The sequence below is a fragment of the Rosa chinensis genome, chromosome 3, assembly GCF_002994745.2.
Source record: "Rosa chinensis cultivar Old Blush chromosome 3, RchiOBHm-V2, whole genome shotgun sequence".
NCBI lineage: Eukaryota > Viridiplantae > Streptophyta > Magnoliopsida > Rosales > Rosaceae > Rosa > Rosa chinensis.
The window spans coordinates 26,826,353-26,898,094 of record NC_037090.1 but is presented as its reverse complement, the minus strand read 5'-3'; the positions used below and the strand labels follow the sequence as shown (position 1 = coordinate 26,898,094).

Sequence of the window (71,742 nt, the reverse complement as noted above, 5' to 3'; positions counted from 1 at the left end):
AAATACTAGCGACAAAGATCCAACGTAACATGGCTCAAGGACTGTGATAGAAATTATGCTTTTTCTTCATTAGAAAGCTTGTAACAGAAAATGCAAATATACAATTAAGGGCCTACTGATTACCAACAATGAATGGACCATTGATAGACCTGTAAATGGACCGGGTTTGGATCGGATCGACCTAAATCCAAATCCGTTTACTAAAAGAAAAAACTCGATCCAAACCCGCTCCGTTAACCCGGCGGATCATTGATAGCTTGATCCAAACCCGTATCCGCTAGATTAACGGATACCTGATCCGCTAATCTGATCCGTTTATAATTTCAAATATTTTTGAATTTCTATTGTTCTAAACCGTTCTTACCCTTTTGGTCAACTAAACATGCAAACCTTTATTGATAAATGATAAAGCTTCTTGGAATCTTGGCATTCTTGACATGTTTTGTTGATAATGTATCTTGAATCTTGGGAGATGTCCATTTTTAGACATCTTTTTTTGATAATGCCGTTTATGCTTAGATTCCTACAAAAACATTGTATTAAAAATTTGTAATATTTTATATTTTATATATTTTTTAAAATAATATATTAATAAAAATAATATTTTATTATTACGAAAACGGGTTGGATCATTAACGGATCGGATCGACCTAAACCCGTATTTGATCCGTTAAATAAACGGGTTAACAGATTCGGGTCATTAACGGATCAACGGATCAAAATGTTCGATCCAAACCAATAGCCACGGATCTGGATCGGGTCCGGATCAAAATCCAACCCATTTACAGGTCTAACCATTGATCCTGATACAGTTAAGCAACTGATTCTAAATTACTATCAAGAAATCTTCTCTACTGAAGGTACATGTGATGCAGCAATCTCTGTGATCTTTCGAACAACTCCAATGAAAGTTGCTCCACACATGAATGAAGATTTATTGAGGCCTCACTCTAATGATGAAATCAAGGCTGCATTGTTCCAAATGCACCTCTCAAAAGGTCCTGGACCTGATGGTATGTCCCTTTTTTTCTTCCAAAATTATTGAAACATTGTTGGTATGCATGTGTGTCTTGCTATTCGAAACTTTCTTGAAAATGGAGAGATTTGGACTACTTCCAATTTTACTCACTTATGCCTCATTCCAAAAATTGCAAACCCTACTACTGCATCTCATTTTCATCCCATAGCTCTGTGTAATATTATCTACAGGATTAGCTCCAAGGTTGTGGCTAATAGACTGAAGAAATGGCTCCCAGACATTATTTCTCCCTTTTAGAGTGCATATGTACCGGGTCGTTTGATTTCAGATAACACCCTAGTTGCTATTGAGTGTCATACTCTATGTACAAGCTGAGGCCTCAGGAGGAAGGTTTCTTCTCCCTCAAACTGGATATCAGTAAGGCTTATGATCATCTTGAATGAAAATTTTTGCAGGCTATATTGACTAAGTTGGGTTTTGACTCTAAATGGATTAACATGGTGATGAGTTGTGTTATGTCAGTCACTTATGCTATTCTTATCAATGGAGAACAGTCTGAAAGCATTATTCCAACTAGGGGAATTAGGCAGGGTGATCCACTTTCGCCCTACCTTTTTATACTATGTGCAGAAGGACTCTCAGCTTTGTTATCACAAGCGGTGGACTGCGGATTTATCAAGGGGTTGAAAATGTGTCCTCAGGCCCCTATCTTACATCATCTTTTCTTTGTTGATGATAGTTTCTTCTTTGGTGAGGCCTCATTACAGGAATGTTTACTAGTAAGAGCAATCTTGAACACATATGAATGGGTTTCTGGACAAAAGATGAATTTTCAGAAGAGCAGTGTGGTGTTTAGCAAGAATGTACCAAAAAAGTTGCAATCTAAACTTGCTACAATACTTGATGTAAATTGTGTAGAGGAGCATGACAGGTACTTGGGGTTACCATTATGTGTAGGAAAATCCAAGACATCAAAGAGAAACTCACAAAGAAACTAGTGGACTGGAAGTCCAAGATCTTAAGTTGTGCAGGAAAAGAAGTTCTCATTAAATCTGTTGCTCAAACCTTGCCTCTGTATGCTATGAATTGTTATTTGCTACCAAAAGGTTTGTGTGATGATATTCGTTTGGGGAGATACATATGAGAAAAGAAGAATCCATTGGCGTAGCTGGGAGAGACTATGTCTTACCAAACATGAGGGTGATATGGGATTTAAAAATATCTATGCTTATAACCTTGCCATGCTAGCTAAACAGGGATGGAGATTGGTGTCCAACCTAACTCATTAGTTACTAGCAGATTGTTTAAAGCTCAATATTTTCCCACTTGTTCCTTCTGGGAAGCACCATCATATTAGTAGAGAAGTATCCTAGAAGGTAGACCAGTGTTGAAAGCTGGAGTCAAATAGAGAGTAGAAAATGGAATTCAGATTCACATTTGGAAGGATAGATGGATTCTTAATTGCTCAAGGCTTCAGATTCACAGACCGGCAAAATCAACCTCATTCAATATGGTAGCTGACCTCATTAATCCACACACTAGACCCTAGATTGCTCCATCTGTGTCTACACTATTTTCTCCTGAAGTTGCTGCTCAAATACTATCTATCCCTTTAAGTAGAAGAGTTTTATCAGATATGCTTCTCTGGGAGCTAGAAAAAGGGAGTTTCTTCACCGTTTAGACTGCTTGCTGGATTGCCAGAGAACACATTCTCAATAATGCTCTTGCTTCTACTTCACAGGGAGACCCTTTTAAGGAGCTATGGAAACGTCTTTGGAAAGCTGGGGTGCCTGCCAAGGTCCAAATATGTGTATGGAGGGCCTGCCAAAACATCCTACCCACCAAAGAGCGCTTACTCACCAAGGGCTATGATGGTGAAACGAGTTGTCTACTATGCTCTGCTACCCTAGAGGACATAACTCACATCTTCTGTAAGTGTCTGATTGCAAAAGAAATTTTCTCTGTTCTTCTGTTTAACTTACCGTCTATGGCTATGCCAAACATGATTTTTAAGGAATGGATGTTAGAAACTACACTCTTACACAAGCCAGAGATATTTGAAAAGCTGTTAATGTTAATCTGGTCTTTATGGAAAAATCGGAAAACTACACTGTGGGAAAATAATCCAAAACCAACATCAGTTCTTTTGTGTAGCTCCTTAGCCTGTGTGACTACCTGATTTTTAATTTTTAATTTTTAAAGTCGAAAGTTATTATTTAGAAATTTTTATCCAATTTTACTAATTTTAAAGCTCTTGAAAAATATTTGAAATTTTTTTAGTTGGTCAAATTTTATTTTCAGTTACATATGAATAAAGTAGACATTGTTATAGGTTCGTAGTAATTTTTGGGGATTTTTTTGTCAGATTATCGAACTATTTTTAGTGGAATTTTGAAGTCTGGATAGAAATAACAATGATTGGGGACGTGGCGCGTTGCTATTGGTGGGTATATATTACTTGTTGACCAAGAACAGCAGCCCGAACGTGGTGCAAGTGGGTAATTTGTGTTTTAGATGTTTAACATGTGGCAGATAGTGATGAAGTAATCTATCAGATTCGGACATGTGGCGTACAAGTGTTGGAAAATTAGTAATGCCTTGACATGTGTCATTCACTTATCGTCCAAAACCATAAAACTGACTCAATTGCGTCGGTTATTCAGCCCTATAAATAGGACCCAACCAGATAATTATTTCTCCACATTTTTCGGAGAACTCTCTCTCTCTTTCTTTGATTTTCTCTCTCTAAATTTTTTTTTTGGCATAACTTTTGAACCGTAAGCCCGATTTAGGATCCGTTTTCGCTTATGGATTCGTCTTGACGAGCTCTTTCTATTAGTAGAAACAAAAGTCTGATTTGGTGACTTTATTTTTGATGACCTAGGAGGCTTGATTTTGTTTTGTATCATCCATGATTGTCGAAAATAAGGTAGGGGGATCTCGGGGAAACTTTTTATGATTGGATGTTGATTTTATGTTCTTCGTCTATATGTTATTCTCAATATTATTATTTTTGCATGATTTCTTTGATCATATTTGAATTTCATGTACTAAATGTACGTTGATCAATGTAAGTGCATGTTTTCATGGAGGTTGTTATTTATCAAGTGTATAGGAGTTGGGGAAAAATCATGGTTATTTGGTGATTGTGGGAATTATCTTGTGTAGTTGAGTCTGAACGTTGTAGGGATCAAGCTCAGGCGAGCCCGTGTGCACATTTAGGTTTAGAATATCGACGGTATAATTGTATATATATTTGGGTGATTTGGGCTTGGAGATCAATGTTTCGGGCAAGATGACTAGCAAAAAGGGTTTTGGGGGATTTGATTGAGTCAGGGGATTAATTTATATGTTTGGATATTCAAGTCACAGTTGCAAAACTGCAAAGTACACGGTATGGGACGTGTAGGCTTGTGTATTCTATTATATGAATTAACGGGTATATAAATGGAGTTGGATTGCATCATTGTTTGATATGCATGTTATAATTGAAATATATGATGGTATTATCTTTGGTCAATTATCCATGAGGAAGTTTTATATCCCTACTGAGCCGCTGGTTGAGCTCGCCTCTTAACAGATTTTGCAGGTATGGAATCGAGATACTAGAGCAAGAAGTTCCGATATGTATATAATGTCCAATGGGTTGTGAAATTTTTGTTTCTTTATGTTTGTTTGGAATAAAGAATGAGTACTAGTGTACTATGTGATAAAGACTATAATATATGCTTCCGTTGGAATTTTGAGATCTTGTTATCTTTTTTTTTTTTTTAATTGTTAAAAAGAGGATCAAAGTATTTCACTCCTACCCCCATGGTGACTCAAACCCATGACCTCAATCTTAGGTAGTGGGTGCTCTAACCACTGAGCTAACACCACGAACCCATGACCTCGATCTTAGTTAGTTCACAATTTATTTATTTTGTTGTCACATTTTGATTATAGAGATTTTAATTCTATAATTAAGATGTGATTCACACCTTAGCTTGAGATTATAAGATTAGCTCGAGTCAGGGCGTGATAGCCTGGTTGGAAGATTTCTAGAAAGTTAGAGCTACTTCTGCAGCACTGAAGCAAGTAGTAAAACATCACTGGCAGCCAGATAGGTGAAAATAAATGTAGATGGTTTGTTCTTACCATCGCAGATGCATCAGGGGAGCTGGATGTATTGCTCGTGGTCCATCTGGGCAATTCCTAGCTTCTTTTGTTTATCATCTACCTCATGTGAACTCATCTAAGCAGGCAGAACTGCTTGCTATCCGAACAGGACTTGAGATGGTAGTCCAACTACAGCTGTCCTTTGTCAGTATTGAAACAGATTACCTTGCTGCTATCTAAGCAATCATACACCAACAATATGCTTATTCTGAGTTTGCAACCATTATTGCTGACATCCATGACCTCCAGATGTAGTTCCACGAGGTACAAATAGGTTTTGCCCCCAAAAATTGCAACCAATTAAGTTGCTCATAGACTAGCTAGTATCGGTTTTGAATCTATTAAAAAGGAGTCTTAGCTCCACCAAGCTCCCAATTCTATTGTAGATGTACTTCAATATGACTGTAACCATTTGAGCTAGTCTCTTTTCAATAAAATTATCTTTACATCAAAAAAAAAAAAATAGTGAAGAGGTATAAGTAATAGTGATGAAGAGGTATAAATAATCAACAGTTATATCTATTCACTCAAGAGGCACAATGGTTGAGGTCTATAAAAGGAACCTCAATCCCTTCCATAATCATTCATTCAGATATTTGTATTTTCCTTGTTTTGTCTAGATCAAATACATCATACCATTGTCATCATCAGTCTAACGACACTAATCACAATGATCATTTTCTATATTTTTCAACTGAGGCATCAAAGCAGCGTTATGATACAAGGAAAATCCAATCAATTGTTTGTTATCAATAGGTATTACAATTCAAATAAACACAATTCACAGCGATAGCAAGAAAGGGATAGAGACTTAACATATAACAAAGAAACGTACACTTGTAAGTTTTCATTCTTTACTCATTAGTCCCACACTTAGTTTATCATGGCCGGTATGTCCAAATTGGAGAATATGAAGATAGAGACACACATATTATCAATCATTGCATATGAAAAAGAATAATCACTTATCTACTTACCCATGGGAAAACATTATATACGTCAAAAATCAAAAAGCCTCCTGTTGCATCTGAATTATACTAATTGGGAAGAAGATAATGCATTAGCTACTACTACTATTCTTAACCATATGGAAGATGATTTGATTCATCTCTATGTAGGGTATGAGACCACCAAAGAAATCATCGATGTATTAGATCAAAAATACGGGCCTCAATCTCAAACATACATGTAATTCCCGCTTGAGAAATATAATAGCACTCTTATGAACGAAAATGAACGAAAACGATGACATGGTGAATCATATTACAAAAATAGAGTTATTAGCAAAAGACTTGTCCAATGCTAGCCATTTTATTCATAATCAAATGCAAGTTTCTACACTTCTCAACAGTCTTCCCAAATCATGGGATTATGTGGTGACTTCCTTGACCTATGGCCAAAAAGAGTTATCCATTAACAATTTTCCTGCTATGTTGGCAGTTGAAGAAGTGAGAATGAACAAGAGGAAAAACAAAAATAGTAGAGGTAACCTCCTAATAGCTGAGGTGTCCCAAAGACATAAAATAACAAAATCATAGTCTCTACAAGACTAGCAACATGAAGAATCACAAGTTCAAAGGCAAAAAGTATGGGTGTTACTTTTGTGGAGAAACTGGTTGCATTAGATTGATATGTCCCAAATGTCAAATGAACAATGACAAGCCTAAGGAATAATTTTGACAATCACTAAATCACTCGATCACAATGGAATGTGAAGAACAATAGTCTCTCGACTTCGGAGCTACAAGACATGTTTGCAAGAACAAATCCTTTTTCATCAACATCAATGAAAAAGCACAAGGAGGGCATCATTTATACATGAGGAACAATACATACATAGATGTTCTTGGAAAAGGAGATTGCAAGCTTCCATGTAATGACACAAATGTGATTCTCAAAAATGTCTTGTATGCATCCACCATTAGAAGAAATCTAATCTCTATTGCTATGCTTGAAAAGAAAGGTTTTGAAGTGAGATTCAAAAATGGTGTGGTCAATCATTATTGGTAAAGAGGGTCGAATAGTACTCAAGGATACTAGAATCAATGATATGTACACAGTTTTTATTAGTAATAAAAGCATTTCTTCTGAATATATTTTTTTCTCTACTTCATATACAACTTTATTATGACATTAGAGATTAGGACAATAAATAAAAATGAGGACTAAAATCAGTTTACCCCTCTGAGGTTTGGGTCTAACATTATGTTAATTAGTTCATGTGGTTTCAATTTAATCAGTAACACCCCTAAACTTTCTAATTTCATCAGCCATGTCCAATTTCACTTGCTCTATCTAAATTGGATATTAACTTTGACGATGGGGCCCACTTTGAGAACTAAAATGGTCATTTCAAGCCGAAAAAAGGCGCTCCCACTTTCAGCCTTGTTTTAGTCTATGGAGAATAATATCAAAATGCCCCATTAACTCATTCTGCTTTAGAAATGGTAGTAAGACAACTTTAAAGTTGCAAAGGCGAGAGTGAGAGACATAAAATGCAAAGATTGTATCAGAATCTTTCTCTATACCAAACACAATCTCTCAATTTCGTGCAATCCAAAATGCCCCTTACACCTCTTTCACACAATTCACAAACCCAGCAAACAAAGCAATCATGTATTCAGCGAATGATAGTCTGGGCTTGGGTTGGTTTATCTTGAAACTGACCCGGAACGAAGCCTAGACAACCCGACCCATTGCAAGTTCGTCACTGACGTGGAGAAGATCTACAAAGTATTATGAAAATTCCATTCCCTGGTCACCAAATTGGAGCTTGCTCTGCAACAACCACCTGGGTAGACAAATTCAGGTCCTTTGTTCTCATAAGTTCTCACTTTCAAACTTCAAAATCGGATATTCCTAACAAATTAAGGAATGGGGCTTCCAAAAGGACTGATGTTTATATACATTAGGTGCTATAAGCCTTAATCATTATTCAACTGATTTTTCTTCTATATCTATCACATTCAAGATGAGAGCTATAAAGGAGGGGCTCTGTGACAATGATGATGATGATGATGATGTAGCCTGCCCTAAAAATAAAGATGCAAAGTGCAAGAGTGCCTTCTAATATCTAGAAGCATGCACAAAGGGAGTTAAGGTATGATTTTCTTAAAAAATAGGTATGGCACCCAAAGTGGTTTGTCGCCATATATTTTCAACTTAGAATGTCATGCTATGGTTATTAGTACTAATAAAGCTTTGTTCTGGTCTCATTTTTAATTAGCTTGGGCTATCTCTAATATATGGTTATTGTTCTCCAATCAAATAAGTGTCTGCCACTAGGTTCTTCAGAGAAAAGAACGATGACACTGTTATTTGTATAAATTTGTTAAGTAACTTTAGTTTACATGTTGCTAATGTGATGTAACTTATGTTTACATGTTGCCAGTGTTGGTGTGCTAAGATTTTCCTAAATCTATTGTTTTCAATGTACATTTCCGTTTAATGATTTTGAATTCCAAAAAATATGAAATTGAGGAATATCTTATGCCCTTTGAGCAATGTGATGACCAATTAAGTGGTTGAGTTTATAAGTTTTGGTTTAAGTCTTACATACAAATATCTTTTCTTCAGGCTGACATAGCATATATCCCATTTGTTGAGAGATTCCAAAGCTTCAAAATATTAACTCATGAAAATGTGTATTTTGCTTCATTATTATCATTTCAGGGAATGCCTTGAGGAAAGTAGAGCCGATTCATGCTCCATTATCGGGTTTGTTATTCAGCTGGGCTTTCTAAAGGTTCAAGCAAGTAGAGCTGGGAAAACTGAGTGGGAAATAGTGTTTTGAAAACAAAGCAAGTAGGATTTTACTCTTTGTGCTTTGTGTTGGACTGCCTTTTTGTATGTTTTGAAAGCGAAATATATGGATTTTCAAGGGTTAACAGAGGATTCACAGTGGGTTGTGGAATTGGAATAGAATTTCTCAGCTGAGATTGAGAAATGAAAATGAGCACTTTTTAAAAAAAAATTATGAGCTTTTGTGATTTTTTTTTTCCAATTATGAGATGGGTTGGAGAATTACTAATTTAAAGAAGATAGTTGGGCAAAGCTTCAAAATGCAGGGAGAGATTCTAATGAGGACCACTAAAATGAGGACTTTCTTGTGATACTCACTTTTCAATCACATTTCCGCAAATTAACAGTTAAATGTTTAGATTTTCATGTGTACTTGTGCAAATTTTCAACCAAATTGTAACGGTGAACAAGTTTTAGGATACCAATGTTTGTGATGCTCAAAATAAAGTAGAGAACGCTGCATTGGAGTTTGAAAAATGGTCTGCTTGCCTCAGGACGCTGTTGTCAGAAGGGATATGTTGCTTGGTGAACTCGGCTCTGTGGAGACCCGGAGACCGGATTTCCACAGCGCCACCTCCCCAAGGAACTTTACACCCACGACACTTGGAGTAAGTGTTAAAATTCCTCAAAGAGACAAGGCCTTTAGGTTGGAAAACAAGAAATCTATAAGCCCGAAATTTTTGGGCTTGTATAGTGGGCTTGGCTCGTAATCACAAGATTACTAACTAGGCGAGGAAGAGGAAAGGAAGGTGGTGTTGTGTTGAGTTTTAGAACATATGTCAATTTTTAGTTCTTAGCCCAAGTTTGCATTAGGTTCATTGAATGGTAAGTTACGTGAGTCTTCTAGGTCTAGCCCACTAGGACCTAAACTCAAATGGAGGTTCTAACCCTAGGGTTCCACTTTGGTGGTAAGCAATCACACACACATCATCAACCATACATAACGTTACAAAAATTTAACGAAATCAAACAAGCCAAATAAAATAAACTTTAAACAAAACAAATTTTGGCCTCTAAGGATTATCCTCCGCACCCAAACTTTGACAACAATAGCCTGCAAAACAAACTAAAGTAGGGGTTAGGCTCCTACATCCAGTCATTGCCCATGCCCGCCCCCATATCTAAGTTTAAAAACAAGAGTTATCGTTTTCAATAAAAGAAGTAGATAAAAACCGGTTTGCGCTTCCACGTGATCGTCACCACGTAACTACAATCCCACGGCAATTGATCATCTTTCACACTTCCATCACAACCTACCATATAGCCAATCACTTTTCAGAATTCAATAATCACAAGGCTAGAGACAAAGGGGAGATAACAAGGGCATGGTGCACACTGCCCACCATCGGTGGCTCAAAGAGGAACTAACCTCTCCTTACATCCCCATCAATTACCAACACATCAATCCAATCCACGTAAACCATTTCAAGTTGTAAAAACAGATAATTTCCAAAACATGCAAGAGGCCTCATATAAAACATAGTATATGTAAGAAAAGCATAGATAGAGTTAAAGGCATCCCCTACCTGGAACTCGAGCTTTCTCTTGCAGCACTTGGCCTCAATGCAACCTTGTAGTAACCACCACTTCACAAGATCCTACCAAGATATCAAGCCCATACCAAATAAGTGACATTAATCACGATAAACTAGGCTAGCTATTCACTCACATTACTCTCCGAAGAAAACCTTTCCTTTAACCTAATTACTAACTAATAACCAGACCATTAGGGCTCTAAGGGAGAGTTGGTTCTTCAAGAAAAAGTGGCAAAAATACCTTTAGAAGACAAGTTGTCAAAAGCTGGAAACAGAGTTTAAGTAGGAACTGTTAAGGGCCAAGGAAGAGTGTCCAAAATACTTGAGGTAATTCTTGGAAAATTTTGGAAAGAAGATGGTTTAACAACCAACTCAGTGAGAATGAAATGGTTATAGAATTTTGAGTGAAGCCATGTGAAGAGTAAAGGTTTCAGAAGCTAGAGTAAAACAATGTGCAGGTTTTCTCTAGAAATAACAGCTTCTGTCCACCTATTTCAAAATTGCATAACTAATTTTAGGAAAATGATTTTGGGGTGATTCAAATTCTGGAATGTTCATATATGTGTTTACTATCTTTCTCCAGAAAGAACTGATCCCAAATTATCAACAGTTCAGCTCCAGTTTTGAAAGGAATGCAGCTGGGTCAGATTATACTGGAAACTGAAAACTGCAGAAATTGGTTCTTTTGTGTAAAGCTCGTTTGGTACCCAAAATGACTGGTTAAGTAGACTCTAAGACACCTATAGAAAGTATCTAAAGCTTCTAAAGGCTTAAAGTCTCAGTCACCCTTCAATACTATAAGAGGAAGGTCTTGTAGCTCACTAACATGATGTTTTGAAGACATGGTGTTTGGACAACAGTAACACAAATAAACTCTTTGATCAGGCATGATTTCAATGTTCAAAATAACCATGTTCTAGCACAAATCCAACACACTTAAGAGGCACGTCTAATGCTCCTAATGATCTATAGCTCAGGTTACTTTCTAATACTATATGGGCAGGTGTTGTAGCTCGATGACATAATGCATTGAAACATGATATTTGGACAGCTACAAACAACAAATAACCTTTGAACCAAATACGATTCTAATACTCAAGGTGTAGCCTTGACCGAGCAGAATCCCTAGACATTAGAATGGATAACAAATCAAAATTAAGGCAGCAAGATACCAACAACAGCAGTGACAAGTTCATAATCTTCAAGGATTCGTAATAACAACCAAAAATACATAGAGTTTTATGGAAAAGATGATACTCACCAAAGACTAATAAAAAAGGTGAGTTTTTCGTGAGGGTTTCAACAGGAAAGAGAGCTGAGGGAGCTGATTGGATCGAGTCCAGTTGCAGGCCAAGAAGTTCGCTCAATCTCGAACATGCAGAGTGCAACAGAAACTTCTCAATATGTGGAATAGTTGTTTTGAACGTATTGAGCCTAAAAATTGAAGAAAGAATGGGGAACTTGATGGTTCCAGAATCTTACCAAGTGTTTGTATCAGTCTCAAGTAAGATGTGAGGGATTCGGGTAGAGCAAGAGACGAAATTCAAGCAGAAATCCGGAACAGGCTCGTTTCAGAACAGCTTCTACTTCGAGGGGTGTACAGGACTCAAATTGACTCCAATGGATCTGAAATTTGGAGGCTAGATAGAAGAGACATAGACGAACAATTTTGATGAAGAAAGTTTTTTGATCGAAGGTCTCTAACTAGGCGTTTCGGGGCTCGAAAACAGACTGATGTGTCCAGGGACGAGAGGAAAGGTGAGAAGAGAAGGTTGAATGACGATTTATGGCCTGGGTTCTCCCTTTTGAAGGTTTGAGATGATGTTCTTGGAGGAGTTGCCATATGCATGCTGGCAACGTGGAAGGGTGGAGTTGAACGAGGTTCCTTTCGCTCAGCCCAATTCTGACGTGAACAAGGAAAGAGGAAAAGCTCTTTGCGTGTGAAAGAGAAGGCTCAGCTTGGGCAGATAAATTTGGGTAAAAACAAGAAGTTGTAAAAACCAAAGTGATGGGGAAAAATAAAGGTAAAATAAGTAAATGCAAGTAAACTCAAATTAAGGTGTTGGCAAGACCAAATAAGGATTGGGCCTCACCAAGCTTGTATTTGGGTAGAAAAATGGCAAAGTAGATTTTGTCGGAATTTCGCTCGAGTTTGAAAAACATAGGGAGTAAATAAATAGTATTTTTATAAAGTCGGAGGGATGGTTGACGAGCAAGTGTCGGGTAAGGCGGGTAGGAATTCAACTAATGGTTAAGAAATAAAGTAAAACGAGAAATCGTAAACGCACGCACAAGTATATTTCAAAATTATGCAAAGATGTTATTATGAGCTACAAGAACCTTATTAGATCAAGAGAGATGTTCGGGTCAAAGGTCAACTAGCTTATTGGGCTAGGTTCACTAGCATATCCGTCTGTTGGGTGTCCAAAGTAAATTTTGGACTCTAACCTTATGCTATTCTTGGACCCAAGGCTCAATCCCAAACTATTTCCAAAACTCTTTGACCAAACAAAGGTCACGAAAAATTATTCCGTCAAAAAGTGATGTTCGGAATTTCACGGGGTCTACAGGCTCCTTAGTTCAAAGGGATTAGTGGCCGATGGTAGGAGAGATCGTGGCAGCCGAGAGGTTTTGGTTTGGTTTCTGCATACCGGGGTTGTGGGTCGGATTGGAGGTTGGAAGTGTGACTAGGGGAGCTGGTTTGGTGGTGAAGGAGGCTGGGGAGGCCGGAGGCGGGATTCATGATGGAGGCTCCATTTGTGGGTGGACGGAGCAGATCCGATCCAGATTAGCTGGGTGTCTAGATTGGTGGGGTGTGGGTTGTGGATTAGCAGCAGTAGAGAGACCGAGTTGACTGTGTGCCAGCGATGAAGCATCTAGGGACTACCGTCTCTGTTCCTCAGATCCAAATCTGTCACTGGTGGCATAGCAGGGAGGGAGGGAGGAAGGTTGGGGTTGTGCAAGAATTAGGCTGGGCCCTGTTAGGTGGTTATGGTTTCCCTACTAGTTAGACTAGTAGCTAGGCTTAGGCTCATATCTTGGGCCCTGCCCTGGTTGTTTTAGTTTTTATTATTGTTATTTATTTTTATTGTTTAGTTGTTTTGCGCTTTTTTAGAGTAATAAGTCCATACACGACAAGTGTAGGGCTAGTCAGGCTCTGTACCTGTGTGTGTACTCAACGTGCCTTTCTGCTCTTGGTAGGCAGCGAGTTCCTTACTTCGTCAAATGTTCACCACCACCTAGTGGTAGGGTGAAGCTAAGTGTCATCGGATTTATCCTCGGGCGGCAACATAGTAGGAAAGCTGTGCGATTGGTAATTATGTTGCGTTGTAATCGAGTTACATATCGACTTATCTTTCCATTATGTCAGCGTTATGTCAAAGCAAATGGAGCAGTCACTAGAGCACTCTTTACTAGTTTATGCTTGTTAAAATACATGTTTTTCGTAAAGATTCCTGATATCATTTCGGAAAATACTCTAGATTCTTATTGTAATCAGGGGTTTAGATTCCCCCCCCCCCCCCCCCCCCTTTTGTATTTGGCAGTTTCATTAATTAAGGCTTAAGGGCAATCGCACCAACACTTTATTCAAAAAGAAAAAAAAACTAACAGTTGATTTGTGGTACTGTAATTAAAAAATTGGGTCTCCCTAATCGTTGATTAGAAAGTCTTTATGATCAAAGTTCTCATTTTAGTGGTCCTTATTAAAAGTTGTCCCATATAACACCTACCTTTGTATTTTTTAAGAAGATTACTTTTGTAAAGAGATTTTGTTTAGTTCTGAGGAAGGTGTTTGGTCATAATTTCTAGATCTAGAAGGTTGACCATGACCACTATATTTTATGCATTCGTCTTAGATCGACTTCTATATTGTTATGTGATATGTTCTCTAAACGAGAGAGCTTTACTTTTGGACTTGACCAATGTTATCTTCTTTCCTCTTGACGTATATGAATTGTATATTACCAGTGGCGGAGCCAGAATTTGATCTTAAGTGGGGGCATTCGGATGTTTTAAGAAAAACATTTGGAATTTAAACTATATACCAAAATTTTAACAAAAATTAGACTATTAGAATAAGGTTCTAATAAGATCTTCTTTTTTTTTTAATTACATATTTTATTAATCAAATTTTTTAGATTTTAGAAAACTTTTTGTTGGTTCCATATTTTTGAAAAATTTTTATGATAGGGATATAAATTATCTTTGACTTTAAAAATTACAAGGAAGTATAGTAATTTTTTTTTTTCTAATAAAGGGCTGGTGCAGATGCCCTCAAATCTTGATTAATGAAACTTTTGAATACAGGCGGGAGGACATTGAGTCTAAACTCCTGATTACAATAAGCATCTAGAGTACGTCCTGAAATAATATCAGGAATCTCTACAAAATACAAGTATTCAAACAAGCATCAATTACCAAAGAGTGCACGACTGGCTACTTTATTTTCTTTGATATAGCGGTGACATATCGGAAAGATAACTCAATTGCAACGAAGTATAATTACCAAAATAACAGCTTTCCTACTATGTTGCCACCGGAAAAGTAATCCGACGATACTGAGTTTCATCCTGCCACTAGGAGGTTGCGACCACTTAATCATGAAGCGTCGCCTTACTAGGCTAGACAAGACACTTAGAGTGCAGATACAGGCATATAGCCCCACTATCCCTGCAAGATACCTGCACAGACTTATTACACACCAAAGGCGAGACAAAACTAACCAACTATGAAAATATAACTACCAACATAAATTAAGAAATCAGGTAAGCTTGGGCCCAGAAAGAGGGCCCAAACCTAAGCCTCAATCAAGGAACAGAAGAAACTCCAACAGCCAGCCAAGCCCGGCCCAATCCATCCACCGCTGACGGACCACCGACTGCCCCGCTCGGCTGGATCCACCCTCTATGACAATCACGCCAGTTCACGCCACCAAATCAAATCCAAATCGCGCCCTATCCTGCTCAGATCGGAAGCCTCCCCAGATTGGATCCATTGACCCAACCTGGATCTCGCCACCTACCACCCCAGATCAAACACCTCGAAATGGGATCCAACTGCCTCCAACCCGAACCACACGTCTCGCCACCACGACGCCGCCCAAAAACCTCCACACTCGCGCAACCAAATCACTCCACCGACTAGGTCAGTCAGGATTAGCCAAAACCCGACCACCACCTTGATTTCCCCCTTCCTCACCTTACAACCCGCCACCACAAACCTCTTGATCCGAACAAAAAAGGTTGACCGAAGGTGCAGCTAACTTCAGACCCAAACGAGATCAACAAAGCCCGTTAGACTACGACGAAAAGGCTCGCCGCAGGACAGGATAGGAGAAAACACTTTTTGCTCTCTCTCTCTCTAGGATTTTATCCTCATACGTAGGAAGTATAGTGTTAAAAACAAATAAAAATATATCAGTTTTTTTTTCAAACACAAATGTACCAAACAAAAAATAATAATAAAAAATAAAAATTCTCAAATCAGCCAATGTTGCCAACAGAAGTCGAACAGGAGACCCGCAGTAAGAAATAGACAAGTCTGACCACTGCACCAAATTGACAACTAGTGCTATTAAGAAATTCTTACTAGGGCTAAATACAAATTACTACCCTGTGGTTTAGATCCAAAATCAATTCAGTCCCTGAACTTCTAATTTCATCAAAAACACCCCTGCACTTTCAATTTTGATCTAATAGGTCCAATTTGTTAGTTTTCCGACAATTGAGTTATTTAACTTGTTAATGTGGCTCATACATAGCCTATGTTTTATGATGTGGTGTCGAGGTGGTCTGCATAGTCAATTTAGGAGTGAGTCCTACTAATAAAAATAAATAGTTTTTCAACAAATAATCCAACTATAACTTGAACCCATAACAGAATATTAACGAATTGGACCTATTAGATCAAAATTGAAAGTGCAGGGGTGTTTTTGATGAAATTAGAAGTCCAAGGACTAAATTGATTTTGAACCTAAACCACAAGGTACTAACTAGTATTTAGCCCTTCTTACTAATTCATACGTTTTTTATAAAAATCTCAGTGGGGCATGGAACCCACTGCTGATGCCACATGGGCAAAGAGGTGCAAACATCACAAATATACAGCTCAATAGCCACCAAAAGCAACTAAAAGACCACCAAGGTGCCAAGCATCAGTCAACTAGCCCTTGACATGTGAAGGGAAGCATTCCCACATTGAAGAATGAATAAATGCTCCACCCTATATCACTTATAAAAAGGGGAAATCCTTCCCAATCAAGTAAGTTCACTATTACACTATATACCTTTCCCTGTCTTTATCTCTAAAGCAGATACTGACTTAGGCATCGGAGGGTTATAGACCGGCAACCTCGGTCTCACCCTGACCTATTTCTGTGTTGACAGGTATCGGAATAGAGTGTCCAGTCCCCATCTCTGTGGATAGCGACTCCCGAAACCGCATCAACAATTGGCGCTAAAAGGAGGGTTTGAACCTCCGACCTTGTGGTTAACAGCCACACACTTTAACCAATTGAGCTATTCCAGCTGCTACACCCACCACCCAAAAAGAAGTTCACCAATAGACCCCATAATTGGGTAGACAATGGCAAGTATTGTATGTACCATCAATTTGTGTTATGCCCTAAAAAGCGCCATCGAGACCCTCATCCAAAATGGTAAGTTGCAACATTATAAGGCTCCCGCTACCCGCACCAACGTTATTGAAGTCTATGGTAAGATCATGACCATACATGGTGGCGCAATCAGAGGAGTAGCCCACTGTCAGGCTAAACGCTAGTGCCCCAGGGGCAATGAAGTTCTTGGCATACATCAGGGTGGCAAGTCAGAGCAGGTAGAATGGGAAGCGGTGACTTTTAATAGAACAGAGAACACTATTTTCCGGCACCATAGCGACCTATTCCTCATAACCATGCAAATCGACCACTACATCTGCGGTAAGGTCCTCATCGATTCAGGAGCAGCGGACAACGTGATATTCGGTAACTGTTACCGGGGACTCAGACGAGGCCGGAACAAACTTTACTAAAACCATAAACTGCTAATCAGCTTCTCCGGGGACATTACTCAACCACTTGGCTCCGACACACTCAGAATCACTCTCAATAACCACCACACTGTCACCTCTATCTCAGCATAGTTCATCGTAGTCTACTGCCCTTCCTCCTATAATGTCATATTGGGAAGGGAGGCCATATGAGGACTACAATGTTTCATGGCAGGACACATGCTTATGATGAAAATACCTACGCCGGGCGGAATCCTCATAATCCGAGATGACCAGGAAGTAGCCAAGCAATGCAACTCACTCATGGTAGCAAGGGCCAGAGGTCGCCATGAGATATTCTCGTTGACTGATGACCCCTCCCCCTCGGACAAACAGACGACCCTCAGGAAGACCCAGAACCCTACAAGCAAAGGACCAAGCATGACAAAGCGCCAAGACCAGATGCAGCTGAGGAAATAGAATGGGTCCACATTTCAGATGAACACCCCAAAAGGAAGGTCCGTATCTATACCAGTCTCAACCCCGAGCTACGGGAGGCGATACTTAGCTTCCTTAAATCCAAATAGTAAGTGTTCGCCTGGTCATATGCTGACATGCTCGGCATTTCTCCAGTATTGATCACCCACAAACTTAGCATTATCCCTACCTGCTTGCCGATACAGCAAAAGTGAATGGCATTCAATGAGGAGAAGTACAAGGCAATACAAGCAACAGGACATATGGTTCATCTGAGATGTATCATACCCATCCTGGTTTTCCAATGTGGTTATGGTTAAAAAAGAAAAACGAGAAATGGCAGATGTGTGTCGACTACACAAACTTAAACAAGGCATACCCAAAAGACAACTTCCCACTCCCCAGGATTGACTAGCTTGTAGACTCTATAGCCAGACATCGCCTCTTAAGCTTTATGGACATATTCTCATGATACAATTAGATCTGAATGCACTCGACAGATCAAGTGCACACTGCCTTCACCACCTATAAGGGATTGTACTATTATCAGGTCATGCCTTTCGGCTTCAAAAACGCCAGGGCAACATACCAGAGGCTCGTTAATACCATGTTCTAGGAACACATAGGGTGAATTATGGAAGTTAACGTTGATGATATGTTGGTCAAAAGCCTCACGGTGGAAGACCACATAAAAAACTTGGATATCATCTTCATGATCATCATTTCTCACGGCATGTGCTTGAACCCAGAAAAATGCATATTCACGGTCAGCAGTGTCAAGTTCCTAGGGTTCATTATCAGCGAAAGAGGAATTGAGTTTAATCTTGAGAAGGTACAGGCCATACTAGATATGGAAGCACCCTGTACTTGAAACGAAGTGTAGTGCCTCACCCAGTGAATAGTATCCCTTGCCAGGTTCATTGCCAGCCTCACCGACAAGTGCGCTCCTTTCTTCAAAATATTGAAGACACAGCACGAAGAAGTGATACAGTGGGAGCCGGAACACTAGAACGCCTTCACACAGATCAAGCAATACCTGGCATCGATACAGCTACTCTCGAAGCCAATACCAAGAGAGATATTATTCCTATATATGGCAGTCTCAAAAATAGCAGTAAGTGCCACACTCATACGCCTGGAGGACACGGAGGAGCTGCCGGTATACAACTCATGAAAGGGGCTCACTAACGCCGAGACCCGCCACCGGGAACTTGAACAGCTCACACTGGCTCTAATAGTAGCAACCAGGCAATTCCACCCCTACTTCCAGGCTCACAGCATCCACGCCCTCAAGAATCATCCCCTGCAGTAAGTATTATAGAAACCTCTGGCAAGCTAGTAGAATTGGCAATCGAACTCGGCAAATTGGACATATATTACAAACCCAGGACGACAATCAAGGGGCAAGCGGCAGCGGATTTCATAGCTGAGTTTGTCCCTCACGAGAATAATCAGACTCCAGCAGACCTATTACTGGCACTAGCAGCCCACCGAGAGGTACGGGAATTGTACGTCGACGGCTCCACAAATAATAAGAACAGCAGTGCCGGTAGCACTCACTCAACGAGACCCGGTCTAAAAACCCTCTTGCCTGGGGACTTGGGGGACTGAAGCAGGGAGTAGGATGGTAGGCCCCACGAAAGAAAGCTCCCTGTGGCCATTTTGTCGTACACTCCCAATGTTTGCCAGAAAATAAATTCCCCACCTAAAAGGACTCTTGACCTGGGACTTGGGGGACTTGTTGATGCCACATGGGCAAAAAGATGCAAACATCACAAATGTACGGCTCAATAGCCACCAAAAGCAACGAAAAAACCACCAGGGGCTAGAAAACATGCGCCAAGCATCAGTCAACTAGCCCTTGACATGTGAAGGGAAACATTCCCACATCAAAGAATGAATAAGCACTCCACCCAATATTACCTATAAAAAGGGGAAATCCTTCCCAATCATGTAAGTTCACTATTACACTTTATACATTTCCTTATCTTTATCTCAAAAGAAAATATTGATTTAGGCATCGGATGGTTATAGAACGGCAACCCCGGTATCCCCTTGACCTATTTCTGTATTGACAGGTATCGAAATAGAGTGTACAACCCTCCTCATCTCTGTGGATAGCGGCTGACGACACCGCATCAACACCCACCATGCCCCAACCTGGCTCCGCCCCTGTATATTATTGAAGATAAGGCAAATTGTCTAATAGGAAAGGTGCAGTACCAAAAGGAGATAGGCATGACCTCCTATGTACTGCTTCCCAAGATGTGATGTTGCTAGGACAACCAACTGCTTTTTGTGGTGAATGTATAATTTCTGCAATTTTACAATACATTTTATTTCTTTATCAAAAGCAACCAAAGTATTATACAGTACAACAGTTAAATTGGGCAACCATAATACCAGCAGCAAAGCGCTAATACTATCTAGCAAAGGCAATCAGACTATCATGCCAATCGTAACACCCATAGCTACATGAGAGCAAGCTATCTAGTAATAAATAATAACCGAGTACATTCTTGATTTCACTAACTCGTATGCTAACAAATTTCAAAATAATTTGCTATTAATTATTTGAATGAACCTATTTATGTATTCAATTTCATTTCACAAAATTTGTGAGCGTAAATCGCAAATACTCAATATTGTTTATCAAACTTTTATTATGTTCCTCGGCTTCATGACAACAAAAAAGAGATGGACCTATTCCTATTTTAGTATTTGACTAACGAGTGGAGATCGGGACTTCAATTACTACCCTGTTGAAGCACTAGTTGCCTTCGAGGGACAATCCAAGCAAGCACCACTACAAGTCCATTTAGAACGTGTGCCAAAATTGCATTCGTTTACAAAAAAATTCAACTGGATTTGGGCCTTTCTAGGGGGTGGTTTTGTGCCTTTTTGGTTCCTCATTGTTTAATTTTTGGTTTAGTTTTGGGCCTTTTTTACAAAAGGATGTTAAGTCCTTTTTTTTTTATTGAGTGAAAGAGATCCACAAGGGACAAGTTGCTTCTTGGTTATTTTTATTTGTTCTTGGGGCAACTGTGTTATCTTGATTTTGCGCTTAATTAAAAAAGGTGGGTGTGCTAGAGGTGCGCTGAGTAGTATGCTTGTGTGAGAGGTGTGCTAGTGTAGTGTGCTCTATGTAATGGCTTCTTCTGACAGCCCTATAAGCAAGTTGTTATTGTACTGCTCGCTGAAATTTATAAAAATGTGACATTTTCAACTCAAAAAGAAAAATGGTCTGCAAGTCTCAATCACTTTCCACAAAGGGTCAGCATTTTCTTCAAAAAGTGGAAGCCATACCCTAAGATGTTGCTTATTAAATTATTAAAAGAGGCTTGAATTCACCAGCTAACCTTAAATTCATTTTACACTTTCGTCTCATCATATGGTGTTGATAATTTGGTACAACTTTTTAGAATCTTAAGCACGGTTCCCTGCATAAACTCACCACATCCACCCTTACAGAATGCGCCAAACCACAAAATTGGAATAAAAAGAAAACAGAAGCTTAAACAAAAAAAAAGACAAATATTGGTTTAGATTCGTTTCCGACCACTTATGCAACAATATTGTCTGATAATTCCTTATACAATGCAACACCAAACACACTTAACTAACTATAACTGTTTCTTTCTAAGAATAACCAAACAACTTCACTATAAATTACATTCTTCATTTCCTTTGTAATCCTCAGCCTTGCAATAAGCAAAGGAGAAAAATAAGTTCTTTCATATTAATCTCATATTCACCATCATGGACATGAAGAAGATCTGCCTTGCCCTCATTGTCGTTGCCGCCTTAGTGAGCGTTGCCTTGGCCAAGGATCCCCCCAAGGTGACCCCCAAATCAGCCCCTGCTCCCATGGCTGCCAGCCCCAAGGCGACAGAAACTACGGGTGCTCATGCCCCTGCCCCTGCCCCATCAAACGCCGCCACTACCATGCCCGTTGCTGGTGCCTTCCTTTTGTCCTTCTTTGCCTACTATTTGCAGTGAGCTCAGACAGCATGAGTTTTTATGAAAAGACAATGAAGACTATGAGAGTGAAAATGTAATAGGAAGATGGGATTCCCAAGAGAAGAAAGGGTGTGTATTTCATGCACTGATCAAGGGGGTTGAGTATTAGTTATATATACAAGCTGCTACTTAGATTGAGTTGCCTGGATTCTTTCTATTCTCTGTTCCATGCCATAACTAAATAAAATTAGAAGAATCTGTATACGTTATGAGTCCGTGTCAATTACTTGTTTTAGGCATACAATGTATCTCTGTGGTTAGCCACATTTAACTAACTCAACTACCTGTTAACCACATTTTATGTCTATAGAAATTGAAAATACATGCATATTCTACTAGCGCCAGTGTCCTGTTACAATCTGCAATCTTGTTATTTCCGAGTTTCAAGTTAAATATTCAAACCACTCTTTTTACAAACAATTTATGTCAAGATGATACAAAACAGATACTTTTTCTCTCATTTTTTGAATAGTTTTCCATAAATTATAGCCAACTTAACGATCAAAAATTAGGATCCTCCATTATCTTTCTGTGCAGACATGAGACTCTTTGTCAACCAGATAGCAGTTTCTCTAGATGAGACAGCATCTTCTCCAAATGGTCTTAGAACCCCAGCAAGCTCTTCAAGTTTGTCCTGCTTTAGTAGCCGTGCACATAGCTCAAGCAGAGACTCCAGGGCATCAGCTCTTTGCTGTGTTGGATTTTCCCACTCACTCTTGGAATCATCACCACCTATTGCAGTTAGTGTACTCAGCAAGGATACATCACTGAGTGCCTGATTACTCATGTGAGCATCATCTTTTTCTATATGCAGGGAGCTATTACTATGACCTGCCTTTCTTCCCACTTCATCTTTTTCTTTCTGTGCTGAAGTATCATTGTTTCTTCCAGATGACAAGCAATTCATTTGAGCACCTTCAATATGTACATTAGAACTTTCCTTTTGTAAACAACATCTGGGTTCAACCTCGGATTTAGCTGATGAGGAGCAATTATCATTTGGGGAACCAACTTTGTCGGTGCAGCCTGAACTGTCCATTGCCAGTTCCCTGCAATTTTCTTCTTTAGCTCCCTCTCCTTCTGTTCTAGCTACTTCAAGAACTTGTTGGTTTTTAAGTGTCTTTTCATCCTCAAAGTTGAGAGCCTTGCAAGCAACCTCTTGCAATTGTTTGGAATTTGTACTAGCAGGTGCTTCTAGTTCTTCATTCCGATTTGGGGTACTCTCTGATGTAGTTTCAACATCGGACATGGTAGTCTCCTTTTGGGGTATACTGATGGCGTCAGCTTGCTTATCTGCATTACAAACAGATGCTTCTGAATCAGTTGGACCATCTTTTGAGCCATCACTGGTATTAGATAATTCCAGACTACAGCTAGCACGACTAGTACAATCAGCTTGCTTATCTCCATTGCAGACAGATGCTTCTGAAAAAGTTGGTCCATCTTTTGATCCATCAGTGGTGTTAGATAACTCCACATTGTACATATTAGGGTGAGATTGCTCATCTTCATTGCAAATAGACGCTTGTGGATCAATTGGCCCATCTTTTGGACCAGCAGTGGCATTAGATGGTTCCACAGTACAACTACTAGGATCAACTCTCTTGGTTTCAAGCTTTTCTTCAGTACTAGCTGTGAATACAGGGTTGGCAATGTTTATTGAATATCTCTGCATAGCATCAGGTCTGGTCTCGAATGGATGAACCTTTTCCAAGTGCTTAGGTGTTGCAGCTTCTTTGTCTCGGCTGTCCTTGCCACCAATGGGCTTGCTAGATGGTGATTTCCTTGTAGTTTTATCTTTCAAGTTGTTTATAGGAAATACTGGAAGAAAAACAGATGATGCATTGCGGCATTGAAGGAGGTATGGTTGTAAGTGTGGATGCCTTAATAACTCTGCAGCCTAAATAAATAAATATGTGGTATTAGAAAAGGTAATGGTCTCAGAACCATATAAATTATTCCCTGAAAGTCTGGGGCTAACTAACTCACTGTTGGTCTATGTTCGGGACTCTTCCTGAGCATACTCTTGATAATTTGTTTCCTATAATGTGGAAGCCGTACCATATAAATTAATATAACAGTGTAGCATGTAATGAGATAATGATATCTGATGCATATGAAATACTACTCACAGTGTGGAAGAATACACAATTGGAAGAGGAGAAATGGAGGAACGGTTAATTTTATTGATGAGCGCAGCCATGTCCTGTTTGATGAAGTTATTTAAGGATTTATTTACTCAAAAATCTAAAACAAAGAAAGGTTTAGTTATTGGCAGCCTATAACACACAGCTCAAGCTTATACTTACAGGAGCTCTAAATGCAGGTTGGTGTGCAGCAATTTCAAACATACAGCACCCTGGAAAGCAATAGAAACAAAACAGAGAAAATCTTATTTCTACATAAAATGGATGGACACTCCCTGTCATAATAACAGACAAGTAGCCTTACCAAGCGACCATATGTCAGATTTATAGCCGTAAGGTATGTCTGCAAGGAGCTCAGGACACATGTAATTTGGAGTTCCAACAACCTATGTTGAACATGTAGGCATTTAAATTAATGGACACAAGTAAATTGATTTAGCTAAGTAGTTGTAAAGTTTAAACCTAGTTCTAGGAGCTCAGTCAAAAATACTGAGGAATGAACCTCTCCAAAAGTGGGTGGCCTCATCGAATCTAAGAAAAATGGTTGAATCTAGTACTTGGTGAGGGAAGAAAGAGACAGCCAAGCTTGTACTAGTATCTAATAGTTTGCAAGCCATGCTTTTTTAGGTGATAGGGTTTTAGGCGACAGTTCTGTAGGTAGAGGCACAAAGACAAAGAAATATCAAACATGAGAGTGAGAGTTCATACCGAAGAAGCAAGATCTTCTGTATTTAGTAGTTTTGCTAGTCCAAAATCACCTACAAAGTCAAAGCAAGTATACATAATTACTAAAACATCATCACAGGGGAAGTCAAACTTAATGCAGCATAAGGTTGTCTTTGCAAATCAGTATGTTTACGTACCAAGTCGGATGCCATTATCCTTTGTAAGGAATATATTTGAACACTGTAATCAATATATTTATATTAGAATAAACATGCATAATAATTCTTCAGTGAAAGGGTATAGTATATTACCTTAACATCTCTATGAATCACACGATTAGAGTGCAAGTAGTCAACAGCTAGCAGCAATTGAGTCAACCATTTGCAAAGTTTCTGCATGGCAAAAAAAATTTAACAGCGCAGAGAAGTTGGTTGCTGTATTTTAAGTGCAAAAGTGAAGTATGTCAATTATCACTAATTACCTCCTCTGGAAAAAATTGTCCTCTGGCCTTCTTTACCATCTCAGCCCTGTTAAAAAAATCAGTTCTTGCTATTCAATAAATCATGGTAAATATTGTGCTAGACTTTCTACTTCGTAAGTAAGTTTAAAAAGGTGTTGATAAAAAACTGGGGTCCTTAATGAGGTCACAAAGGAAGTCTTATTCCTCAGGAATCATATATAATATAAGGTTGAGAAGCATTCTGAGTTGTCCATCTTTGATAAGAACTGGAACAATAGATATGGATAGTTTGACACTTCACTATACAACAAGATATTAGATTGCTAGTATATTTTCTCTGACTGAAAATCATGTGATTGTTAATGAGTTTCAAACTTCATTTGAAGAAACTTAAAGAAAGGAGGTACTATTTTAATTCGTTATAGAAGCAAAAAAATAATAATAACAACAATAATAATAATAATATTGTTGTTTTAATTCCTTTTTTTAAGCCTATACCAGCCCAAACATATTTAAAACATGTATTACAAATTATTGTCACTTACATGTCACCTCCTTCGCAATAGCTGGTTACAATGCATACGCAGTCTCCCTACAGATAATAGAAGCTCAGCATGTATATACGAAGTCATATATAGTTACAATTGCTAGAGAACCAGATTTATGTCGTCAAGCCATGTTCAAATTATGAGTAACTTTAGATATAAAAGAATCAGGCATTTACCTTGTCCACCCAAGCATCTTTATACTCCACAATATATGGATGATTTAACTTTGCTATTAAATCCATCTGCAACAGAATTAGGAGGAATGCCTTTAGTTGAGATTATGCAACTTGTTTTATAGCCTTTCTCTAAAAGGGAATTTACAATAAAAACAGAATGGGACTGTGCAACTAGAAGGATAATCAAGGATTAATCACAGTTCTGTTCATATTTATATCAAGAATGGTTCTTCTGTACTCGGATACACAACCTGAATGTCTGTGGAAACACATCCTTGTATGTGCTATTTTCATGTGAAGATTGTTTCAAGCACATGCTTCCCAGGAGACAGTTACAAAACCAAATCATGGTATTTAAAAAGAGTAGAGAGCAGCCGAAACATGGAATATAAAAAATGACAGCATTGATGATAGCTCATGCACCTTATGCTCGACTGCCGAGAACAGGTATTTTGGATATATGATGCTCAGACAAGATAGGATGTGAAAAAAAAAAAAAAAAAAGCCTAACCCTTTAACAGGGACCAGACCCTTGTACAAAAAATGGAACAATATAAAAGAAAAATAAGAGACGACACACAGTTCGACATTTTTGGAGAAAGCAACCTCTTGGTGAGCTGTGCGTTTGAACTTCTCCGTTTGCTTAGATAAACGAATCTTCTTTAACACATACCTATTGGAAAAAAATATATAATCATAAATAGATACAATCAATAATAAAACGAAATTCGCAAATATGAGCTAGATACCAGTTGTCTTATCAACTGGAGAAATTATGGTTCTCAAACATCCCTTGTGAAAATTCATCCCCTGTGAAGTGAATTGTGTGGATCGTAAAAAGACACCTACAGGCCCTATAATCCCACTAATCTTTTCACACGCTAAATTCTGCAGAATTATCTTGCATATGACAAAACCTGCATGCTTATAACTAAAGACAAATTCCCTTTCAAAGCAAAATAGAAAATACTCTTACTTCTTCCTCTGTCCCTTGTGAAGAACAAGAAAGGCGGCTCCAAAAGCCCCTCTCCCAATCTGCTCTATGACTTCATAATCCTCCATCTTCGACTTCATTTCACCATCCTCAGTATCCATAGCCACCTTCAAAATGGTCGACCCAATTCAGGGAATCACTCCCACACAATAAAACCAAAATCTACTTCTTCTACAGCAAAATTTGACCCAAAACTAAAAGACCCAGAAGAGAAAGATTAGAAAAATACCAAAACAAAGCACAAATCAGCTCTGTACAGCTCCAACTGGCAAGTGAAATTCCTCAAAGTAGGAGTCTTGGGTGCTGGAGACAACTAACAAGTAGAGAGATCTTATAGGTAAAGAGAGAAATATAAGAGTAAAGCTAGACTCCACACTTCACAACAATAATGATATCACACGCTAACAAGAGCACTAATATGATAATCAAAAGAGTATGATGACTTACCAAAAAAGAAAAGCAGAGAGAGAGAGAGAGAGTGAGTTGAGGGGTGGAAGGGCAGCCTCAATGAAGGACACAACTCTAAGCATATAAAAATACTTAATTTGGAAGTGATTGTCTACCAAATTGGAGAGTGGGGGAGAAAAGCTAAAGTGACAGGTAGTGAAGACTTAAAAGGGAAAGCAAAGGCTTTGCTTGCATTTTCAGGTTCATGGGGAGATCAGGTCGATCTTCCTTCTCAGCGGGTCACCATGGAATGTTTTCCAGCGCGTAGCTGTGATGTCACTGTCCTTGACACTCATAAATCTAACTCGTGCTCCCTATTTCTTTTTTTTTTCTTTTTTATTCATTTGTGCTTGTCCACTTTGTCGGAGTGATTCTATAATTGTCCCTTCATACTCTTTACATTTTTTTAATATTATCGCAGTCAATTTCGCCGGACAAAAATAACGGCCAAGTTGATTCGCCTGCATGATTTTGATACTTAGTGTTATGTCTGTCGATGGCTCGTGTTGTATTGGGTTCGTATTAGGTCAGGTTATATGTCGTGTTGCATGAAATAAGTTCAAACCCAACTCATTTAATAATCGTGTCGAAAATTTAAATTCAAGCTCAACCTATTTATTAAATAGACTACATGTTTCCAACCTGCTTAACCCATTTATTTCGGAGGTCGATGATCGGATTCCGATGGCCGGTGACCGGAATCCAACGACCGACAATGAGAATCCAGCGAAGTCTCCAAAATTCAGAGGGCAAACTTGTCTTTTTACCTTTAAATTGGGTAAGTGGACACATAATCTTTTAGTAAAGTAAGTGGGCATTTGTTGGGCCCAAATTGGGTAAATGGTCAAGAGCCCTTTAATAAACAGGTCATGTCGTGTTGTGTTGGACAAAATGACTCATTTAAGGTTTATCATTGCGACCCATTTAACTAAAAAAATTGATTAAATTCACTAAAAACTCTACAAAATGAAGAATATAAATAATTATATATAATTCATAAATAATTAAATCCAATAATGATGAGGAAATATATTTCAAATTTTCCAATCCTATAATCAAATACTCTCAACAACCAAAATTTCAAGAAGAAATATAGCATAATCGGATTATAAAGGTTCACTTCGTATTAGAGGGTTGACCCTCGACCAACCCGTTTATTAAATGGGTCATGATGGGTTAACCTGCGGCCGACCCGCTTTTTAATCGTGCGGGTTCAACTCGTTTTATTTCGTACAGATTTCAAGTCTTGTTATGGGATCGTGTCGCAATTAACAACCCTAGTTTCATGAATCATACTTACATGCTTTATAATACAATTAGTCTACTTAATATATCTATACATTGATATATCATAAGGATGTAGATGAATCCACAATTTTTGTGACTATACGATAAAACTATAAAAGTAGGGACTAAGGATTATGATTAGAGAAATTTTTTCTTTTTTTAATATTTTTCTATATTTAACCTATACTCATTGAAGATGCTCTTACCTTTTTTTAATCAAAAATGTCAACCCGGTTTTATAATTCAGCAAACAGTACCAAACGACACATCCATATGGGGTTGACAGAAAGAGTCGTCCTTCAAGACATACAACATGAATAGTTTATCGGTCTGGGCATGGATGTTCTTATTTGGACATCTTGTTTGGGCTACTGGATTTATGTTCTTAATTTCCTGGCGGGGGTATTGGCAAGAATTGATTGAAATTTTAGCCTGCCCAGAGTACACCCACATTTTAGGAAATTCACGCACCATTATTTTAACAAACCTAAATACTTAGAAGCAATAAATAAATGGACCAACCAAGTACCAGTTTTTGCAACCAAACTAACAAACAATATTCGATGAGAATGCAAGTGCATCCTCCATACCAACTTCCACAATCGGATGCAGCTCCTTTTGCATAGCTCGTGCTGCATCTCCATTCTCCATCACTGCTAGCTCAAAATGAGATTTACCTTGCCCTACAATTTCCATTTCTTTGTTTTCTTTGACTGCATATCTTTCTAAGGACTCGAGCACACTTGGGTTTATTCTTGCTTCCCTTTGGATGCCTGACTTTCTTTTTCCTTAGGAAGACCACCAATTTGTCATTCTTGTGTTGAAGAACCAACTGTATCTCATCATCGACTTAAAGTAAAAGTTCAGATGGAACCAAATATCGCTTCCCAGAGCGACCAAGACCTACCACCATCTTTCTTTTGAGCCCTAAGATAGAAGGGTGCACATTATATGTTTCCATTATCATTTGATCAGCACTCTCCACCATTTTCAACAATGGAAGCACCACCAATGGCATCTCACCCTCAGAATTGACATCAGTAACCTGTTTTGACATAATTGAAGCTGTCGAATTTTTCAAGAATTCAATCATGTTAAAACCGGCAAAAGCTTGGTCCAAGAAGGTTTGAGCATATGTGGTCTTGGACTGTAGCACCTTATGGTCTGCATCAGAAACAATTATGCATGTGTGAGCAGCGGATGTCGTCCTAACAGTTACTAGAACACCACTGCTACCTCCAGACTGGTCCGCCTCCCCCTACCTCTTGTCTAGGGTTACCGATATGCGAGCTCGAAGCCAAGGACAGCCCGGCTAATGCTGCTGTCGGCGGCTTCGCAAGGATTTCTTCTTCCTCCTTCACCAACAAGAAATCACAGCCAAATGCTTGGTGCTTAAAGAAGCCACAATTTCTACAGCAACCCTTGATCTTTTCATAAACAAAGGTTAGTTCTAGTTCCACCACCGGCGAGAATTCAAACAACTTCCAAAAACTAACCTGACGTCGGACATCAAAGACCAGACGAATCTGCTGCTTCTCCTCCTTCCTATGAAGGGCAGTTTGATCAAAACGCAGAACATGACCAATAGTAGAACCTACCAAATGCAGGGCCATCTTGTTGCGTAGGATCAAAGGCAAACCTTTGACCGCAAGCCAGGTCTCCAAGAGGTTCATAGGGACATCCAACACTGACCCCATACCATCAAACTCTCCAAGAACGAGCATGGTATTTCTGTAGAACCATGGACCACCATGTAGGATCTTATTCCTCTCCGCTTCAAGTTCAAATTGGAAAACAAATCGATCTCCCACGTCCTGGATAGTCAGACTAGATTTGATCCTCCAGATGATGGGAATTGTGCCTTTAAATCCTGAGAATTTGGCTTTGGGTCCAAGAAGTCTACCCACCATATACTATCTACTAGCAGAGCCTCTAGCCTAGGACTGTCAATTCCGACACGACCTGATAACACGACTCTAAACCCACACGAAATAAAGCGAGTTGAACCCGCACGATTAAAAAGGGGATCGACCGCGGGTCAACCCGTCATGACCCAATTAATAAACGGGTCGGCCGTGGGTCAACCAACCAACACGAAGTGAATCCATATAACCCGATTATGCTATACTTTTTCTTGAAATTTTGGATGTTGGGAGTATTTGATCCTAGGATTGGATAATTTGAAATATTTTGCTTCATCATTATTGGATTTAATTATTTATAAATTATACATAATTATTTATATTCTTCGTCTTATGGATTTTTTAGTGAATTTAATCAATTTATGCATTTTTTTAGTTAAATGGGTAGCAGTGTTAACTCTTAAATGGGTCATTTTGTCCAATACAACACGACTTATTTATTAAATGAGTTAAGCGGGTTGAAAACGGGTAACCCGTTTAATAAATAGGTTGGGTTTAGGTTTTAATTAGGGGTGGACAAAAAACTGAAGTGAGGCAGAAAACCGGCCGAACCGGACCGGTTTTTCCGATTCGGTAATCGAACCGATTATATTGTGACCAAAAATTTGTAGAACCGGACCGAACCAGACATAAACCGGGTCGGATTCGGTTATATATCCTAGACCGACCGGTTAAAACCGGACCGAACCAAAATTTAAATAATTATTTTTTTTATATCTGTCTTCATATTATTGGTGGAACACAGAACTTGTGTAGACCAACTCACACCCGATCACACCTTCAGAAAACCCTAAGACTATCATACCCTAATCGACTTATTAAGTCATTTGACTCATTCCCTCAGCGCCTCTCTCTCACTCTCACTCTGTCCGCCGCTCTCTCACTCTCACTATGTCCGCCAGCAGATCGATCAACCTCGACCAATCGCCGGCTCGCCCTCTCTCAGCCTCTCTCGTCGGTCGTTGGCTATCACCCTCAACTATCCTTCTCTTCCAGATCAGGTCGGCTATCACCCTCAACTCTCCCTCTCTTCCAGATCGGGTCGGCTCTCTTTTCCCTCTCTTCCAGATCTGTGTGTTTTCATGTATAAAACCTGCCTTGATTAGATATATGGAAACACTTTGAATTTGATTGTTCATATTGATGATATCTTAATGGGTTGAGGCTGCACGAATATCTATGTGTTTGTGTTATAGTGATGATATCTGTGTGTTTGTGTTATATTGTTCATATATGTGTACATAGCTGTTTAACCTTCTTTGTTTTGTGACTTTGATTTGGAACTGACATTCTACGTTTTTTTGTTTTTTTAACTGTTGATGCAGATGATGGATGAATCAATTGAGGGTCAACCACCAGTCGTCGGGACTGAGGTCACTGGGAGCAACATTGGCACTACTGCTGCTGATACCCCTACATCTAGTGCCACGGTTCGACCTCCCCCTACACTTCCACCTCCTGCTGGAGCTGCAACCCCTTCTTCAGATGTGGCTCAGGTTCAGTCTGCTACTAAAAGGAAGAACAAAAGCGTGGTATGGGAGCACTTCACGCAACTGATGAATCCTGATGGTTCGAAGATGGCAAAGATGAAGGCCAAATGCAACTACTATCCGCAAACTTACTTATGCCACACGAAGTTCAACGGCACGAGTTCGATGAAAAATCATATGCTATATCAATGTAAGAAGTGTCCCCTTTACATTCCCGCTAAAAAACAGAAAATTTAGTGTTTGATTATGTAGATAATGGGGGAAAGTTAGTTGCAAGATGTTTTGACAATGATGTGGCGAGGCTAGCTTGTGCTAGGGTGGTAATTAGGGATGAACTGCCCTTTAGCTTTGTTGAAGGGCAGGGATTCATTGATTTCATAAAGAGTTGTCAGCCACAGTTTAAGCTGTTGTCCCGTAGGTCAATTGCTAGAGATATCTGGGATCTCTATCAATCAGAGAAGACTAGGATCAAAAATATTTTAGCCACTTATGGTCAGAGAGTGTCCCTAACCACTGATACTTGGACTTCGGTCCAAAATATCAACTATATGGTTCTCACAGCTCACTTTATTGATGATGATGAATGGGTTTTGCACAAAAGAATCCTTAATTTTTGTGTGATACCAAACCATAGGGGCAAGACAATAGGGTAGCTAGTTGAGACTTGTTTAATTGGGTAGGGAATAGAGAAATTTTTCTGTATTGTCGTCGATAATGCTTCACCTAATCAAGTGGCTTTAGATTACATGAGAAAAGATAGGAAATTGGAAAGAGCTAGTCTTGAGGAGGCAGTTTTCCATCTGAGGTGCTGCTGCCACATCCTTAACTTAATTGTTAAAGATGGAATGGAGGAGCTGGATTCCTCAATTGATGGGATTCGGAACTACGTGAAGTACATAAGGTCAAGTCCAGCTAGATTGGAAAAGTTCTGAAAGTGTGCAGCTCAAGAAAAAGTTGACCACAAGGGTGGGATAGTGCCTTTAGATGTGTGCACTAGATGGAACTCGACTTATTTCATGATAGGCATTGCTATAAAGTACCGAAAAGCTTTTCTAAGGTTGGAGGATGAGGATTCATAGTTCGAATCCTATTTCAGTGAGAGGGTTGGTGGGAAGAAAAGAGATGGATCTCCAATTGGTCTTGATTGGGATAAGGCTGCAAGGCTGGTCAAGTTTTTGAAAATATTTTATGATGCAACACTCAAGTTTAGTGGGACACAAATTGTTACCGCAAACCAACCTTTGCTTTGGATGTGCACCATCATAAGAGAGTTGGAAAAGTGTATTAAAGGTAAAATATTGCCCTTGATTTTTGTTTTGTTACTTGTCAAATTTTCTATTTATGTAGTTGTCAAATTTTAGTTTTATAAAACTATATAACTAATTGCACGATTTTTGTTTTTAATTACAAGGGGGTGATCCATTGCTTGCTAGCATTGGGAATTCAATGAAGAAGAAGTTCGACAAATATTGGGGGAGGCTTGAGGAGCTGAACAAGATTCTTTTGATAGCTGTGGTGTTGGATCCAAGGTTCTGTTTTTTTTCTTCTTTTTTTCTTTTTTTCTTTTTTACTGTTGTGTTGGTATTGCTACACTTGAACTAACTGTTTCGTACTAAAATACTGCTACTTTGTTTTTGTCATTACTGCACTAAAATCCATTGCTTTTGTTTTTGTCATCACTGCCTTTAAAGTAGTTGGTTGACAAGTATTGGTTGACAAGAGGAGTTTTACATTATTTTCTGTTTTGTAGGTACAAGCTGCTGTACTTGGAATATTTTTTTCCAAAATTGCAGCAAGACAAGTCCATGGTGGATGTGATGGTGACTGAAGTAAAGAGCATGTTTCTGCACCTCTTCCTTGAGTATGCAGAAAATGATCCGGAGGCAACACAAGCGTCTTTTTCTACAACTCAACCAAAGTTTGATGCTGGAAATGCAAGTTTGATTGAAGAGGACAGCTATGCTCCAAGCATGAATGAGTTCATGAAGCTTAGGCAGGAAAAGGATGTCGTTGAGCTCAAGAATGAAGTTGATAATACTTGCTGGAGCCATCTGAGGACCCTTCAAATACAAGCTTCCAAGTGATGGATTGGTGGAAAGAGAATTGTGCTAGATTTCCCATTCTGTCGCAGATTGCAAAGGATGTTATGGCTGTACCTGCATCAACAGTCGCTAGTGAAAGCGCCTTCAGTATTAGAAAGAGGATTCTGGATCCATTTAGGGCAAGTTTGACCCCGAAAATGGTTGAGGCGCTTGTTTCTTCAAGTGACTGGTTAAGGGCTACAAGCAAGCCATTGTTCAAGGAGCCTATAAGGGACGAAATAGAGCAGTATGTGGAGTTGGAAAAGATGGAAGCAGGTAAAACTTTTTGTGATTTTGTTGAAAACTAGAAATTTGGGATATTGTGGATATGATGCAGATTCTAGTGTAACAAATGTTGGTGAGCTACCCGACGAGACTATATGATGGGTGAAAGGAGCTGCTTGTTGAAGACTTGAAGTTGCTGCATTTTTATTTGCTTAAACCAAAGACTTTTATTTGTTGTTGGTGATGGACTTTTATTAGGACTAAAACTGATGGTGATGGACTTTTATTAGTATGGCTGATGGATTTTTATTGGTCTGTAACTAAGTAATGCTACACTTTTAATCTTCACAGTTTGCTGCACTTTTGAGTCTTTGATAGTTTATTAGTTTGATTAGCTTGCGTTTTGGATGTTTGATTTCTGTTTTGAAAGTTCAGGTGTTGAACAAAGCCTTAAAATTGGGCCTTGACCCAAAAAACAGTCCTAGAAAAGCAGGTAAACTGAAATATTAAAGAATTGGGCCTCAAAATGGGACAAAAACTCTAAAACGGCCCAACCCGAAACCGAACTGGACCGACCCGAAGATTCGGCCCAACCGAAGATTCGGCCCATTACTTGGTAAATCCGGTTTCGGTTTAAAAAATTCCACAACCGAAAATTTCAGGTCAAGATCGGTTTGGTCCTGAAACAGACCCGTCCCGACATATGCCCAGCCCTACTTTTAATTTTCAACACGTTTAGTAAATGGGTTAGGTTTGGGTTTGTCTTTTGTGACACGACATATACCTTGACCCAACACAAACTCAACCTGACACGACTCATTGACAGCCCTACTCTAGCCTCACCGATCCAAGAGAAACACGAGGAGAGTTCGACAGAGGAAGAGCCGCCGTAAGACTAGCTGAGGAGGAAGCCATTGAGGCGTGAAGGTTTGGTAGTTTTTGTCGAAGAGTTTTTCACGAGAATCTCTGCTAGGAGAGACGAATAGATTTTATTCACAAAGTTGTGATATTTTCTGTTAAAAGTTTGCTTTTACTTATTCACTATTAAATATATCTTATACATTGATTTTGCTAGTTTATTCTCCAACACAAGTCAAAAGTAATTGCTAGTAGCGAAATTACAAAAATGTGTCCTCTGACTCCTCTCAACCCTCTCTTATTTTCAATAGTGGTGGCTTTTCCTTGTCATCACCTCGGAGGTCCATAGAATCAAAATATTCTTATTTTTCTCTGTTTCGATTTTTCGTTTTTCGTAGAAGAGATAAAGGGTACGCTCTCTAGAAGATTTGCTCGGGGCTGTTCACTTTGCTCGTATTTTCAAACATTTTGAGAGCCATGGCCGTGTCTCGGTATTCCTGTTTGGTATTTCAATGAAGAATTCTGCTGACTCTTGAAACTCATGCGTATTCTGATTGATCCAAGTGTTTTGGCAATAGGGGTGTGGCTTGTTGAGCACTACATTTTTGAACGATTTCAAAATTGGGGGTTTGGGGCAGGGGGATGATGCTATACATGTGTCTGATGAGGGTTAATATAAATGCATTTATACTCGAGCAATTTCATCTACTCACTGTTTGTTGGTGCTATACTCCAGTGGGTGAAATTGTTCAAAGTAGTTGCTCTTTCTAGGATGCCCCTAAAGTTGTGTCATTATATGTAATATCACTTTATATAAATAATTTTTGGTTATCAGTACCCAAGGTGTTATATTTTTTTTTTTTTGAGAAGAAATAGAATCCATTAATAACTAAAAGAATTACAAAGCATTGGAATAACCGGTTATGGTATCAACACCACGACACATATTCCTACTAAGATCCATAGTTATGGGTCCGTCACTAGTAACATCCATGAACCGAAAAGGTCCAACCTTTAACCAATTTTTACGCCTATCACCCCAGGCTACAAAGAAAGATAACCAATCCCGAGTGTCACGATACGACCTCGTCACCAACAGCCAGACGAACCACTCCACCCTCTTCCACACCGTGTCCATAAACCGCCAGACCACGTGCAAGGGAAATCCACCTTTCCGTTGATAACCAAACAGCATCGAAATTCTAACATATTGTTCCCAGGAGTAACACCATATAGATGGCTCCACAACACGACCAAAACCTCCAAACCCTAGCTCAATTGAGTAGGGGCGTTTTATTTGACCTAACCAAAAACCTGAAACTAAAACCCTAATAAAAAACTGACCAAACACAGCGGCCCGGCCCAACCTCCACTTCCCTCAAGGAACCATCGCCGCCCTCCTCCAAACTTGCTGCTAGCGCTCTCCATCGTCACCACACCGCTACCTTGCACCACCACGTTGCAGCAACTCATTCCTACGCCACCCCATCGCCGCACCACATAGCCGGCCACCCCCAAACCCGGTCGATGTCGGAGATTGAAGCCCAGAAAGGGGCGAACCATCTCCGAGCTCGTCCCTGCCCTGGGATCGAAGACCCAGCCATCGCCGTACACCCTGAACCATCCGTGACGCCAGGAACTACTGCCGGCAATCACCCCTTTGCTGTTCCTTGTCAGATCTCACCCATGACCCAAGAGGAGGAGATCTCACCCGATCTGCCCCGTCCGGCGTCAAACCACCTTCCACCATCCGTGAACCAAGCCTCCGCCAGAGATCCATGCCGCTAGCCCGGGAAAACTTCCTCTCCCGGATCGGAACGCAGCGGCAGGGATCAGGCGGCGTTCGGCTGGGAAAGGTCGCACTCGAAGACGCTCTCTCTCTCTCTCTCTCTCTCCCCCCCCCCCCCCCCCCCCTTTCTCCGCGCGTGAGGCGCGTTCTGTTCTCCTTGAAAGAAGCAGTTACATATAGTTTATATACTTATTACCCAAGGTGTTATATATTTCCATACAAGACTTGAAATCATCATATGAGATTATGGGGTGTACAACAAAGCTCAAAAGCCCTGGATGGGTGAGACGTACCGTGATGATTACGGTTTTTGTTTTTCTTTTCCTGGTCGGAATGAAAACCATGAGGTGCACCGTCAAACATGAAAATGGGTACTTGGTCCTTTACTTCCAAACAACCTTTGGTGATCACAGCTTTCAGAAATGTGACTAGAGGCACCAAATAAAAATAACGTTTTTCTCATTAATGACCAGAAAAATCCAATACGTTCTTTATATAAATGCATATAAAACGTTTTTCTCATTAATGACCAGAAAAATCCAATACGTTCTTAATATAAATGCATATAAAACCAGAGGAATAACAACGAAGAGACTGCAGCTATTAGTAGTAACTACTAACTAATGCAATCATGCAACTAACAAATACTAGTAGTATGTAGCAGTCTGTCAACTGATGGATATACTTCATTACTACGTGATTTGATGAGGAACACAGAACACGAATCAACACTGAAAAACAACTTCAGCAACCCAACACCAGAAACCCTTGTACCAAACAAAGCTTGATTGAAGAACAACAATGGTTCTGAAAGCAAGTATGTTTATGTCAATAGTTTGTGCTACTCTTTTAACATTTTGAAGTAAACAGCTACAATACCCGAACAAGCTTAGATGAAAACAGTATGTAGTTGCTGGTTTGGCCTGAAGCTGTAAGAAACAACATGCCTTTTTAACCCTCTAATCCTTTTCTCTAAACAAGAGCACAGTAAAAAAACATCAATATCATGATAATAAAAGAACAGCTACTTTGAAATCCCATAATGAAAATCAAATGGCAAAACAGCAAAAGAGAGAGAGAAAGAGGGTGAGTAGATTTCTTTCAGCGAGTTTTCCCATTTGCATACTTCCGAATACAGCATCAGGCAACATCTAAAACTATCAACATATGGAAAGCTCACATACAAAAAGGCACAGATTTAAATGTCTAACAAAACACGCTAAAGTTTTGATAGACAGAAATTCGAGCACATCATCAATTTACTTGCGGTTTGATTTTCTGGTGGACCTTTTGCTTTCAAGCTTTTTCTGTGTAGCCTCAAATTCTTCATCTGTGGGTTCTGAAGCATCATTACTCCCGCCATACTTAGAGACTAGGTTAGAGAACATAGAGTCAAACTGGTCTTTCCTCTCATTCCTACGCTGAGATATGATGGCATACAGATCTGGTTCTGACTGTTTACTTGACCTGTAAAATGTAAGCATGCAAATTTTATTTCCGGATGAGATTAAAATATATATGAGCAACAAAAGAAACGTGTAGCAAAAGCACTCACTTGCTCTTCCTCTTTAAAGGACTAATAGGAGGTTTTGTTTCAGATACTTTCTTTGCCCATTTTGTGTAGGCTTTGGTTGATTTCAGTTCTCCTACAAAAGCGAGCAGGATGGAAAAGGGTGAATGTCAGCAATATGACAAATACTTCAGCAGACCTTTAACGATTCAGTACGGCAAGAATTCATAAATGTCAGAATTCCTTGAACATTTGAGACATGCATCTTTCCTTGCATTTTGGAGATAATTTGAAAGAACCAACAGTGATAGTTTGGACATGCTCAACAACTAATAAAATACCGATCAATTAGATAGAATCAAGATAGAGGAAGAAAAATCAAACATAAAGAGTGATACATGTGACTTGATGAACATTTGGCTCGTAATCTATGTGGCAACCCCATTGATTAGAACAAGGCTCTAATACTTCTCATACCAACAACCATTATTTGTTCCCCAAAACCCTTAAGCAGATAAAGTAAGACTCCAGCAACTGGCATGATCCTAATTACATTTAACTATTGCCAGGAAAAGGATAAGGGATCATCCCATGAACATGGAAAGTTTCTGAACAACTTCAGTTGCGTAGTGGATATATTAAGTTGAAGATATCAGCTAGGCTTAGCAGGTGATGTTTGAGGTCCGATACATGTTAGTTACTAAGTATAAGACATGAGTTTGTGGTTGGATTACAGAAACTTTTTTTTTTTCCTATCTTTTTCTCATAAAGAAGAAAAGGTACTAAAACCCCATTTTGGTAGAATGATTCAAGAAAACAGAACCAGATTTTGATTCTGAAACTTAGATTGGTTCGGAGAAAACAAATACTAAATACAATTTGTTTGAAACAACTAGATACATTTTAAGTCATATATTTGAAATGACTAAGTTTCAATCCTTCATTTGCAATCCAAGTGTTTCTTCATTTCTTGCCACTCAACTAGAAACTATACTTCTATGCATTATTAACACTATATTCAAGCAATTTAATTATAGCATTGAAATTCCAGATTTAAACATTTCAGACAAATCAGAGGCTAAAAGATATCTGCACCTGAAGCTATTGCCTCATCAAGAATGTCCTTAAAGCGGTGCGAATCAAGCTTAGGATCTGAACAAAGCATTGAACAGAAGAGTCTGCAAGGGGAGGGAACTGTAAGCACCAAACAGGAAATCCAAATTGGGAAAAGATTTTATACAATGCTAGTACCTGTTCATATTTCCCTTGTACTTGCTGTAGAGCTCAATCAAATCTTTCTTCTCAGAATCAGATCCCCTATAGTTTGCTTCAAACTCTTCAATATCAGCTTCAGTGACCTATAAATGATGCATCAGTTATCATAAATCTAAATAAAGCATAAAGTACATTATATTACATCAGAAGAGAACAAAACATCCTGACCTTCTTATACATGGCTCGGAAATATTCATGCAAATTCTGAGCAACATCACCAGCAAGGTCCTGCTCATGTAACAAGACTATCCAAATAAGCACTACTTGAAAAAATAAGCAGCACTGGAATAAGTGTAGTCATTATATACTTTCTCAATAGTCAAAAACAAAAACAACAGCACTGACATATTTTCTAGTCATTTCTAGCGATTAGATCCTATTTAATACATAGAAACCACCATCAAATGATATCATAGATAACATCTAGAAAACCATCGAAAGCACTCACATCATCGTCAACACAACCAGTCTGGTCATACAGTGCTCGTTTCTCCTCATCCCCAAGAATCGAGATCACTTTTTGTAATTGCTGAAATTTCTCTTTAGCTTCCTATACGGACAAACATGAACAATTACAATCCACAACAAAACCACATCTCAGAGAAAATTACAAAATCACAAACATTACTGACTCTCACCTCATCACCAGGATTTTTATCCGGATGAAGTCGCAATGCTAACTTATAATACGCCTTCTTGATTTCCTGCTGAGAGGCGCTTCTCTCCACACCAAGAACCTACAATTCAAACCCCCAATTTTTCCAAATTAGGGCAACAAAAACCCTCACAGATCTAAATTTTGCTTCGCTTAGAAAAAGAAATGAAAATTTCTTATCAAATCGAATCGCACAAAACTTCACCTCGTAGAGAGTCTTGTTGTTACTTGAAGAGGCGTTGTGATCTTCGTCCATTGGCCGTTCGTCTTCTCCGGCTTCTGGTGCTTGCTTTTGCTCAGAAACCCTAGCTCTCTTTCTCTTTCCCATAAGAGGTTTCGGAATTTGAAACTGGAGGTTTCTGTAGGTAAGAGTAGGGGACTGGATTTATATGCGAATGTTTGGGCCTCCGATTTGTTCCCGCCAATTCGCACTTCACTTTACACTTTTCCCGCCGTGAGAATCTGATGCAGGAATCAGGGTTGAGTGGACGGACCACTCATTTGGGCCGGTTCATAGTATATTTGGGCTTTTGGGGTTGTAATCTTAATTGGAAAACCCGATATGAACCCGAACTTTTTCAATATCCAAATTATATATATATATATATATATTTTTTTTTTTTTTTTTTTTCTGGAAATAATATTTTAAGTTCCCAAAAAACAAAAATAAAAATACATAGAAATTAGCTATAACCAACTCGGAGGCCTCCGAGCAATACGGAGCGACCTCGAGAGTGTGAAACCTAGGGTTTTGTTGGCGGCGGCGACCGTGCTGTATCCAAACCAAGGCGACGACGAGAAGATGGAGGCATCCTTGGTCGGCGTCGTCAGGTGCTCTGGAATTTTGTTCAACGGCTCATTTTGAGGCGATACGGCCAAACCCGGCCCTGAGAAATTCAAGGCCTGGGGCCAAGAATAAAATCGGGCCCCTTTATATAAATAAAAAATAAAAAAATAAATCTTTATATAAAATTGCTCGATTTGCTCCATGATTAATGAGCCTTGGGAGTTGTGAATTGAGAGGAAGAAGAGAAGAGTCAAAAGATGAAGAATCTGCGGAATAAAAAGTGTTAAGAGCAACTGGGCTAATCTCCTTTATTCTCTTTTATTGGCCCAATGTTGTATTCCTTCATTTTGTCAAGCGACAGCAGCTCCCATGTGAACTACTCTAACCATGCTCTTTTGTCTAGTTGCAGGGCCCCAATATGTTGCCACACGTGAATTGCCCAAGAATGGACATTCTTTTTTGTCTAGTTGCAGCGGCTTTTTAAATTCCTGCTTTTCTCGTAATTTGATTCCCAGCAGAAAGAGACCAAGGTCTTAAAAATCGATAATTTCGGCGAAATTTTTGTTTTTTCAACCTCCCTATATTATTGGGAATTTCAGATATTTCGCGAAACTTTCGAAATTATCGCGAAATCCTCAATATTTTGCCTTTTGTATGCAGCCCAACAGCCAAACTTGGGCCCAAATTGGAGTTGAATTGAGAATAAAAAGCCAATGCGAACCTTGAGATTCGAACCTTGGTTGAGACAGAACAATCCATACATCTCAACCATTCCGACTGAGACTCATACACTTTATTATGCACTAACTTTAAACATATATACAATTTACGAGTCTAAAAACACCTTGCAAAATATTTGAATTTACCAACCATTCTAAATTTAAACCCTTCAAAAAAATTTCTTTATAAATAAAAGGGTTATTATCACAAATGGTACCTGAACTTATCCTCTATTTTATCGATGATACCTGAACTTCAATTTTGATCACAACCAATACCCGAACTTTTCGACTTCATTTTAAATGGTACCTAAGGCCACCTTCGGTCACTATTCCGGCTAAAAAAGCCAAATCTAAAATTTTTTTTTTAAAAAAATCAAGTTCAAGGCAAGTCTATTATCAAAAAATTATCACTATATATGATCGCAACCCTTGAAATCATAAAAAATCATCACTATGATCGCCTTACATGCCGTTTTTAGTCGGAATATTGACCGGAGGTGGCTCTAGGTACCATTTAAAATGAAATCAAAAAGTTTGGGTACTGGTTGTGATCAAAATTGAAGTTCAGGTACCATCGATAAGATTGAGGTATAGTTCAGATACCATTTGTGATAATAACCCTAAATAAAAATATTTTTCATTAAACTCATTATCTTCTGCAACTTCATTTTTTTGCTCCAAATATTTCTTGTGTTCCTAATTTTATATGACAAAAATCACGTATGTTAATACTGAATATTGATTCTTAATTATTATTTTTGGTAAATAGACATAATAAAAGTAAATTATTTTCAACTATATTACACATAAACTAGGATGTGTATATTACACATAAACTAGGATGTTTAAAAGACTATAGGTGTAATTTCATGTTTCAAATTGTGTTCCAATCCATATAACATCAAAAGTTGAGATGTATTAAGTTAAATGTCAAAAATCTTTATTTTGTTAGAGCATATGAATTTATCTTATTTCACTACAAATCCATATGCAATGAGTTTGCTCAACATTTTATTGATATAAATACAAGAGATAATTGATCAAATAAGCATTTCTTAAAGCTTCATTTCAAATTTCCATATTTTTATATAGATTTCCGTTGTTTTTTTCAAATATTTATCGAAATCGATATTTCCATCGAAATTTCAGTTTCCGGGACCATCGATATTTCCTCGAAACTCGATATTTTGGTCATTGAAAGAGACTAAGAGAGATTTGGGACCCTGGGCCATCACCCTACCTGCCTTGGGCCAGGGCCGAGCCTGGTTACGGCTCCGAGTTGCGGTGGCTTTAGGCTGTGGCGGCGGTGAGGGTGTGGTGTTTTCATTCCTGGGGGTGACAGGCTCCGGTCGCGGCGGCTAAAGGTTGTGGCGGTGAGAGTGTTGGATTAAGACATCGGATTCGATAGGCGGTGTGTTCCATGGTGCTGTAGCGCTTGGATTCTCGAAGGAGTTTTGGTGGAGGATATGAGGAGACGCCTCTAAGTGTCACTTGTTGATTCCAGGTCGGAGGTCAGGAGGTTCTCTCTTATCTTCAACGATGGTGGAGGGCAGAGGGAGGTCGCTAGAGCGATGAGGTTGGGTTGCTCTCTGGTTGGTCCTTCCGGCTGAATCTTTGGGGTCGAATGGTAGGGTGCAGGATTGACCTTGGGCCTCAGCTGTGATGCCCCGGAAATTCGTAATTATTTTCCGAGGAATTTCCGGAATCTAATTTATGGTTGTTGGACGGTTTCGTGGCTCGTGGATGGAGCGGAAGCGTTTCGGACGAATTTCTATTTGAAAAGTATGACTTTAGGGGGGGTTCAAGGTTGACTTTTGATACGTTGAGATTCTCCAAAAACTTTCTTCACGAAAGTTGTAGAGCGCGTCGATACGAGTTCGTGGACATGTGGAACGCGGAAATCGGAGTTCGTATGAGAAAGTTATGAGCGTTTGAAGTTTTGTGAAAGTTCTATAAATAGGAGTTTCCATTTTCGGAAACTTACTATTTCCATTTTCAGTTTTACCATTTCGGGAAAATCAGAATCCTCCGTTCTCTCTCATCACCCGCGCTCGACCCTACCCGAACCTGGTGATCCGACCCGGCTTTTCCGGCGAGCTCCGGCCATCTCTGGCGACGAGACTTTCCAGATCAGCTCGACTCCTCTGTGCGCTCCTCCCTGTGGTGTCCTCTAGTGCCGATTCTCGGTGGTAGCGGCGATAGAAGGCGGTGCAGGTTGGTGTTTTCGGACCCGGCCGAAAAACACAACTCCGGCGACTTCGTGGCTTCGTGCTTCCTTGGTTGAGTTCATAATAGGCTTCCTTGTCGATCTATGGTGTTTATTTTGATCGGTTTACGTGGAAATCGGTTCAACTCAGTTGGGATTACTGTTCACGGCTTGTGAGGTAGTTTTCGATCCCTTAAGCTTGTTTTCTGACTTCGATCCAGTTATGAAAGTTCACAAGCATGCTTAGATGAAGAACTTTGATGTTGGGAGTTTTGTGAAATATTGAGTTTTGGCCGGCGGCGGTGCGCCACCGTCTGTGGCGGCGTTCCGGAGGTGTTCCGGCCACTTAAGGAATTGTTTTTGTTATAATATATGTTCTACTCGTTGATACGAGCGTTTCGATATATAATATGCAAGTTTTGGAGTTCGTATGGAATTGTTATGATTTTTGCAGTTTCATACGGATCGATTATTCTATCCGTGAGGATTTGAGCGTCCGATCGACTTGTGGTTTGGTCACATCGATCGTGGACGTATTCCAGAGACTTTGGGAGGTTTCGGATGTGGTTTCGCCTCGATTGGCGCCACTTTGGGGATTTTAGTTCAAAACAAGGGTTTCGGACTTAAATCATTTGTGAATCGTTACTAATTTGAAATCATTGGTGATTAGGTGCTTCTAAAGGTGAATTGGACGAGTTGTTGGTGATAGTGTTAGTTCGATTCTGTATTGAAGACGCAGCGGGATTCTAAGGTGAGTAATCTCACGAAGTTCATTCACAAACGGGAATACCCTTATCGTTTTGAGAGTTAATTAGTTAACTACAAACTATAGATGGTATTAGTGGCATTTCTGAGTAGATGACTATGTGTGTGTGTATATATATATATATATTATGGGATGTATATATATACATACGTATTCATGTATTAGTAGATATATGTTTACATGAAATATATATGTTTTGGTGGTTTGTGGATTTGTGAAACAATATGCATGAAATGATGCTTTTTATTGTTTTGGGTTGTGGCTTTTGGAAAACAATTGGTGGGAAATGGTATTTCTATTGTTTTGAAAAGTGTTTGAGGATTTGAGAGTCACAGGTTGTGATTTCTCCTTTTGGGTTGATTTAACGTTTTGATCTGACGACCGGTGGTCTGAGGATTTGAGAGTCACAGGTTGTGATTTCTCCTTTTGATTCGATTTAACGTTTTGATCTGACGACCGGTGGTCTGAGGATTTGAGAGTCACAGGTTGTGATTTCTCCTTTTGATTCGATTTAACGTTTTGATCTGAGGGTCAAGTTGGCCTAAGGATCCAGGGTTGCAGGTTGCATCCTCATGGCAATATTATATCATAAGATTGAACCTTGGCCGGGTGACAGGTTACGATTCAGTTAGAGCTCTAGTCTGTCTGCCATCGTACTTTAGGGATCTAAGTAGGTTACTTAAGACTCCTGGGTACATATTTTGTCCAGGTTGGACCTATTTGCTGTTTTGTCCAGGTTGGACCTAATTACTGTTTTATCCAGGTTGGATCGATTTATCATATTCTACTTGTTAGGTTAACAATAGGTATGATTTATTTGCGTTGATGCTTTGTCCAGGTTGGACCTATTTGTTGTTTTGTCCAGGTTGGACCTAATTATTGTTTTATCCAGGTTGGATCAATTTATCATATTTGAATTGTTAGGTTAACGATTTATATGATTTTGTCACGGTGTGACTTTCGTTGTTCCTTTTGGGAAAAGAGTATTGTTTTTGGAAGCATGGTATGTTTTCTTTATTCGTGAGTTGAAAGGTTTTCCTCGTTTCTGGCATGAGTTGTGCATGTGTGTTTTGAGTTACTCATACGGGCTTGCAAAAGCTTACCGGGTTTGTTGTGTGGCAACCCGGTACACTATTCAAACGGTGTAGGGGTTAATCCTGCAGGTTAGGAAAATCGAGGTTGAGGCAGCGAGCTAGCAGCTTTACGGTAGGAAGCCATCTTTGTGACTTTACCTTTGATAAGAACTTCCGTTGTATAGTTACTCTGAGCAGCCTTTACGTTTTATTTTGTTGTTGGCAATTTAATTCGTAAGCTTGTGTAATATATAACTCTATGGAGCGAGTGTATATTAACTTTGAGGGTTCAGGGCATCAATATCTGTGTAAGTTAAAGGGAAAAGATTTCAGGTAATTTGTATTGATGACTGAACATTCACGCATGTATAATTATGGGATTATATATATATCGATTTTTCTTGTGTGTAAAATCAGGGGCGTGACAGTTTGGTATCAGAGCGTAAGGTGCATATTTGGTGACAATCAATACTCCTCGAGTGATGGCCCGTGTGCAGCGGATCCCCATCTGATGCTCTTCGGTATTGATATAGTCATTGGGTATGCAATGAGCATTGGATTGTGAGTTTTCAGGGTAGTGTTGGCTTAGTGAACAAAGTGTAGGAGCTTAAGGTAGCTTCTAGGAGTTATAGTCTTTTGAGGAATGAGGACCTTTATATTTAACTCGAGATTTACGTAGGGGATAGAATTGTATCTTCCGACGTTGTGTGTGGTTGATTTAGTGATAGCGATGACTTATACTTGTGTTTGAAGATTTTACAAGTATTAACCAAGGTTGCTATGCTCCTTAGGTTATGGATTCACAAGGAGGACGAGCTAGGGGTCGAGGTAGACCCAGAGGCAGGGGTAGAGCCAGAGGTAGGGGCAGGATTCCTCCTCCTGTTTAAGTGACGTTTGAGAATGATATCGAGGCATCGAATGTTGGGCTGCCTATCCCACCTGTTGTGGAGGTTACGAATGTTGTGGATTCCTTACTTCTATTCAACAACGTACGAAAAGGTCCTTGATTTTGTCTAAGCCATTGTTGAATTCTTTCCTTGGAATAAATAGAATAAAATGGATTGATATTGGTACGATCCGACCTATTATCAGAGATACCGTGCTCTCCAAAGAGCAACTCTTCTCAAAATCTCAAAAAAAAAAAAAAAAAAAAAAAGTAGGGTGTTGAGTTGGAATCCCATTCTAACTAAGAATTCTTGTGGTTACGGAGGATCTAGCTATAAGAGAACCAGGAATGGAGAGCTTTCCCCCTTTTACACCCGACTCTTTGGTCTTAAGAATGCTAGTTTTAAGAATGAGTGATTGCCCTTCTCCAATCCTTACTGCCCAAACTGAAAGCGGACAACTAATGAGGTCCACTTATTGAACAGGGTTCTATGGTCGGTTTGCAACCCCTGGATGCCGAAGTGTCCAAAATCAGAAAATTCTGAACAAAATGATTTCTCTTAAGGAGCGACATTTAGCTTTGTTACGGTTTTCCTGCAGCTGCAAAACTGATTGAGCATTGTTATGGGAGCGGCAACCTTCTTGGGTCGACAACTCTGGCATAGTTTCCTCAAGGAGACCTTGGTAAGCATTTGTCTACTCTCTTTGCTTAGCATCTACTCAACCAATAGAGATCTAAAGCTAAGTTTCGATAAGGTAACGTTATGGTGGTGGGCTTTTGGAGTTGGATCAGTGATGGTGTTTTTGGAGAGGGAGCTAGATGCAATAAATTCTTATCGAGGCGGTGTTGCATAGGATAGAAGGTGTTCGAGGTCGTCCCTACTGGAGCTCTCACCAGTTTCCTCTCTTTCTACCTTGCTGCTTCAAGGCTACAACTTAGAAGTGAGTTGTGTCGATATTAGAGACTTGATTGGGAGCGAGTGGCTCAATGGCATCTTCTTCTCAAATATGTTATTAGTGGCGCAGGTGGTTGTGGTCTCCTCAAGGGCTTTTGGTTGCCTTAGAGTGATATATTGCAGCAATAACAACAGTAGTAGTAGTGGTGGTGGTGGATTGGCTAGAAGAACAAACTATATTTGGGCTTTGGCTCTGTAAAATACTAATTCTCCTCACACTATTCATCGACTTAGTAACAGTGTTGGCTTGGCTATGAAATGATGATTTTGCCTTTCTTTTCCGCCCTAGGTATAAAAACCTTCTTCAGCTTGCGCTCGATCTTCTTTCTTCTCTCTCGCTCTCTCTCTCAAATCTCGATCAAATCAGTTGATCGAGATTGACCCAGCTGCACTGCTTTCATCTTACAGTTTCGGTTGTTAATTGACAAAGACAGAGAGAGAAGAATGCAAAGGTTAATTTCTAAAATAGGATTATGCCATTTGTGATCATTGTTCAAGTCGAAAGAACAAGTCTCCTGTAAGTAAATTTTGTTAGTTCTTCTTAATTAGTTTATGGGTTCGGTGATTGGGATTAGATTCTATACTAAAGTTTTAGTCTTGATTGCAATTGGGTACTTTTGCTTTTGTTCTTTGATTTATGCTATTAATATACCATCCCAAACGAATTCCTTCGATAATGTTCCACCAGGTCTTCTACTCAATCAGCTTCTTTTGTCATTTATCCAGTTGTCTTGATCTCTCTCTAATTCACTTACTCCAATTCTTCACATTTCAAGCCTCAAATGGTCATTTTCTTCTCAATGCATGGTTTCTCATAAAGAAAAGGAAATGAGATAAATATAGATGAAACATAATGAAAGACAAGTTAAATTTCAAGGTTTTGGGGCACAATTGCAAAGCAAATTGTGACACAGCAAGACGCTCAGCACAAATGAGAAATGTGTGGCAGGCGCTCCATAAAAAGATCTTGACTTTGTTTGGAATCTTAAGACTCCATATAGTACTCCAAACATTAATGAAGTGAAAAATATCACTTCGCCCGCTACTACTTGCTTTCACAACGATCTACTTTAATTCCATTCCCAACCAGTAGTTCAATTTATCAAATAGTGTTTATTTTCATTATAGTACCACACTACAACATCTCCACCACTTCTTTCACATAAAGGAATAGCTAAAATTTTCTCAGCATCCATATGAAGAAAATGCTCTTTAGTAAACTCACTATTCCACATACATGGTTTGGATATTAGTTGGTAGAGTTTTTCTATTGGAACCTCCAAATTTACTCACTTGACCTCTATGTTTTTTACACCTCCTATCAAATTTTTAAATACTAAATTTACTCATTAAACCTCACTAAAGTTCCTCAAATAACCTCACACATATAATTTACAAACAAACTAAGATCTTTATAATAAAAAACTTAGTCATTTCAATGATTTAATTACTCTATAAATCTTAATTACAACTCCATTCCTTAATCAGACAACATAAATCTCTTATCCAATAAAAAAAAAAATCAAACACAAGGTATTGAGTTTTAAAAATTAATAAAAATAAAATAACATGAACTATTATGTGATTTTTTTTTATTTACTTTTTCTTTTTTAGCTGTGCAAAAAAAAAAAAAACAGATTAATAATTTTTACTTAATGTTTCTCTATTTTCTGTACCGCATGATTAATTATTTAAATATTTTTTTTATTTGCTAGCTCTATTTTTTTTCTTCTTTTTGCAAATATAATGGATAGATTTAGATTTAGGTCATAATACAATTTATTTTGTTCTCCTTGACCAATATGCGTTCAATATGCATATCATACTTTTTTATCTTAATCATAGTTTTATTTCTTATTAAATATCTATGAATGCTTTAATGAATATGTAGTGAAATTGGAAAATGAAAATAGATAGGGAAAATAATAAAGAATGCAATATAATATTATTGAATTGGAAAGTCTAGAGAAAATAAATATAACAATTTTTTTGGTATAATTATTGTCCTTAATAGTCATTTTATAGTAGGTTATATATGTCATTTAATAATTCAAAATAGAGTAAGGTCAAGTGAGCAGATTTAGAGGTCCCAATAGAAACTCTCTAGTTGGTAATAGTTGCATTAGGTTCCATGAATCTCGGAGTTACCACCCAAAAAGTCCATGTAGAAAGTAGTCATTTATCTCCCTAAATCTTGATATTTTCTCCAAGACGCCAGAAAGAGATAAATGATTCGATTGTCTTCTAATGTTTAAAAAAAAGAAAAAAAGAAAAAAAAAAGGAGTCAACTGTTAAAAAGGTTATAGATAGTAGAGATAAAATGTTCGATTCCCCTGCAACGATTTAAAATATAAAAAAAAAAAATTAAACAAATTAGAGATAGAGCCAGAGTCTTCCAGATTCCTATGCTCTATTAAGTTAATAAATATGACCCATTAACTTAACGGGTCGTGGACTTCTTCCAAGTCTAGACTCCTTTCAACAGTTGAGGAGGAATGGCAATACCACGTAATTACGGAATCCTGTAAGGGTCGGTATTGTGGCTCCACCGACCCAGAGCGGAAAAGCTTTTCGCTGGCAAGGAAAGTTGAAGATTTAAATAGCCACACAAGACCCCACGGAGCCCCCCCAACCCAAACCCAAAGCCTCCAATCTCTCTTTATCTCTTTCTCTTTCTTTTTTGTTTATTTTTTTTTCTTTTCTCCCCCGATTTTTTTTTTTTTTTTTTTTCAAAATTATTCTTCGACTATCTCGTAATAATCTCCCGGATTAGGGTAACAGAATCACGCCCCCTCTCTCCCTATATGTGTTTGAATTTGATTGATTAGCTTGTCTAATCTCTCTCCAGTTCGGGGTTTATGAATTTGATTTCGCTAGTTATGAATTAATTCTCTCTCTCTCTCTCTGTCTCTCTTTTTTTTTCCAGGAATTATCTGGTTCGATTTTGTGACTGAAGATCGGCCAAGGCAACCAGGTGAGAGGTTTCGTGTTATCTGTAGAATTGAATCGATTGTGTCGTGGTTTTAGGGTATAATTTCTTTACTGATATGCATAGCTGATGAGTTCTATAATTTTTATTTTTTTTTAATGAGTTGTTGAGTCGGTTTTTATGTTTGTGAATTTTTGTGTATGAGGGCTCTGATCGTGTTCAATGAAATTAGGGTATCGTTCCTCTGTAATTAGCGTCTACTATTGATGGGCTTGTTTGTTGGATGAAACTGAACCAGTTCACATTCTATTGAAGATGATGGTGGTAATTATAGGAAACTTGTGTCTTTTATTAGGGAGTGTATGACTCAAGTTGGAATCTTTGGGAGGAGTGTATGTTTTGAACTCAGGACGTTAGATTTGGGCAGGGCAAGTTTAGTGGGTGAATTAGACATGTTGAAAAAGCCCCAGTTTTTATTGCTGGAAATCCCTTTTCGTTTGAAACTCGGGGTTGGATGTGGCCTTTCTATTCTTGAGAAGGTTGTAGGGAGAAATCGAATTATGAGCGAGTTTATTTCTTTTGGAGAAGTAGGGGTTTGGTTATATCATTCCCCAAGTTCTTATGGAAAGAGATTTATTTTGAATCCTACAAAAAATTTAGCTAAATTGGAAAAAGTTTAACCATTTGATTAGCATCATATTCGTTACAATTTTAACCACCACAGGTGGTCGAGTTGGTAAGAGCCTCCAGGTGTGGAACCCCCACACCCGGGTTCGAATCCCGCCGACGCTTATTGGAGTTAAATCCCAATATATTCTTGGTGGCCAGGGGGGAGGAAGCGTTCTGACAAGATCCCCCGAGCACGGATTAGTCTCTGGGCCTAGGAAGCCTTTGAGGACACCGTGTGATTGACAAATCAAAAAAAAAATATTCATTACAATTTTATCCTACAGATTACATTTGTTTACACATTTTCGATGACCAAATGATCATGAATTTGACTGATTTTTTATAAAGACAATTCTTGCATAGGAATCTAAAGAATCAATGGTTGTTCGATTAGGTTGCACATTAATAAAAAATAGTAAATATAAAAATTCTTTGTGTGTGTGTGTTTGTGTATGTTTTATTTATATATACACATATTTTTTTCATTTCTTTCTTTCAGTGGCTAACTAATGAATGGTCATTATATTAAAAATTGCGTTATGATGTTGTTTTGCAGATTAACAAAGATGGACTCTCACGATGAAACTGGATGCCAAGCTCCAGACCGCCCCATCCTTTGCATTAATAACTGTGGCTTCTTCGGAAGGGCAGCTACAATGAATATGTGTTCCAAATGTTACAAGGACATGCTTCTAAAGCAGGAGCAGGCCGATCTGGCAGCAACATCCATTGGTAGCCTTGTGAATGGCAAAAATAGTGGCATTGGCCCTGTTGTTGCTAATGCTGTTGATGTGCAAGCTGGACAAGTTGAGGCAGTGGTTATTTCAACTGAGCCATCTTGTGGCTCATCCTCAAGCAAAGTTACTGATGAGGTGAAAGAAATAGCGGGACCAAAGAGATGCACTACTTGCCGAAAGCGTGTTGGTCTAACTGGGTTCAATTGCAAATGTGGAAACACCTTCTGTTCAACTCATCGCTATTCTGACAAACATGACTGCCCTTTTGATTATAGGACTGCTGGTCGGGATGCTATTGCTAAAGCCAATCCTGTTGTCAAGGCAGAGAAACTTGATAAGATCTAGGAGTCATGTGCTGAAGTGAAGATTTATGTATGAAATGATGACGCTTCTCTTTCTTGGCTTGTTCTCTTGTTAGGTCCTATGGTAGAAATGCTTAAGTCATGATAACGAGGCCATCATATAAGGAAATCCTATATTCCTTGTTGGTGAAATATTCCTTTGCTTGTTCCAGTGTGTAAGTCTTTGGATTGCTGGTTTGATGAACTTCGTTGGAGTTATTTTGCTATGTATTGCCGTTTGGTATCCATTCCTTTGTGGCAATTAAATGGAAATATGTAGTTTGCAGCTTTAAGTTTGGTAGTTCTATCATTTCTATGCCGTTAGAGTTTCTTAAGTAGTTTGTTCAGCACTTTCAGTCTGGTTGTTCTTGCTCATCTTAGATTTGAATTTTGACTTCATTTTGTTAGTGCTCATATATTGTTGGCAATGACTTTGATGTAGATGTCTCTCCTGACGTATTTGGTTGGGAGCTCATTGAGTGGGTAAAGAATTCCCACTAAAGACTTGTTTGGTGACTGCTGTCTTTTTTATATGTTTTGCTCATCATATACATGTTAGGTTGGGTTGGAATTCCTCCCAACATTTTGGGTTGAAAAAATAATCTGGTGTTAAGTTTGGTTTTCGTCTTAAGGACTGCTAGTTTTACACCTTTGGGATAATATTTTTTAATTTATTTTCTTGGGCACCCTTTGAAGGTTTTGGAGGATGAGTTCTGTAATAACTGATGAATGGCATATTATCTTTTGTCATGTCAAATCAAGGATTTAATTGTGTTCTTGAATTCTTGTTTATATGTTCGTTGCATTGTTTTATACAAGTTGCATCATTTTTATTTCTTTTGAGATTCCTTGATAATTTTTCCGTATCATTCATGGGTGACTTCAGTTTATTTTTGGGTCTGTTAGTGCTTCCAAGGTCATTTGCGATTGCTAGGTACTGGGTCCAGCTGTTCTAGTGTTCTATTTTGATGGTGGCTACCCTTTCTATACTCTTGGACAACTTCATTATGGGAGTTTGAGTTGATTTATTTTATGTTATTACTGAGTGGATCTTTAGATTTTGTCATTGAAAGGCCCTTCCAAAGATTAGTTTGACTAGTATTTGTTTTTCTTTTGGTCTGAATTTGACTATTGGCTTTCTTGAATATTTCTTTTCGACAAAGGCTTTTTTCAATATTGAAGTATGTGTTATAACCATGAATAATTTCATAATTTGGATATATTTGCTTTCTGACGTTGGGAATGCAGACAGGTGACAGGTCTGCGCCATGCTGGTATATAGTGGTGGCTCGAGTGCCAGAGGATTGGTGCATGTAGACTTGGAACACCATTTTGTGTTTGTTTTAACAAACCACATTACCCCTTCATAAGTAATTTTCTAATGAACATGTGTATGGAAAGGAGTGTGGTTTGTATTTACTAGTTCTCTCTTCTAAACTTGGAAGTCTTATGAACAGTCAAAAGTGTGCTTTCTGTTTTGCCCCTGCCAGCCTGCCCTCTGTGTTGGTTTTGACGGTATCGCCCCTCCCTCTGTACTTGCTAGATTGTGGAATGCATCTGGGGCAACACGGGCCAGCGTTTGCACCTAGAAACTGGTAGTATAACTTGTGAACAACCCAAAATCTGTTGCATTGATCATTGTGAAATGTTTCTTGTTTTCCTTCTATGGATTGAAAGACGATCATATGTATATAAGGATCAAAAGAGGACATCTTTAAATTCTTAAAGTGAGGATGTTTTTATTTTTAAGATTTTTTTTAATAATCACAATCACTCATCATGAATCCTACAAAAAATTAGTCAAATCGGAAAACATTTAACCATTTAATTAGCATAATGTTCGTTTTAATTATATCTAACGAACTACATTTGTTTACACAATTTTGAGTGACCAAATGATTATGAATTTGATTGATTTTTTGTAGACTCAATTCTTACATAAGAATCTAAAGAATCTAACGGTTGAAATTATTGAATTATGTCATATACTAGTATAAATTGTAAAAATCTTCAAGAATTATGTCATATACTAGTATAAATTGTAAAAATCTTCAAATTCTTAAAATAAGGATGTCCTCTCTTGATCCCCCTTTATATACATACTAGTCTTGCCCACATATGCTATGCATATGTAGAACAGATTTTTTGTTTTAAAGTTTCTTTTTGTAATATTTATGTCTCGATAATTATTGAAGTTATAGAAATATGGGGAGTTATCTACAGATGAGGGTAGTAGGAAGTTATCTGCATAATAGGGTAGTGGGAAGTTTAGTGGGAACATTTTTTTCTTTTAACTGCTTACCAGTATTTTATTATTGACTATAGTACCCTTCAAATATTAGAAATTATTTAAAAATTATATATGGTATGGGGGTCTTTATGTCTTTTCACGTTCACTTTGGCTAACAAAATGGGTTGTCTTAATAATAATATAGATATATATTTAAAGGATCAAGAGATGACGTCCTTAAACTTCAAAGTGAGGATATTTTTATTTTTAGCATGTATTTTAATAATTTAAACCACTCATTCTCTAGTTACCTGCACATATATGAATTCTTAAAAAAATTAGCCAAACCGGAAAACGTTTAACCATTTTCTTAGTATAATGTTAGTTTTTGTTTTATCTAACGGATTACATTTGTTTGCAGAAATTTTGATGATGATTATGGATTTGGTTGATTTTTTGTATACACAATTATTACATAGGAGAATCTAAAGAATCAATTGTTGAAATAGTTGAATTATGTCATATACTAGTGTAAAATACTAAAAATAGTAAAATTCTCAAATTTTAAAATGAGGAGGTCCTCTCTACAATGGGCCTATATATATATATAGGACTATCTTCTCTACTAAAATATGACTTACTATAATGTGCTTATATATATAGGCCGTCAGATAGATTTAAGGACAAGATGATGCCATATCAAAAAACATCAAGAAGTCTTCTAACAAATTATAGTTCTAGCAAAGAAGCCAAATCCATATATATATATATATATATATATATATATATATATAGCTCAAGTTGATATTGAGTTTTGTCTCGTTATACCTCGTTCAAGTTTGTCTCGTTATACCAGTCAAGCTAGCTCATGAGCTCGTATTTAATTACAACTTTACAAGATATTTTGATCTCAACATCACTAGTCAAAAAGTGTGATCTGCTCAAGTTTGTTTAATATAATTAAATTTTAGATCTTTTGCTTTTATAATTTTCATCGATCAAATAATATCTATTCCTTTGGTTATAATACTAGCTAATTAAATAAGGTAATGAAAAAAATCTATTCAAGCTGAGAGAAGATTACATGGTCAAAGTCTATTCTCTTTTTTTTTCACCTTGCTAATAAAAAAAGGGAGGTTCTATTCATACCTCCAAAATTAGCATTTGGACCTCTTTATTTTTTTCAAGTGATAGTTGACTTTGTCAACTCATGTTAAATTACCAATAAAGACACAAAAGAGGAGAAAGAAAGAAAAAAAAATTCTTCTTACCTCTACAAACAACAGTAGTCTTCAACTTAAAGAAATTATGTGGTTTTTGTTTCGTTTATTAACATTTCTTGATTTTGGGGGGAAAATCAACTTGCCCCTCGTCTTCTTCTTGCTTTGATTTTTTTTTTTGTAACGTTAATAAAAGAATGAAAATCTAGAAACGATCCCATATAGGAAAGCTGACTGAGAATATAATTTTGATGAATTTTGGGTTTCAAAGAGTTCCACAACCCTCCTACCAACTAATTTAAATGGCAAAACCCCATAAACTTTTTTTTGTTGCAAATAGCTTTGAGCTATCAAATCTCATGGGTTTGTTTTTGTTTCTCGGAATCCTATGATCCAAATGATCCTGCTAACTATGGAGTCATTCAGGAACAACTGAAGCTCTCATTTGATCTTCTAGAAGATGCTGGATTTGAAAAAGAAAATAAAAATCATCTGAGTTGTTGATGATGATGATGATCAAGAAGAATTCAATGGCATGAAGGAGAAAGATGATAAACTGCTAGACAAGCCAAATGCTATTGACAAGAAACTTGAAGAAAAGCTAGCAGAGTTGGATCATACTTTTGGAAAGAAAGGAAAGGTTATAGAGAAAGAGATCAGAGATCTAGCAGAGGAAAGAAATGATTTGACGGAGAAGAAGAGAAGCCCTCTCTATAGAAAAGTATGTAAACGTATCAAGACGCTCTGACTACAGAAAATTATATATACCGCATGTCCTTGAATTCATGGATCACATGCGTTTTGTGGACGACTTTGATTCATGGGTATGGACTCCGATGTTATTCTCTTCAAAAAAAAAAAAAAAGAGGCTTTTATAAATTTTATTTGACAATGGACATTGTGGGAAAATTAGGGAGGTTCAAATAGCATATTGGTTATTTGTAAAAGTAAGTTGGAGGTGTATTAAGTGAGGAGGTCCAAATGCCAATTTTAGAGATATGAATAGAACTTCCCATAAAAAAAGTATTGAAACGTAGTCAAAGTCTAAAAACCTCAAGAGATCAAAAAACTCAATTATAAAATATTACACCGAGTTTAAGCTCGAACTCGTCGATTGAGCTTGTCAAGAAAACAAGCCAAGCTAAATCAAACTCAAGCTTCAAAAAAAGCTTGCGAGTCAGGCTCAAAGTCTCAAACAATACTAATTAAGCTCCAACGAGAACAAGCCAAATGTGAACACCTGATATTGGTTTGGTTAAGCTTGTTTACGTCCCTAATGACCACCTCTAAGAGCCTTATAGAAAGAGTCACTACAAAAAATCTCACCTACTCATTCCAAAGAACTGACAGTGGAGTCCTGGAGGTGCGGTCTCTAGCTTCCTTCCCGGATTGTCTGGGCTAGGTGTATCATGCCTAGGCTTCTAGGTGAGCCTCTATTAGTGAGAGTGAGAGTGACAATCCAAATTGAGACTAGCTAATTGCTTAAGGGTTTTCTCCATGGTGAGTTCATCCATTGACTTACTATGTAACATTTGATCATTTGCAGTAACAACTGTGCCGATGTATCTCACTACTGATCAGATATCGATAGCAGGTTCACCCATACCCGTTGGATGAACCTAAAAATTCCCAAATGGATATATCGTGCAAGGTGCAAGAATTATCATCTATATCCTCGGAAAGGTAAATTTATGAGGGTTTTCTCAAATCGGACTCGAAAGGAAACTGCAGTTCTCAGATCTTTTCTTTTGACTTGCTCTTCTAGTATTCGATTGGTTTTGCAGACTAAGCACCACTCAAAATGCCCTTGTCTTGTATGGAGTACAATTATGGACGTTTAGGAAAACATGGAAAATAACATGGAAATTTACAGTGCCTCGGTGGTAGACTACTTTACAACAACAATATATACCAGTTCTCAGCAATCGTATATCTGCTTGAAATTAACATCACTGCATGGAGTGTATTAGTGCAACTATATTCAAGATAATTTATTTAATATTACCGATACATTCTACTTTGATAACTAGGTAAGTGGCACAAGGGATTACCATCGATCATCATGGCAAGCAACATGAACAAACAAGTGTCCCCACTCTCCACCGTCTGCTGAAAGCAATGTTGGTTTGGATTGTGCATTATTACTGCTTACTGTGTTTGCCATAGCTGCGTTGCATATACATTAGGCTATTACCTTTCTTTATTGCAATGAGTTGGTAGATGATAACAGCAACTTTCTCAATTCTCACTCCCCCACCACCCCCATGCTTGTTTTCTTCATCAAAGACAAAAAGGGCTCCCTTCAAATCCTTTTTTGGGACTTGGGGGTCAAGTTTTTCTAGGGAACATTACATGCAAATGACATATTTATTTTATGTCTTTCAACCTTGGATGCTCTATAAGCTAAGACTCTTTTGGAGCAAGAGAATCCGAGAATATATGTCACTATTATTAGGGTTGAAACAAACATCAATCCGAGAATATATGTCACTATTATTGGGGTTGAAACAAACATCGTTTTATTGGTTGACATTAGTCACAAGCCAATATAAAAACCAGAGGTAGAATTTGAGTAAGATTTGTGCCAAGCATTTTAGACCTGGAATTTCGAGGCATTCATAGCTCGATGAGTTTAAACGCCATGATCGATGTGTAAAAGTAGTAGAAAATGCATGGTTGACTGGGATTTGTCAAGAAAGAGAGAATAAACCAAACACTAGTTTACAGTTGTAGTTTGCTTTTCTAACTACAGGTTTCTAGGTATGATTGTGGGTGTCAATAGCTGGGATTGGATCATTAGAAATAACTATTAATAACTCTTTTTTCTGGATCTACTCGTGGCTTCTATCATGGCGCATTGACCATTTAAGTGGAGAATTATTGGGTAATATGTACCTGATGCTACTGTTTGGCATAAGGTTGCTGGCCATTGCGTTTTCTCTACCCAATTTAAATTACTTTCACCTGTTTGGGATGCTCATTCGATAAGTAGATAGTGTGCTTTCCTTACTCTTAATCATGAAATTCTATTCCTTTAAATCTTAAATTTTAGGGGATGAATAAAATGACATCGACATAAATGACACTGTTTGGCCCTTCAAGTCATTTGGCTTCGGTTCGATACGTATCATTGGCAATTCAATCTCCGGCAAGAGGTGGTGTAATTGACATCACTTGGCTGTTCTTTTCCCTCTCATTTTCTCGACTTCTAGAGGAATAAACCGCACAAGTACCTAGTGTCGGTACCAATATTCACCAAGGAGCTCAATTTGATAGTTGATGGAGGGGAAAACTCCGACCCTATGACACCGAGTCCCAACCCTATATTCAATTCAATGGTTTTGCAATCCTAATAAATTGAATGAAGTTTTACTGTACATTGATATATTGATATACCAAGTAAACTTAATTTGATACAATAGTAGACTATTTCAATATAGAAATAGAGTAGTCACAAACTAGTTTACTAATGCATGGAGTCAATTTACCTATAAATCGAAATATTTTACTTAAAATACCGGTACATTAATGTATTGAAAACAACTCATAAATTGATTGAATTATTCAATTTAAGAAGAATATATTTAGGACAATAATCAAAAGTGTATAAAATAATAGTGTCTGACTAGTACACAAAGTTACTTCCAGACTTCTACTATAGGAAGAAATTAAAAGGACATAACCTACTCGTAGGAAATGAAAGGACAATTGAGCTTTAATGGCTTGCTCAACCGATTATATTATACTATGTAATGTAAAGCATAATGAAATGATGAAGTTGATGCACTAGTGTGACCCTTTTCTTTTCTAGGTGAGTGTCAAATGCATTATAATGGAGATGGGGATTCTTATGCAAATTGAGGCATCTTATGATGATAGAATAGTAATGCCCTCATCTTTTCCATCTTTCCTTGAAACTTCTCTTACAAGCTGTGTTTGTTTGTATGAAACGCAATGATGAGCTATTTGTAATTGTGTTACCATATTTGTGCCCATACAAAATAGTTGATTGGACATTGTTACTCAATGAATGCAAGCAATCAAATCCACCCTACGCTTTTCACTGTAATTTATCTCAATATAAAGAGCACCGTAATATGGCATATGACTATGATTCATCGCCCTAACCAATTCATTGTAATTATGCTACCACACAGAAAATATAATAAAGGGTCAAATGCCGCTTTTGACTTAGATCAGGCTTGATTCTAATGCCTCTTTAAAAGGTGTATTCTCAGAGTTGATTACGTTCGAACATATATATAAATCTTCGTTATTGACAACGTCTTGGTTTCAGGAATGTGCATTGTGTGAAAGGGTCTGAGAACGGATCCGGTCCTTCGTCAGTTGTGGCGGTTGGTCTTTTTGTTCATGGGCAGCTATGACACAATGCAGTCTGCTAGAGATCGATCTTCCAATTGGTGACTTTATTGATATATAGAAACATGCCTTCACCCAGGGTTAACTTTGCCAATCTAATTTGGACCAGATCCGGCTGTTGGTGTTTTGGCTAAGAAAATTTGGAGCAACTACATTCTATGGTGGCAGTGGTGTGCAGAGCAGGTTTCATGTCTTGGAGTGTGTCGATGATGTCTTTGTGCCTGATTCTTCATTTGCACTTTGGGTCTTTTTTGGGCCTCTACTAATAGGATTACGCTATTAGGATTCTTATGAGGAGTGTGACTTGCTATTCTCAATTATTATTTAAAACTTTGTTATTTAAAGCTGTAAGTAAAAGAATTTTTATATAATTATTTGATCGAAGAATCTTTCAGTCATACCGCAATTACGTGCATTGGTTTATTTACTTGCGTGATTAAAAAATTTATATATTTTGTAGACTTTTTATATTTGCATTGGGTTATTTTCTTGCGTCATAACTTTTTATAGGTTTGGTTTTACATCGGTAAGCCATATTATTGCACAAAATTACTTTGGTTATTAGTATTACAGCTCGATCATAACTTATTAGGTAGACTCTAGTGTAGGATACCTAATTAACAGATTAAAAATTGGTCAAAAGAACAGAAAACAAAAAAAAAGTTTATTTTGTAGATTAGACTATTAGAGCAGGTACACTGACAATGGAATCGTTCCCTAGATTTTAATTTTTACCACAGCGCTGCAATTAGCACCTGTCATTCACCTCCCACTGACCAACTTTCTTCACATTTTCACTTTTGCATCCTGAAATGTCAATTTCCAAAGGTAAAGACTAAAGACTACAGAGCTTCGCGTTGGTATTTTCACCATGGAACTTCTTTTTCGCTGGATATCCTATTTTCTTTGCATGCAAAACCAGTTCAAAATTTCAACCTACATACGTCTTTTAACCAAATATTCTTACTTTTCTTCCATCTCAACAGTCACAAGACTGAAAGGGACGTTTAACTTTTTTTTTTTTTTTTAATTCTTCATTTCATTACAAGGAGAAATTTTCTATTACTCATACCAAATTCTTTGGTCACTTCCACACTTTTTTTTTAACCCTTTCTTTCCAAAGGGGCAAAGTTACTTATTTTGCTTACATATATATATATGCAATAAACACATTCACCACCAACATCACATTTATCCATCTTCGTGTTGATATTTTTACCATAAGTTGCCTCTTTATTTGAAGAGAAAAAAAGAAGAAGTTATTTTTGTCACGTTAAGAAAATTTTTTATATATGCCATTCACGTTTGTTTCCTTGAAGGCTTAAACCAAAGATCAATGGACTTGGGTTGGCAACTTGGATGTCCGAAAAGGTATGAAATCCCAAACCTTGTTCATTTAAATCATCATAAAATTGCTTTAGAAGAATTTAAATCTGTTTCTGTAAAATTTGTCAAGAAATTAACATGCTTATCTTTGCATCGGTATGGGGCCCACGTGCTAATTGCTTATGAGAAAGTACAATTAATTCTTTGAAGTTCCTTGTCTGCACAGTTTATTTGTGATGAATAGGGTTGCAAACGTCTTTAAACTCTAATCGTTCTTAAGCACAAAATTCTGATTTCCCAAATTTAACCTATGAAACTCAAAAATAGAGTAAATGACCCAAAATGGCAAGAACTAAGCACAAAATCCTACAATTAAAGGTTTAAAAATTTAAATTGTGAATTAGTCCAAAGAAGGTCGGTAATTTTGAAGTCATTGAGTATCACACTTGGCAAGCTAACATTACAACAAAATTGAGTTACCAACCTATTAACCCCTCGAGTAATCCATGGTATACTTGTTATCCCCATAGTTTGGTCATTTGGTTGAATCTTTATTCTAAGTTACCTTCTAAAATTGTATTTGTACAACATACAAATACACTTCAATCTCAAAACTCAAGGATGAAAAGAGAAAGAAAAATAGGAGGGTTAATTTCATTTTTACCTCTATAGTTTTTTTTTAATCAAATAAACAACTTATATACAACAACTAGTCTATTGTAAGTCAAACTCATGACCCTTCATTCATAAAAAAGGGGCTTATGCCACTAGATCAAATGATACTGGACTATCATTTTATTCCCAAACCAGTTGTGTCATTGCACATTTAAAAAAATTTCTTTTAGGTTTCAATTTATTTGTTAACTTTTCATTAATTGTTAATGTGGCTCTTATGGCCTTATGGGTTTCATTTTCTTTTTGGTTAATCAAAGCTTATGGGTTTCATTTATTTTATTGATATTGTAATAGGCGTGCCACGTGGCGGTAAACCCAGCCAATCGTCTATGCAAGAGGATATTTTGGGTATTTTATTTTAATTAAACATGGGTAGTTTAAGAATATAATTAAAAGACAGATAAATATAATTGACTGCTCGTAGTAACCACGTGCAACGTTTGCCCTATATAAAAATTTCTCTTTGCCTTATTATACTGCCACATCAACAATTAATAAATACGTACCAGAACTCTGGTATGTATTTATTTATTAATAAAATCAACCCTATTAAAAAAAATTAATGAATATGTACAATGAAATAAAAAATATATCTAAAATTTAGAAAGGTAAAATTAATTTAAGGGCAAAATATTGTTTAGTTCTTGTAGTTATAGGGTCTCAACCTTTCAGTCCCTGACGTTTCAATTTCACCTAAAAACTCCCTAAACTCTTAAATTTCACCCAATTGGTAATTGCCGTCAACTTTCTGTCAAAAAGTCTGTCATTTTGCTGACGTGGCACTCATTCTACAATAAAATTACTATTTTACCCTCACTGACCAAAAAAAAATTCTCTTTTTTTTAACTCTTTTTTCTTTCTTTTTTTACTCTCTTTTCTCTTTTTTTTTTTTTTTTTAACTCTCTTTTCTTTCTTTTTTTTAACTCTTTCTTCTCAATTTTTTAATTTGTTCTCTTTTTTTTGCCTATTCTTTTATTTTATTTTATTTTTTATAACTCTCCTCTCTCTCTCTCTCTCTCTCTCTCTCTCTCTCTCTCTCTCCTCTTTTTTTTTTTTTAACCTCTCTTTTTTCTTCTTTTTTTTAAACTCTCTTTTCTCTCTCTGTTTTTTTTTTTTACCTACTCTCTTTTCTTTTAACCTCCTCTTCTTCCCCTCTCTCGTCTCCATCCTCATCTTCACTGCAAACCCAAGCTAAGAGTGCAGACTATTGTGATCTTCACGCCACCATCTTGCAAGCCAAAACCTTGCCGCCCCACCACTGTTGGCGTGCCCGCTGCTCCGAGCAAGTGTTGGCCATTCCACCATCCATCCATCATCTTCGTCATGCCAGCAAGCACCACCACCCCTCCCAATCACCCTTTTTTGCAGTTGTTTTAATATCTTATGAGGTATCATGATATAAATTTAATATTACTATAAATTTTTTAAAAACATTTGAAATTAATAAACTGGTTGGATTAACGGATAGGATTAAAGGATCGGGTATCCGTTAATCCGGCGGATACGGATTTGGATCGAGCAATCAATGATCCACAGGGTTAACCAAGCGGGTTTGGATCAATTTTTTCTTCTTCAGTAAACAGATTTGGATTTAGGTCGATCCGATCCAAATATAATCCATTTACAGGTCTACCGAAGAGGAGAGAGGTGGAAGAGGAAGAAGAGGTAAAAATGAAAGAGAAAGAAATATATATAAAGAAAAAGAGAACAAATAAATAAATAATAGAAAAGAAAGTTTAGAAAAAAGAGTTAACAAAAATAGTAGGAAAAAAAAAAAAGGGAACAAATTAAAAAATTGAGAAAAAAGAGTTAAAAAAAGAAAGAAAGAAAAGGGAGTTAAAAAAAAAAAAAGAGAACAAATTAAAAAAAATAGAGAAAAGAGAGTTAAAAAAAAAGATTAATTTTTTTGGTCAGTGAGGGTAAAATAGTCATTTTACTGAAGAAGGAGTGCCATGTTTGCAAGATAAGGGAGTTTTTGACGGAAAATTGACGGCAATGACCAATTGGATGAAATTTAAGAGTTTATGGAGTTTTTAGGTGAAATTGAAACGTCAGGGACTGAAACGTTGAGACCCTATAAATATGTAGACTAAACAGTATTTGCCCTTAATTTAACCTAAAAGTCTAAAACAAAAGAAAAAATGAAGTGGACTGTTGTCTCTATCTGCTCAGTCGCCGTTGTCGTCACTCTCTCTTAGATTCCCTCATGCGCAGTGCTTCCTTCCTTCACGAGGACGACAAAACTAATAAAGGACTAATGCCCGCTGACTGCTGCTGCTGCTCTCTCTCTCTCTCTCTCTCTCTCTCCATTTTTTTTTTTTTGGATCCTACTCTCTGTCTCATCTTGGTACCTCTGACTTCTCCAATCTTCAGTTTCTATTTTAATCTCAATGACACTGCATTTTCTCTTTTCTTCGTGTGTACCTCCTCTGTTGCAGCTCATTGTTTGGTCATTCCATTTTACCTTTCTACCCTCTCTTTTACAGAAGGGATAAAAGAGTTTTACATGTATGTGACATTGACTCTACATGTTCGTCCAAAATCGAAACAAGGTCGTAGGTGGAAGGTCAAATCATGCCCTCTGTCTTTTCTTATTTTGGTCTGAGAAATCATGTTCTATCTTTTGTGCCTGTGGATTATATATGTTTCTTGGGATTCTTTTCAACTAATCATATTGTAATTGAATATAGAAAATAGAGAAGACACAGAAGTTCACGGATGGAGTTTTGAGATTGCAGATTAGTTATCTGGTCACTTTCTAAGCATTTAAGTAGTCCATTGAAATTTGTTTCTTTTTTTTAGTAGATGAATCCAAATATTTGACTTTGTATTCATTCTTTTTCATTTCTCTAAAATCTTGTGTAATTGTTCTCGTTTCATTTTTTAGGTACTTCTTACACCGTTACACATGATTTTTCGGAGATCTTTTATTAGGGTAATGTTATATCGTCATGTCTGACATACCTTTATATTTTACAACTACATTAGTTGAGTTACTCCTTCACTTTGCTCTGTTGGGTACTTCAAAGAATATAGAAGAAAAAAAATGCAGAAAGTAAGAATAGGGCACCTTAAAACAGTTTATTTTGAATATTTTGGAGGTAAATTTGGGTAAATGAGTAAATCTGACTATAAGAAGATTACAAGTTTAGTTATTCACCAGAAAGTAAGATTCTATTTTCAAATGCTTTTCCTGCCCAGCTTCATTCATGAGAAAAGAAAAATAGTTTAATGTGATTTCAAGTTTATGAACTGCTCTGCTTTACACCAAACCTACTAAGCTAGCATTGGCCTTAAATTTTGACAATCCTAAAAAGTCATGTGTATGGTCAGAAATTCCTATAAAGTTATGACGCCCTTTTTGCACCTTTGCTAATATACCCTTGAATCCAATCCAATGCTCGACTCTGTCTCTCTCACCCTCACTTCACTGATATATAGGAAAGATTGAAAGGAACAAAACCACACTCTCAGAGTCTCACCTCCAATGGCTACAACCTGCACATACCCATTGCTTCTCTCTCTCATCTCCACATTCTTCATTCTCACTTCATCATCATCACCACCATCTGAGGCAGACATTCTTCTCACCTTCAAAGCCTCCATTAGAGATTCTTCAAACTCTCTCTCAACTTGGTCCAACACCTCTGAGATCCATCATTGTAATTGGACTGGAATTACTTGCACCACCATATCTTCAGTACTCTCTGTAACTTCTCTAAACCTCCAAAGCTTCAACCTTTCTGGTGAAATCTCATCTTCAGTATGTGAACTTCCCAATCTGTCCCTGCTCAACCTTGCTGACAATTTCTTCAACCAAACCATTCCTCTCCATTTCTCTCAGTGCACTTCTCTGGAGACTTTGAATCTCAGCAACAATCTCATCTGGGGTCCAATCCCAAGTCAGATTTCTCAGTTTGGTTCTTTGAGAGTGCTTGACTTGAGCAAAAACCATGTTGAGGGAAACATCCCACAAAGCTTTGCCTCACTCAACAAGCTCCAAGTTCTCAACTTGGGAAGCAACTTGATTTCAGGTAATGTGCCTTCTATATTTGGAAATTTGAGTGAGCTAGTTGTGCTTGATGTGTCTCAAAATTCATACTTGATGAGTGAGATTCCCACTGATGTTGGGAAGCTTGTTAAGCTTGAGAAGTTATTCTTGCAAAGCTCAAGTTTTCATGGTGAAATTCCTGATTCTTTGGTGGGTATGCAATCTTTGACTGTTTTAGACCTTTCCCAGAACAACTTAACTGGTAGGGTTCCTCAGACACTAGGGACTTCTCTTAAGAACTTAGTGTCTTTTGATGTTTCAGCGAATAGGCTTTCTGGGTTATTCCCAAATGGTATATGTAGTGGAAAGGGCCTTATAAACCTCAGCCTTCATACAAATGTGTTCAATGGTTCAGTACCCAGTTCTATTAGTGAATGCTTAAATCTTGAGAGGTTTGAAGTTCAGAACAATTTGTTTTCTGGTGATTTCCCAGTTGAGTTATGGTCACTACCCAAAATAAAGCTCTTAAGAGCTGAAAATAATGGATTTTCTGGAGAAATACCTGACTCAGTGTCGAAGGCTGGTCAATTGGAGCAAGTTCAAATAGATAACAATAGTTTCACTAGCAAAATTCCTCAGGGTCTTGGGTTAGTCAAGAGCTTATATAGATTCTCAGCTTCTTTAAATGGTTTATATGGTGAACTCCCTCCAAATTTCTGTGACTCCCCTGTTCTGAGTATTGTAAACCTGTCCCACAATTCTCTTTCGGGTCAAATTCCGGAGCTTAGGAAATGCAAGAAGCTAGTGTCTTTGTCTTTGGCAGACAATAAGCTTAGTGGGAATATCGGATCATCTCTTGGTGAATTACCAGTACTGACTTATCTTGATCTTTCGGACAATATGCTTAATGGTGAAATCCCTCAGGAGCTTCAGAACTTGAAGCTTGCGCTCTTCAATGTCTCCTTTAATCAGCTTTCTGGTAGAGTCCCCTATTCTCTTATTTCAGGTCTCCCAGCTTCGTTTCTCCAAGGAAATCCAGAACTTTGTGGGCCAGGATTACTCCATTCTTGTTCTGATGACCCGCCAAGGCACCGTTCTTCTGATCTTACAACCTTGACATGTGCCCTGATCTCCATAGCCTTTGCTGTTGGAACTCTGACTATTGCTGGTGCCTTTATTGCTTATCGTCGGTATTACAAGCAAAGACCTCAAACTGGCTTATGGCGTTCAGTTTTCTTTTATCCTCTGAGAGTCACCGAGCATGATTTGATAATGGGAATGGATGAGAAAAGTTCAGGAGGAGGTGTTGGAGTATTTGGTAGAGTCCACATTGTAAGTCTACCAAGCAGTGAACTTGTTGCTGTGAAGAAGCTTGTGAATTTCAGGGTCCATTCATCGAAAGCCTTGAAGGCTGAGATCAAGACCTTGGCCAAAATCAGGCATAAAAATATAGTAAAAGTTCTTGGGTATTGCCATTCAGATGATGCAATATTTCTGATATATGAGTTCTTACAGAGAGGGAGCTTGGGGGACTTGATCGGCAGACCTGATTTTGATTTGCAGTGGAGTGTTAGGTTGAGAATTGCCATTGGTGTTGCTCAAGGGCTGGCATACCTCCACAAGGATTATGTTCCTCATTTACTCCATAGAAATGTCAAATCAAAAAATATCCTTTTGGATGCTGATTTTGAACCAAAGCTCACAGATTTTGGTCTGAACAAAATTCTGGGAGATGCTGCCTTTCAGTCAACAATGGCTTCAGAATCTGCTTTCTCCTGTTACAATGCACCAGGTATGAGAAGTAGGAACTTAGTAAATCTGATTTCACAGTAATGTTGCTCCTAAATATACTCATAGCGATATTCTTGTTGGCATTGTTACAATTTGTGTGCATCTTAAGTGTTTCAAAGCAATCACTGCAGAGGTTCGGTTTGTTATATCAACTTATCCTATGAGCCTTGAATTTTGAACTTTGGAATATTTCTCATTCAAGGCTTATCTAAGGACAACTTAAGTCCAGAGCTAAGTTGACATTACATTGCATTTTTACTTAACTTATTAGCTATGCAGCTGATTTATTTTTGCTTAACCTTAGTGCTCTGCCTTGTTTTGCAACCATACTCTTTATCATCTTGACCAAACCTTCCCCAACAGTTTCTTGTTGCTGATATGCTTCCTTTTCTTAAAATATATTGCGTATTGATAGATATGTTAACTCAATTCTCTTGTGAGGCGTGATATTTATTTTTTGATTGCAGAAAACAAGTACAGTAAGAAAGCAACTGAACAAATGGATGTGTACAGCTTTGGTGTTGTAATAATGGAGCTAGTGACGGGCCGGCAAGCGGAGCAAGCATTACCATCTGAGTCTCTCGATATAGTGAAGTGGGTACGACGAAAGGTCAACATTACAAATGGGGCGGTCCAAGTTCTCGATCCCAAGATCACAAGTTCATCCCAGCAAGAGATGCTAGTAGCTCTAGAAATTGCTTTGCATTGCACTTCTGTGATGCCAGAAAAGAGACCATCAATGTCTGAAGTTGTGAAATCACTTCAGTCTCTCGACTCGATGACTTACACTGCTGTTGTAGACTTTTCTGCCTTTGAGGAGCATTCGGTTGTCTGAGCAATGAGTTACATTCCATGTAAATTGAACTTCATTCTATATAGCGACTCTTGATGAGTAAAAGAAGACAGGGTTGGGAATGGTTTTTTGTCTGTTGTTGAACAGAGAATCAAGGGATTTGGTTAACACTAGTAATGAGTATATTACAGTGCAATGCCATTATGTATGGTGGATCGGAGTCTTCAAGCTTTTTCACACGTATCTACTTGTTCTTAGTCCTTATATATATACTGTTCAGCCTTTATGTGGATAGAAATTGGATTTGATCTCATGGATGCTCATTTATATGCATTCAAGAGGTTTTACCCTATATCTTTTCTCAACAGAAGGTATATGCAGTCAGAGACCTCCAATAATAAACATCACAAGTCAATACGTCCTGCTTTAAAACTTTGAAATTTATCCCTTCTACTTTAGACTTCCTGCATTAACAGACCTGGGAGGGAATGTAAAAGCATATTGTAAATTTATATACTTTTCCTAGCCATTCCTTGACAATGACAGCCCCTAGCCCCCTACAATATTTCAAGGAATAAAGGACGCAGAGCATAAAGCCCGAGCATTGAGCAATGTGTGAACATATGAAAGCTAGTTTCCGAAGTATGATCAATTCATGTAACCGACATATCATTTTTTACTCAAACCTTCTCTCGTAGGCAGAATGCCAGCACAAGCCCTCCATGCATGTAAAGCTAACTTCCCTGGAACCTATGCACTCTAGATAGCCTTCCACAAGGCCTAATATTGATCCAGCGGCTGTGGAGGAGCTAGTAACAACCCCAAAGCCATGTCCCTCGCTACATAATATGCACTATTTGTTGTAAAGAAACCCTTCTTATGGAAGTGTCAGATCACAAGATCAGCCCAATGGAATACAAAGGATCCACCGGTGAGGGTTCCTCCAATGTCTCCGTCTCAACTCTTAGTAATAGGATCAACTAGGCAGCTCGCCCGCGCGATGTGGTTGGTTTGTGTTAGTGCTTTTCTTTTCTTGAAATTTATACGCAATAGAATAACAATGACAATATAAGAACTGTCAACTGAATGTCTCATCTTTTACATATCATGAAAGATGGTATTTTAACCAGGCTTGCATATATACATATTTCAAAAATGGAAGTGCTGAGTAGGAGTTGGTATTTTTATCAAGCTTCTATATTTACATTTTTCAAGAAAAGGGATATTCTAACTAAAGATGTTCTTTAAATATAAATTACAGAAGTTTTTAAATATCCTACATTTTAAGTTGGAACTAGTCATCCTACATGAGTTCTTCTTATGTATCATCTGTTGATTCATATGCTGTTGAAGATTCTTCATTTGCTTTTGGATGTGATGGACTATTGTTGAAACAAACAATAGAATATCAGGAACAACATATGAAACTTAATAGCGAAGCTTGTATGCCTACACCTTTTTTGTGTGTATGTAGGCATAGTAGAGGAAAATGAGGCTGGACATTCAAATGCCTCAATAATAAAGTTATAGATATGTGATGTGCACTACTAATCTGTAAAGCTTAAAATTAAATCAGAGACAACATTATAGAAGGCAATCAGCTAAAGAAGTTAAGTGCAAGTGTTGCAGGTAATGTAAAAATTGTTAATGATCAACTAAGTGGCTGATAAACTTTTTTTGGTTACTATATATAAGCATAAGGCTAGATTTATTGACATAAGGATTAATTTATTTTTAGTGTTTTAAATATAATTACACGCATATAAATGCGTTTAATCACTAGGTCATCTGAGCCTACATCTGAAGTGCGGGCCTTAACCAAGGCTATGAGTGGGTGGGCTGGGTCCTAACTGTTAGAACTTGGCCTACCCTAGACATGGGAGATGAGGGTAATTTTTCACTTTCTACTCCCATTACTGCCTAAATCCTTCAGGTCGCAAAAAGAGTAGTGGCTTTATTGATTAATTTTATTCTATTTTGGAGTCCTAGTGTTTTTTTTAAATAAAAATAAAAATGTTTATCTCTTAAAAGGTGGGTGTACTAGGGTATTGGGAGCTTGTTCTTTTTTCCAGAATAGGTTTTTGTACTCTGTAAAATAACTTTTTTTGATGACCCAAGAGGGGTGGGTTATTTTTGTACTGGTTGCTGAATTTCAATACAAGTTTGACCTATATCATTCAAAAAAAAAAAAATCTATATTTTATAGAATTATTTTTTTGGGGTCGTGACCACTTACCCAATTTCAGCTTAAAAATTGTCCACTTACTCCACTAAGAGTTTTTTGCTATCATTTATCCAATCTAACATCTATTGACAGTTTTGCCCTCATTTTAATTAACAAACTACACTCGTCTCAGACTCTCTCTCTCTCAAGCCAGCCGGCCAGATGCTGAGTGACGACTCCTTCAACACCTTCTTCTCCTAGACCGGCCCCGGCAAGCACGTCCCACACGCCATTTTTTTTTACATTGAGCCCACCGTCAAAGGTTCTAAAAAACCGATCCCGACCGGAGTTGGCGAAGTCGTTGAACAAACGATCAAAGCTTCTGAGATTTGTTTGATTGTTCCTCATCAAACCATGACCTCCAGCGTTCCTTGACCCAGACCGCGACGAGCCAGACTTGCATGTTGCATCTCGTCGCCGATCTGTACAGACCACGGGCCACCGGTTGCGCCAATCACCCATGTCTTCATCCCCAGAGCAATCACCGGTGTCTTTGTCCCTGTTCGATCCTATCTGGTGCCCAGCACTTTTTTTTTTTGGGTATATTGTGAGCT

At 38.0% G+C, this 71,742-nt stretch overlaps 4 protein-coding genes and 1 non-coding gene across 8 annotated transcripts; 2 read left to right on the top strand and 3 right to left on the bottom strand.

Moving 5' to 3' along the window:
- Window positions 1–16,927: 16,927 nt before the first annotated feature.
- Window positions 16,928–17,001, bottom strand: TRNAN-GUU. The gene has a single exon. It is a non-coding gene; the product is annotated as a tRNA-Asn (tRNA).
- A 5,257-nt stretch (window positions 17,002–22,258) lies between these two features.
- LOC112192332 (serine/threonine-protein kinase Nek6) lies at window positions 22,259–27,683 on the bottom strand. 3 transcript variants are annotated; one of them, XM_024332004.2, is made up of 15 exons: window positions 27,396–27,683; window positions 27,173–27,261; window positions 26,931–27,057; window positions 26,561–26,627; window positions 25,955–26,020; window positions 25,776–25,822; window positions 25,252–25,297; window positions 25,082–25,162; window positions 24,968–25,010; window positions 24,813–24,862; window positions 24,409–24,490; window positions 24,267–24,316; window positions 24,090–24,163; window positions 23,947–23,998; window positions 22,259–23,857 (listed from the first exon to the last, which is right to left on the bottom strand). In XM_024332004.2, the coding sequence occupies exons 3-15, from the start codon at window positions 27,047–27,049 to the stop codon at window positions 22,466–22,468; spliced, it is 2,169 nt and encodes a 722-aa protein (XP_024187772.1). In that variant the 5' UTR covers window positions 27,050–27,057; window positions 27,173–27,261; window positions 27,396–27,683; the 3' UTR covers window positions 22,259–22,465. The 3 variants fall into 3 exon arrangements, with proteins under 3 accessions (XP_024187772.1, XP_024187769.1, XP_024187773.1); XM_024332001.2 differs by having other exon boundaries at window positions 26,931–27,055; window positions 27,178–27,261; XM_024332005.2 differs by having other exon boundaries at window positions 26,931–27,055; window positions 27,178–27,251.
- Window positions 27,684–38,051: 10,368 nt separating this feature from the next.
- On the bottom strand, window positions 38,052–40,932 carry LOC112193201 (chaperone protein dnaJ 6). Its single transcript, XM_024333274.2, has 8 exons — window positions 40,693–40,932; window positions 40,471–40,569; window positions 40,281–40,382; window positions 40,001–40,060; window positions 39,809–39,915; window positions 39,653–39,735; window positions 38,603–38,693; window positions 38,052–38,514 (listed from the first exon to the last, which is right to left on the bottom strand). The coding sequence occupies exons 1-8, from the start codon at window positions 40,813–40,815 to the stop codon at window positions 38,307–38,309; spliced, it is 873 nt and encodes a 290-aa protein (XP_024189042.1). The 5' UTR covers window positions 40,816–40,932; the 3' UTR covers window positions 38,052–38,306.
- A 9,459-nt stretch (window positions 40,933–50,391) lies between these two features.
- On the top strand, window positions 50,392–52,868 carry LOC112192849 (zinc finger A20 and AN1 domain-containing stress-associated protein 8). 2 transcript variants are annotated; one of them, XM_040516577.1, is made up of 3 exons: window positions 50,392–50,656; window positions 50,809–50,910; window positions 52,037–52,868. In XM_040516577.1, the coding sequence occupies exon 3, from the start codon at window positions 52,047–52,049 to the stop codon at window positions 52,560–52,562; it is 516 nt and encodes a 171-aa protein (XP_040372511.1). In that variant the 5' UTR covers window positions 50,392–50,656; window positions 50,809–50,910; window positions 52,037–52,046; the 3' UTR covers window positions 52,563–52,868. The 2 variants fall into 2 exon arrangements, with proteins under 2 accessions (XP_040372511.1, XP_024188516.1); XM_024332748.2 differs by having other exon boundaries at window positions 50,397–50,656; window positions 50,809–50,856.
- Window positions 52,869–65,759: 12,891 nt separating this feature from the next.
- On the top strand, window positions 65,760–69,275 carry LOC112195350 (probably inactive leucine-rich repeat receptor-like protein kinase At5g06940). The gene is made up of 2 exons (XM_024335762.2): window positions 65,760–68,172; window positions 68,639–69,275. The coding sequence occupies exons 1-2, from the start codon at window positions 65,877–65,879 to the stop codon at window positions 69,004–69,006; spliced, it is 2,664 nt and encodes an 887-aa protein (XP_024191530.1). The 5' UTR covers window positions 65,760–65,876; the 3' UTR covers window positions 69,007–69,275.
- The last annotated feature ends 2,467 nt before the right edge of the window (window positions 69,276–71,742 follow it).

Bases quoted from the DNA above. Each gene is read 5' to 3' on its own strand.
- LOC112192332 (XM_024332004.2), bottom strand. From the start codon at position 27,049: ATGGATACTGAGGATGGTGAAATGAAGTCGAAGATGGAGGATTATGAA. The intron at 26,021-26,560 runs GTTGCTTTCTCC...ATTCTGTTGCAG, and splicing joins AACGCACAGCTCACCAAGAG to ATGGATTTAATAGCAAAGTT. The intron at 24,317-24,408 runs GTAAGGCTACTT...ATTGCTTTCCAG, and splicing joins ATCTGACATATGGTCGCTTG to GGTGCTGTATGTTTGAAATT.
- LOC112193201 (XM_024333274.2), bottom strand. From the start codon at position 40,815: ATGGGAAAGAGAAAGAGAGCTAGGGTTTCTGAGCAAAAGCAAGCACCA. The intron at 40,061-40,280 runs GTGAGTGCTTTC...TTACATGAGCAG, and splicing joins CTGGTTGTGTTGACGATGAT to GACCTTGCTGGTGATGTTGC. The intron at 38,694-39,652 runs GTGCAGATATCT...TCGCTTTTGTAG, and splicing joins TGATGAGGCAATAGCTTCAG to GAGAACTGAAATCAACCAAA.
- LOC112192849 (XM_040516577.1), top strand. From the start codon at position 52,047: ATGGACTCTCACGATGAAACTGGATGCCAAGCTCCAGACCGCCCCATC.
- LOC112195350 (XM_024335762.2), top strand. From the start codon at position 65,877: ATGGCTACAACCTGCACATACCCATTGCTTCTCTCTCTCATCTCCACA. The intron at 68,173-68,638 runs GTATGAGAAGTA...TTTTGATTGCAG, and splicing joins CTCCTGTTACAATGCACCAG to AAAACAAGTACAGTAAGAAA.